The following is a 72,089-nucleotide window of genomic DNA, read 5'->3' as shown; positions in this document are numbered from 1 at the left end:
GATTGAAGGACCAATAGTAGTAGTAGCAGTGATATATAACCCACCACCAAATGAAAGAAGACCCAGGCAAGAGTCTGACAGAAACAACATGGCAGCTAACATTATCATTGAGAGAGTAGCCGCTGCTGCCTGTAGAACACCAGCAAGACTCGACCTAGTATTCACTCTGAACGATTCAGACATAAGGGAAATCGGTCTTGAAGCCCCCGTGGGTATGAGTGATCACAGTGTACTGTTGTTTGAATATTTGGTCGAAGAAGGGTTAAGGAAGGGACCAGAAAACAAGAGGCCGGCATTCCGGAAGGGAAACTATGAGGAGATGAGAAATTCCTAACTGAAATAGCTTGGGAAACAGAGCTCAGAGGAAAGACAGTTCAAGACATGATGGACTACATCACACAGAAGTGTAAGGAGGCAGCAGACAAGTACGTCCCAGTCCAAAATGAAAAAAATGAAATGCAAATGAGAAACCCATGGTTTAATCAGAGTTGCAAGCTAGCAAAGCAGCTGAGTAAAAGGGCATGGAGAAACTATAGAAACAACAGAACACTAGAGAGCAGAGAAAGATACCAGAGCGCCAGGAATGAATACATCAGGGTGAGAAGAGAGGTAGAGAGGCAATATGAAAATGACATAGCGAGCAAGGCAAAGACTCAACCTAAACTGCTGGATAGCCACATCAGGAGGAAAACAATAGTGAAGGAACAGGTAATGAAACTGAGGATAGGGGCAGAAAGATTCACTACAAACGACAAGGAAGTGTGCGAGGAACTCGATAAGAAATTCCAGGAAGTCTTCACCTCAGAGCAAGGAGAAGTCTCAGAGATAAGGAAGGGAACACCAACCCAGACACCACTAGAGGAGTTTGAGATTACCAGTGGGGAGGTGAGGAAGCATCTGCTAGATTTGGACATGACAAAGGCTATAGGCCCGGATGGAATCTCACCATGGATCCTTAAGGAAGGAGCAGAGGCTCTGTGCCTACCACTCTCCATAGTGTACAAGAAGTCACTGGTAACAGGCGAACTGCCAAAAATTTGGAAGACGGTCAATGTAGTCCCAATATACAAGAAAGGTGATAGGCAGGAGGCACTGAACTACAGGCCAGTGTCCCTAACCTGCATTCCATGCAAGATGATGGAAAAGATTGTGCGAAAAACGCTAGTGGAACATCTGGAGCAAAAGAATTTTGTAACACAACATGAGCATGGGTTCAGAGATGGCAAATCATGCCTAACAGGATTAATTGAGTTCAATGACCAGGCAACAAAAATCAGGCAAGAGAGAGAGAGGGCTGGGCAGATTGCATATTTCTGGACTGCCAGAAAGCTTTTGACACAGTACCACATAAGAGACTAGTGCACAAACTGGAGATGCAGGCAGGAGTGAAAGGGAATGTACTCCACTGGATAAGAGAGTACCTAAGCAACAGGACACAGCGAGTCACCGTGAGAGGTGAGGTCTCGGAGTGGCGGGGAATCACCAGTGGAGTCCCACAGGGATCAGTCCTTGGACCTATACTGTTTCTGATATACGTAAATGATCTTCCAGAAGGAATTGACTCATTCCTCTCGATGTTTGCTGATGACGCAAAAATTATGAGGAGGATAGTATGAGGCTACAAGATGACCTAGACAAACTGAAGGAATGGTCCAACAAATGGCTACTAAAGTTCAACCCAAGTAAATGTAAGATAATGAAACTAGAAGGCCAGTCACTGGATACCAAATGGGGTTGAAGTCCTTCACGAAACGGACAGAAAGAAAGATCTGGGAGTTAATATCACGCCAAACCTGTCTCCTGAAGCCCACATCAAAAGAATAACATCAGCGGCCTATGCGAGGCTGGCTAACATCAGAACTGCTTTCAGAAACCTGTGTAAGGAATCCTTCAGAACCTTGTATACCACATATGTAAGGCCAATCCTGGAGTATGCAGCCCCAGCATGGAGTCCGTACCTAGTCAAGCACAAGACGAAGCTGGAAAAAGTTCAAAGGTATGCCACTAGGTTAGTCCCAGAACTAAGAGGCATGAGTTATGAGGACAGACTATGTGAACTGCACCTCACGTCGCTGGAAGACAGAAGAGCTAGGGGAGACATGATCACCACATACAAAATTCTCAGGGAAATTGACAGGGTGGACAAGGATGAATTATTTAACACGGGTGGCACACGCACAAGGGGACGCAGGTGGAAGCTTAGTACCCAAATGAGCCAGAGAGACATTAGAAAGAATTTTTTCAGTGTCAGAGTAGTTAGTAAATGGAATGCACTAGAAAGTGATGTGGTGGAGGCTGAGTCCATACACAGTTTCAAATGTAGATATGACAGAGCCCAGTAGGCTCAGGAATCTGTACATCAGTTGATTGACGGATGAGAGGCGGGACCAAAGAGCCAGAGCTCAACCCCCACAAACACAACTAGGTGAGTACACACACACACACACACATACACACGCGTATCCTTCCTACATACTCATTTTTAACTATATGAACATGTTTTCGTATTTGACACCGACTGTTACAACTTGGCTCACCGGCGCTGCTATTGGCGAGATGCAACGTTTTTGGTAATATACACGCACATTACTCAACAATCCATCTTAACGCTCCTACATATTACAGTTCTTGTGTTTAAACACTCAGTCACGGTGTCGGTCAAAGGCTTTCATGGTTGGTCTCCCTCACCACCTTCCATGCGCCAAACCACCCACTTCACGCCCCATTGCCAAAACCATTCACCTTATCACTCTCCTAGACCTGGGCTTCTAACGTGTGGGGGGGGGGGGACCTCCCCTCACCCAACATAGCCAATCTCCTTCCCTACATGCTATGATATCAATTATTATTCTATATATGTACTTAACTCTACGGTCACATACTTATTCATCTTACACACCTGTTCCTACATAGTCCTTCTACACTTTAACCCCACCTGACGCACAACGTCTCGGTGTTTTGCATCCTGTCCATGCATTTTGGGATTACGTCCGTGCGTTTTGAGATCAAATCCACACATTTTACATCACGGATGCTCACCTGTTCCAATTCATACCCCTCCTCTTCTTACACTTACACACATTTTACCCTACATGACCCACCCGTCCCAACCCCCAACCCTCCCACACACTTTTGACTAGGACAGAGTGCGATCCTTGAGATTCTGCTCGAGGTTTGGGATGGTTCTAGTCATACTTTACACTACTCCCTCTTACAGTCATACATATCCTTGTTGAATGACTTGACTCTCAGGACGAGCGTGTCTTGTTTTCCGACCGTCTCTCACGGTCACTTGTCCCTCGATAGAATTTTTGGTGAATCGGATACTTTTGATATCGTTCTCCTTATGCGTTTTTGTTCTCGTATTGGCATCCTTGGTGATATTTAGCGGCCTCTGATTATTCCACACATTTGATGGTGCTACATAGCCGTCCCGGTTTGGTGCCTTCTTTTGATAATTACTTACTAAGCCCCGCAACTCGCTTTAAAGTTTGTGTAAAGAGCCACTCGCCCTCAGCTTGACGCCTCACTCGATATCGTCCACCCTGATCCTGGACACGATGCTCATGTTTAAGCTTGGGATGTTGAAGCTCTTCTACTATTGCAAAGCGGTGTCGTTGAATGTAATTGCAGCCAGGACGAAGTCAAAATACTATAGTGTATGTAAGGTCCAAGCCTCCCAAAATGTATGCAGTACCTTTTTTTTTACTTCAATACAAAGTTGGTGTAAATAATTATTTTTGTCATTACAGATATCAATGGCTGAAAGTACTGAAAATTCTGGGACCTCTGAAATACGTCTGATTTCAGTTGAACTCCCGTTCAACGCCTTCCGGGACGGCAAACGAAGATTAAATGAAAACGAAAATATGGCGAATGAACCCATTGAAGAGCGGTATTCAGAAAATGATAGATAGTAGGACACTAGTAGGTCTCTCACCCCAATGGAAAAAGAAGAAAGAAGCGGTCTTCAAGCATATGAAGATGCACAATGCAAAACTGATGAAATCTGGTACAAAGAAGAAGAGCGAACCGATGAGATCAAAAAACAATTTTCTGAACATCCTGATCATCCTATATCATCTCAAGAAGATCCTGAAGAGCGTGGAAAAAGAGTGTCAACAGATGAGGAAACGTCCAATATCAGCAATCAAACAAATTTTGAAGATGCACTGCTACAACTTCAACGCAGATTTGTCTCGGGCACAACTTTAGAAAACAATGATTATAATGAAATCATTGTTAAGAAAAAAATAATGAAGTCTAACATTCAATTTTAAAATGACATTTCTTAAATTGTAATAATTGTAATTTTAATAATAAAACTGATGAATTTTAATTAATAAATCATGACTTGAGTTGTAAAGTGATATTGAATAAAAATGCAGAGGTAATCTCTAATTCCTTGTGGCTCATTTTGAGCACTGAAGAATTTTTTTTAATGTTGCAATAATCACACTAGATTATTGTATGATTATTTTTTTAATCGTACTTTTTAGTATGATCATTTAATCATTTATCCAGTATTTTTCTTCTCTCAAAACTATACATATTGCAAATAAAAGCTTTGACAATGAAGGGATTTTTTGTTACCTTTACTATCCTGTGATTGCCCAGTTATAAGTGACATGAGATAAATTATTCGAGGTACTTTGAGCTCTGTAATTATTTCATACACTCAGGAATATTGAAATCACGTCGCGGAAAAAAGGATGATAAACGTCTAAATATTTTTAAATATTTGTAAATGTATTTAAATAAATAATACAAAACAAAATGCAAGAAATCTTGTTTAAAAACGCAATAATATGCGAAATTCTGAGATTTGTAGACAAAATCACATTCCGTGAGAAAATAAAAAGTAGTATCAAGAATTTAGTAAATTCGAATAATTTTACTTAAAAACACGTGTTAAATGTGTAAAAAGTCATTATATTACCAAATTCAAGGATTTATACTTCAAATGAACAAATCTTATTGAAGTATTTATACTTCAAATCATAAACTGAGGTATCGTCTTATTTGGATCATAAAAAGGCACATGAAAATGTTTCCAATACAAACGATAAAAATCAATGTGTTATCATTAGAATTAACTAAAATGTTCCTGATTTCCCTTTATATTACCGGAAGATGATGTACACCAAAAGCCGCTTTTATCTGGCTGACACGTCGAAAAATGCAATAAAAACAGGATTTCTCTCCTAATCAATAACTTATCTCACTATTTTAATGAGGAACAAATAGTTGATTGAAAAAAAAGTATTTAATGTGAATTTGCAATCAATTACATGTTTGCATCATACTTATCGTATATTTAAGGAATTATTAACAATAAACTGAAAATAAATATAAACTTTGAAAAACGGCGAAATATTGCCTAATTCGTTGATGTTTGGTTTAAATCACACAAGGGAAAAGAGGACGAAACACGTCAAAATATTGCTAAATTCGATGATTTTTTAGAACAAAACAAAATGTAAGAAAACTCGCTTAAAAATGCAATATTATGCAAAATTATAAGATTTCTTGGCCAAGTACATAAATTGAATGAATACATAAAGTAGTATGGTAGTATAAGTAGTATATAGTAGTAGTCCTTTATGAATACATAAAGTAGCATGGAAATAATAATAAATTCTAATATTTTCACTTAAAATCACACAACATGGAAAAACGTTAAAAAATTCACTATATTACCAAATTCGAAGATCATAAAGTTCAAATCATAGAGTGAGATTTCGTGTTATTTCGATCATCAAAAAGGCATATGAAAATATTGTTTCCAATATATATATATATATAATACAAACAATTGTGTTTTCAAAAAATTAACTAAAATGTTCCTGATTTTCCATTTATATTACCGAAAAAAGATGTTCACATAAAACCGCTCCAATTCGGCTGAAACGTCGAAATATGCAATAAAAACAGGATTTCTCTCCTAATCAATATCTTACTCACTATTTTTAACCAGGTACAAATGGTTGATTGCAAATGAAGTATTTTAAAGTTATTTTTCAATCAATTACTTGTTTGCATTATATTTATCGTATACTTAATGAATTAATAGCAATAAACTGAAAATTCTTAAAAACGTGGATAAACGGCAAAATATTGCCTAAAGCTGTTTTGTTTAATCACATATAAAAACATGATAAACATCAAACTATTGCTAAATTCGATGAATTTTAGTACAAAACAAAATGCAAGAAAACCTGCTTAAAAACTCAATATTATGCGATATTCTGATATTTGTAAGCCAAATCACATATCGTTAGAAAACATGAAGTAGCATCGAAATATTAATAGATTCGAATATTTTTACTTGAAATCACACACGAAAAACGCGAAAAAGTCACTATCCCAAAATCGAGGATTTTTACTTCAAATCATAAAGCGAAGTTCCGTGTTATTTAGATTATTAAAAAGGCATATGCAAATGTTGTTTCCAATACAAATGATAAAAGCAATGTGTTTTCAATAGAAATAACTAATGTTCCTGATTTTCCGTTTATATTACCGAAAGAAGATGTACACGTAGAACCGCTCTAATCTGGCTGACACATCGAAATATGCAACAAAAACAGGATTTTCCTCCTAATCAATAACTTACCTCACTATTTTAATGAGGAACAAATGGTTGATTGCAATTAAGTATTTAATGTGAATTTGCAGTCAATTACGTGTTTGAATCATATTTATCTTATATATAATGAATTATTAACAATAAACTGAAAATTCTTAAAAACGTGGAAAAACGGCAAAATATTGCCTAAATCGTTGACATTTGCTTTAAATCACATAAAGTAAAAGAGGATGATAAACGTCTAAATATTACTCAATTCACTGTTTTTTAGTACAACACATAATGCAAGAAAACTTGCTTATTATGCAATATTATGCATAATAAGCAATATTAAAACGCAATATTATGCGATATTCTGAGATTTGAACCACATGCAGACACATGGAGTGTCATGAACCACATGCTAACACATACAGTGTCATTAACCACATGCTGACACACATGGAGTGCCATAAACCACATCCTGTTACACATAGCACATGTTGACACATGGAGTGCCGAGAGCCACATGTTGACACATGGAGTGCTATGAACCACATGTTGACACACGGAGTGACATGAGCCACATGGTGACATATGGTGTGCCATGAAATACATACTGACAATTGGAGTGCCATGAACCACATGCTGACACATGAAATTCTATGAATCACGTGCTGACAAATGGAGGGCCGTGAACCACTTGCTGACACATAGTGTGTCTTGAACTACTTGCTGACACTTGGAGTGCCGTGAACCACATGCTGACACGCATGGAGTGTAATGAACCACATGCTAACATATTGAGGGCCATGAACCACATGTTGACACACATGGAGTGACGTGAACCAATTGTGGCACCACATGTGGTTCACATGAACCATGTGGCACTCCCACGTGTAGACACATGGGAGTGCCTTGAACCACATGCTGACACATGGAGTGACATGTACCTCATGCTCACATATAGATTGCACTGAATCACGTCTTGACACATAGACGGCCATGAACCTAATGTTGACACATGGAGTGCCATGACCCACATGCTGACACACAGATTGCCATGAACCACATTCTGACACATGGAGTGTCGTTAACATCATGCTGGCATATGGAATGTAATGAACCACATGCTGACACATGGAGTGTCGTTAACATCATGCTGGCACATGGAATGTAATGAACCACATGCTGACACATATAGTGTCGTTAACATCATGCTGGCACATGGAATGTAATGAACCACATGCTGACACATGGAGTGTCGTTAACATCATGCTGGCACATGGAATGTAATGAACCACATACTGGCATTTGGAGTGCCATGAACCACATGATGACTCATGGATGGCCATGACTCACATGCTGAAAATGGAGTGCCATAAACAATATTCTGACAAATTGAGTGCAGTGTACCACATGCTGACACATGGAGTGCAATTAACCACTTGTTGACACATGGAGGTCCATCAACATCATTCTGACACATGGTGTGCTATGAACCACTTTTTGACACATGAAGGGCAATGTGTCGTGTTGAAACATTGAGTACCATGAACCACGTGTTGACGCAGGGAGTGCATGAACCACGTGCTGACAAATGGAAAACGAAGAACAACATGATGACACATGGAGTGTCATGAACCTCGTGCTATCACATGGAGTGCAATAAACCGCATGAAGAAACATGGAGTGCCTTGACACACATGCTGTCAAATGGAGTGCCATGAACAACATGCTGACACATGGAGTGCAATGAACCACATGTAGGCACATGAAGTGTCATGAAACACCCGATTACACATTGAGAACCATGACCCAACTGCTGACAAATAGAGTAATATGAACAACATGCTGACACATGGGGTGCCATGAACTACATGCTGACACATGGAGTGCTATGATCCACATGCTGATACATGGCGTGCAATGAACCTCATGCTGACACATGGGGTAACATGAATTACATGTTGACACATGAAATGCCATGAACGACCAGTTGACACATGGAGAGCCACGAACTACATGCTGACACATGGAGTGCAATGAACCACATGCTGACACATGGAGTGTTATGAACCACCCGCTGACACATTGAAATCCATGACCCAACTGCTGACACATTGAGTGCAACGAACCACATGATGACACATGGAGTGCCATAAACCTCATGCTGACACATGGAGTAACATGAATTACATGTTGACACATGGAGTGCAATGAGCCACATGATGACACATGGGGTGCCATGAACCACATGCTGATACTTGGAATGCCATGAAGCACATGCTGACAAATGGAGTACCATTAACAACATGCTGACAGTAGGAGTGACATGTGTGGGATATTTGGGTTTGATTCTGATTAATTAATAATTAATGTAATAAATTAAAATTGCGAAGGACCACCCGCTTTTAAAGTAAAGAGGGAAACTGAGAATTTCAGATCATTGGATAATTTCTAGAGGAAACCAGTGACTATGGATATAACTAGAAAGCATGATCATAATAATAATTAATGGGCTGTATTATTAAAGAAACAAACCTCAAACACCTACATTGGGGGGTTATTACTGGAGGTAAGTACGTCCAGGAATTAGTGTGGTTCGTTCACTAATTCAATTAATAATAATCTAATCCTATAAGGTAATGTTGAAACTAATATCATTCACATAAAGAGGAATATAAATATGAGCATAATAATGAGTTACAGTAAATCATACATTAATCTCAAAGCACTCTGCACAAATTAATTGCAAAGGAATGAAAAAAAGGGAAATAAATCTTAGCTTGACGAAGATTCCTTTAGTAAGCCATAGAAGTCCTCTTAATCTCCAGACTCGGTACACTAACGAGTTGAACGGGTTAACATGCATGAAGGCAGTATGAAGAATTCTTCTCTCATGCTGCAAGATAAATAATTTCCAGTAGCAATTGATTTAACTACTCAATTTATATTCAAGAATATTAAGAATCTACAGATGGCCAATTTAATCACCTGTTATTAGGTGTTATCGCGCTGCTTAACGAACAATCACCCTGCTATTAACACACTTCTACCTGATGCATCAAATAAAAGAATACTTAGCTGTGGGCACTGTATAAGTATTAAGATTGCCGTATTTCGCATCCCAGGCTCCGGTGAACCTATCCTGGGTAATTATGCGTTTCAGCTGGCTGATCACGTGTCGTCAGGAACCAAGTCAAAGGGCTCCTTATTTAACACCAGCACTAGTTGAAGATATTATCTGCAAGGTTGTTCACGCCTCACAGTGGCGGCTTTCATCTGTGGATGGATAACACCTGTCCTATTTGCTGGACAATGGCGTATTCTTATGAGTACGGTAAGCGCAGGTTTGCTTCCTTTCGGCTCTGCACGTGTCCGTGTACTGAGGAGGATGGCGTCCCTCCAACCCACGCCGAGTCGACGTTCATTAAACAAATTATTGTCTCGAACATTAATATTTCTCGCATTTGCGTTTGAAACGTTAAAGACTGGACGGGTTTATTATTTAGAGGAACAAATTATTATTATTTACCAATTTAAGAATAGTAAATATATAAGGGAGAGGAATTAATGTCTCCCCATGGCATTCATTGATGACGTTAACTCTATCGCGAGGTAGACGCTATGATTCTAACGCTCTATTCGGCTTTTAGTTAGAGAACAATTCGTCTGCAATCAGTTGTCATACAGAATGCTTTAATTATGGAGAATCGTATTTAATTCTCACACAAATTGGATATAATGTGTTTACTGTAAGGAAATCTGACGCAATACTGGCGTCAGGTGACGTGAGAATTCTAGCTTAATGCACAGATGAATTATTAGTACATGAGAATTCTACGAGTTGTTAATTTTACTTACTACAATATTTAGTATGGTTAGTAATAAGTAATGAGAATACAACAATGCTGTATTCGATGTTGGAAATATCCAACAACATGATACATGTGTTGACACATGGGGTGTCATGAACCACATGCTGACATATGAAGTGCAATGATACATGCTGATACATAGAGTCACATGAACCACATGCAGACACATGGAGTGCAATGAACCTCATGGTGAAACATGGAGTAACATGAAGTACATGTTGGCACATGAAGTGCCATGAACGACCAGTTGACACATGGAGTGCCATGAACCACATGCTGACAAATAGAGTACCATGAACAACATGCTGACACATGGAGTGCTGTGAACCACATGCTGACACATGACGTGCAATGAACCACATGCTGACAAATGGAGTACCATGAACAACATGCTGAGACTTGGAGTGACATGATCCACGCGTTGACACATGGAGTGCCGTTAAAAAATGCTGAGACTTTGAGTGCCGTGAACCCACATGCTGACACACGGACTGTCATGAACCACATTCTGACACATAAAGTGTCGTTACCATCATGCTGGCACATGGAATGTAATGAACCACATGCTGACACATGGAGTGTTGTGAACCACTTGCTGACACATGGAGTGCAATGAGCTACATGTTCACACATGGAGTGCCATAAATCTCATGATGACACATGGAGTAACATGAATTACATGTTGCCACATGAAGTGCCATGAACGACCAGTTGACACATGGAGAGCCACGAACTACATGCTGACACATGGAGTGCAATGACACGAAGTGTCATGAACCACACGCTAACACATTAAGAACCATGACTCAACTGCTGACAAATGGAGTGCCATAAACCACATGATGACACATGGAGTGCCGTGAACCACATGCTGATACTTGGAATGCCATGAAGCACATGCTGACAAATGGAGTGCAATAAGCCACATGCTGACATATGAAGTGCAATGAGCTACATGGTGATACATAGAGTGACATGAACCACATGCAGACACATGGAGTGCTATGAACCTCATGCTGAAATATGTAGTAACATGAATTACATGTTGACACATGAAGTGCCATTTTTCTTAAATCACACTACATGAAAAACGTGAAAAAAGTCACTATATTACCATATATGAGGATTTTTACTTCAAATCATAGTGCGAGGTTTCGTGTTATTTAGATCCTTTAAAACACACATGAAAAAAAAAAATTCCAATACAAATGATATAAATCTATGCGTTTTCATTAGAATTAACTAAAATGTTCCTGATTTTCCGTTTTTATTACCGCAAGAAGATATACACGTAAAATTACTCTAATCCGGCTGAAACGTCGAAATATGCAATAAAAACAGAACTTCTCTTCTAATCAATATCTTACTCACTTTTTGCTTGAATAAAATCATAACAAATTTGTTAAACATGAACGGTCATTTGTAAAACCACGTTGCGAATCATTTGTTAATTTATGTTTTCAAGAAGATGAATTGTATATGCAATTATCGATTAAAGTAACTTTCCCACAATTGACGTTAGGCTAATTAGCCGATTGTTTGATGCAAGTGATCTATCTCCTTTCTTAAAAATTGGTACCACATTAGCAACTTCCATGACTCTGGCACTCTGCCTGACATTATTGATTTATTAAATATGGTAGACAGTTGCTCGCAAAGCACTCCTTTGCATTCTTTAAGCACCCTTGCAATCACTTCATCCGGCCATGGGGATTTGTTTGATTTGAGTCTTGCTATTCGTTTAATAACATCCTCCCCTGGTGTTATGGGGGGCAGTTGGTTTTACTGAGAGGGTCAATAGTTATAAGCAAAAGAATTCCTAAAATAGAGGAGATTAGATAGACTCCGGCCCCCAGGGAAATATATTCCCAGCAATGAATACTTGCTTTAAAATAAGAACTGCTGTCTAGTAGATAATCATCTACTCCACTTCATCTAGGACGAAAATATTCTCCTAGATTTATCCTTATTTATTAAACCCTCTAATAACCCCCATATACAATATGGAGGTTTAATAAATACAATAAATCACTTTACCCCCTCTACCTTACGTTAACTACCTTGGTCCACATAAGCAGGATGCAAGGTTTACAATTGCAAACTAGGGTAAAGATTACTTTCCTGAAGGGCATGTGTAACGGCTTAAGGTAGCCTTGATAAACCTTAGCCCACGTGGTTCCACAGTCACCCTAGAATACACTTAGGGATACCAAAACACTGGTTAAGAATACACAACTCACTAAACATACACCTAGCTAGTAGCATGGTGATATTAAGGTAAGATACTTAACTTGGACAAAGGGTATAGGGAGAGTAACGAGGAGGAGGAGAACAGAGCCCACAGGGAGAGGTGTAGACACCACAGTCGCAGCCACAGAGAAGAGAGAGAACAGCCTACTCTGCTCTCTTAAATATGCTGCTGGAAAGGGTACCTAGCTGATCGTTCGCCACGATCCTTACAGGTCTTCACCGACCTTCATTACTACTTACTTTAACAATTCGAAGAATAGCTGATAGCTAGGTCAATCTTATATATAATAATCAAGAAGCTCATAGTCTGAATGATCTGTGATGATGACACGATTCATCTTACGTCTGGCAAGGAAGACGGAAACAAATACATACCCAGGTTTTAAGGAGCCATGAATGTAAATGTTATTGTTAATTAAATATCCTTCTCACCTGATCCAATCCTATGAATTAATGTATAGTAATTATTTAGAACTCAAAATAGACCTCTGGTTTCCAAATAAGAACTCAGGGTCGTAACACCTAGTAAACTGGTCAACCATGGGGGTAGAAATAGCCTAAGCTACTCTATCCCTTTGAGATATATTTTATTGTTTGTCTCAATAAACATACTTGAACTGGTCAACCTGTCCTCGTCCCCACACACATAGGCTGAAGGCATAGTGTTACGTTCCTCTTTAGTAAATGCAGAGATAAAACTATTTATTAAAAATACTCCTCATCTCTTCATCATTATCCGTTCTGACCTGTCTCTGTTTTCAATAGACCTATCCTTTCCCTAAACTTTGTTCGATATAACTGAAAAAAACCTTAGGGTTTGTCTTTGCTTGCTCTGCTATGCCAACTTCATAGTTTCTTTTTGCCCTTCTTATCTCTTTTTTAACATTTCTGACCAGTTGTACGAATTCCTGTTCTAAACTAACTTCCCTATTCTTAATCCTTTTGTACCAAGCTCTCTTTCTACCTATAAGGTTCATCAGATCATTTGTTATCCATTTTGGGGTCATTAGTATTCGATCTATTCAATTTGTATGATATACTACGTTCCTCTGCTTTGCTTAGACTATTTTTAATTAAGTTACATTTTTAATCCACATCGAAAATTCTTCTTACGTCACCTATCGCTGGGTTCACGTCTCGCTCCAAGTCCGGCCCACTCCCACGCCCAAGACTTTAAAACCTATTTGACCCCCAAAATTTCTTAGGCTATTAAAATAAGTTTTTCGAAAATCTGGCACTTTAACAGACTTTTCTCCTACATATCTCTTCAGTTCTATGCTAAATCTGATATCTTTGTGATCACTGTTCCCTAGCTCACTCCCTATTTCGATGTCATTAATTTGTGTTCCCCTTTTAGTTAACACTAAATCTAAAATATTTTTTTCACGCATTGGTTCCCTAATATGTTGCATAAGAAAGCAATCGTCAATTAATTCTAGACAATCTTCTTCTTCATTATTTCCTGTTCTGTTTAACCAATTTATTCCACTAAGATTAAACTCACCTATGACACAAATACTGTTAGACCTAGATGCTCTGGATATTTCATCCCATAGGTGCTTTGCTTCCATCCTGTCTGAGTTTGGTGGCCTGTATATGAAACCTATTATAAGATATTTGCTTTTTCGTATAATTCTATCCAAAGAGTTTCTGTGTGTGGCTCAGTTTTGAGACTACATTTAAAATTTTCCCTAACATATATGGATAATTCCCCTCCTCGTCTAATATATCTACCTGTGTGAAATAGTTTAAATCCCTTTATTTGATATTCAGCTAATTGTTCTCTATTTTCTACATTTATCCACGTTTCGGTAAGTGCAATAATATCTTTTTTTGTGCAGACAAGAGCATTTTAATCGTTTATGTTGTTTCTTTGACATCTGCTGTTAGTGTAATATACCCTAAGTGTATTGTTATTTTGAGGCCATTCTCTTTCTCTGATCATTTTGCCAATTTGTTTCTTCCACAAATACCTACTTTTATTACCTCCTTTCTCAATATCAATTTCCATACCACTATCTACTAACAGTGTAAACCCAAAACCAAACAAACGCCTCCAACCACTGGTTTCAACGAGTTTGCAACAACACTAACCCCATCCCTCGATAGATGCACCCCATCCGTATACGTATAGTATACATATCATTTCTTCCATAAAATTATTCCCAGTTATTTATGAAAGATTTGCATTTGATTTGCAATATTTTTCCAGCTGGCAATTGACACCAAGTTCCCTCGACAACCATTCATTCCCAACTCCCTTTCTTGGAAGAATACCACATATGATCGAGATTTCTCCCTTGCTCCTAACTAATTCTATGGCGATCTTAAATCTCTGTATCAGTGCCTCACTCCTAACTCATCCAACATTATTTCCATTGGCACTGATACATATAATGGATTTGTTCCCATTTCCAGCCATATATCATTCAAGTTGATAATAATATCACCAATTCCAGCTCCTGGATACCAAACCCTTAACCTGTTCCCCCTATCTCTGGCACAACATTTTTTATCCAAATACTTCATCTAGGAATCTCCCACAACCAAAATTCGCTTAGGTTCTTCCATTACTTTCTGAGCACTTTGAGGGACCTGCGCTTCGTTGCTTTCCCTTTCGAACGAACTGCAGGCTCACCACAGCACTTTTCCTCCTACACAGCAAATGAGTTAGAAGTCCTTAGTACATCTGAAGGCGGCTTTGTAAAAGTCTTCTTAAGACCACTGTCTTCTATGACTTTCCAAGACGATGTCATTTTAATACTGGTCTCCTTTGTCTTTTCCTGATGTTGTTTAAGGTAACTGCAGAAAGCCTATTGCCCCCATACGAGGCAGCTCCTATTGATAACCACCCAATCCCACTCGTATACATGTCCAACCCACGCTTGAAACAATCAAGGGACGCCACCTCCACCACGTTACTCAGTAATTCGTTCCACAAATCAACGACCCCCCCCCCTGATAATGAACTAATATTTACCCAGGTCCTTCATAAAACTAAACTTATCCAATTTGTCCCCATTGTGTCGTGTACTATCTTGTGTTGATAATTTTATTTCCTTTTTAATATCCCCTTTATTATATACATTTATCCACTTGTTCACTTCTATCATGTCGCCCCTAACTCTTCGCCTTTCCAGCGAATGTAATTTAAGCTTTGTCAATATTTCTTCATGACAATTTTCTAATTTATGCAATTAACTTTGTCATTAACATCGAGCATGGGAAAAATCCAGTTCATATGTGGCATTCTTCAAAGAAAGGGAGTTGGAAATGAATCGTTGTCGAGGGCACTTGGTGTCAATTACCGATTTGACAAATATTGTAAATCAAATGCAATATCCTTCATTGATAACTGGGATCACTTTTACGAAAGGAATGACGTGCATGCTCGGGATAGATTGCATTTATCAAGGGCTGAGGTTGTTGTTGTTGCCAACTCATTAGAACCAGTGGTTGGAGGTGTTTGTTTGGGTTTAAACTGGTAATAGATTATGGTATGGGAATTGATATGTAGAAAAGGGGCAATACAAGTATGTGTTGGTGGGGGAAAAATGACAAAATGATCAGGGAAGGAGATGGGCCTCAAAATAACAATACACTTTAAGTATATTACACCAACAGTAGGAGTCGAAGAAACAAAATAAGCTAATTAAATGTCCTTGTTTGGACAGAAACAATAGACATTATTGCACTTACCGAAACATGGTTGAATGTAGAAAACAGAGAACTATTAGCTGAATATCAAATAAACGGGTTTAAACGATTTCACACAGATATATATATGGCTACTCCCCCTCCTCGTCTAATATATATATATGTTAGAGCAATTTTGAAATGTAGTCTCAAAGAGGTAATCAAAACTGAGCCACACATGGAAACTATTTTGCTAGAATTAAACAAACAAGCTACAAATATTATAATAGGAGTTATATACAGGGTCACTAAACTTAGACAGAATGGAGGCAAAGCATCTATCGGATGGAATATCTAGAGCATCTAGGTCAAACAGTATTTATGTCATGGGTGACTTTAATTTTAGTGGCATAAACTGGAATAACAGAGAAGTGAATAATGAGGCAGAATATTTTCTAGAATAAAATGACGATTGCTTTCTTAAGCAGCACATTAAGGAACCAACAAAGGAAAAAATATTTTAGACATAATGTTAACTAGCTAACTAATTACAAAAAAATAATGACATCGAAATAGGGAGTGTGCGAGAGAACAGTGATCACAAAGAATTCAGATTTAGCATAGAATGGAATAGATTTGTAGAAGAAAATTCTGTTAAAAGTGCCAGATTTTCGAAAAACTTATTTTAATAGCTAAGAAATGTTTTGGGTCAAATAGATTGAAAAGTCTTGGGGTATCGAAGGTGGGCCGGTCTTTGAGCGAGACGTGAAACCAGCGATAGGTGACGTAAAAAGGGATTTCGATGTAGATTCAAAATATAACTTATTTAAAAATATTCTAAGCAAATCACAAGAACGTAGTATATCATACAAATTGAATAGATCGAATACTAATGACCCAAAATGGATAACAAAAGATCTGATGAATCTTATAGGTAGAAAGAGAGCTTGGTACAAAAGGATTAATAATAGGGAAGTCAGTTTAGAACAGGAATTTGTACAACTGATTAGAAATGTTCAAAAAAGAGATAAGGAGGGCACAAAGGAATTATGAAGTTCGCAGAGCAGGGCAAGCGAAGACAAATCCTAAAGGTTTTTTACAGTTATATCGAACAAAGATTAGGGAAAGGATAGGTCTGGGGGAAAATTTGACCCAAATATTTTAATTATAATAATAATATTTGCGATAGCTACGAAGGACTTTTTGTGAAAAATTGGAAAACTAAGGACAGCAAGTTTACTGAAATTAAATCCAAGAACTAGTGTCCTATGGAAAGAACTACTGTCCTATGGATGTTCCTAATTAATTATGTATTGAATATTAAAGGGACTGTATATTATGAGTCAAATTCACTCACCCAAAATGGGGGAGTTACATACTAAAAGAGTAATACATCTGTTGCATTATTCTAGCGCTGGTTCTCGCAAGAGTAATTATAATATTAGTTAAGTAAATAGTTGAAAATGTAATGAATGTATAGATATTTTCTAAAAAAAAAATTACACAGTGAAATATTAAATACTTGCATAATAAATGAAAAGTACACGTATAGATAATAACTCATGGAATAAGATAATTAATAATACTCTGAAGGGTTAATACTACAAGAAAACATAATACAGCTTAGCTGTTAAGCAGAGATAGAAGCACACTTCAGCGTAGACACATCATTGGAACTTTTAGCAATATGTGGACGCATTTGACGTGGGGCCAAGGTCCCACACGTCAAATGTGTGACGACGAGCAAATGAACAAGTTTATCATATTGAGATCTTTATTAGAATAAACAGTGTTACTTAGCTAGATGGTGCTCTCCGAACGATTGTCTGATCGTTAATGGAGACACTACGGTACCCAGACAATCGCTGATGCTTGAATGTCCTCTGTATGGTCCGTAAATAACGTGCTCCTTACTATGGTTGGTAAGATGGCAGCCTCTCGATGGAATCTCTTTCCTTTTATGCACGGACATACATGTGCACAACGTTCCAAAGTAACCTCGAGTGTAAAGTATTTTATTTACTTGTAATTAGTTAGGGAAGTAAGGAATCACGACAAGTACTGATGTCAAGAATAAACATATTAGATCATAACACCGCTTCCCGTAAGGCAATTGGTTTAATTAAGACTGCGCTAAATAAACGAGAATTGTCGACGTAAAACTATTTTACGCCGTAGTAATATTTACTGGAATAATTAATTTGATTAAATGATAGAGTTCAGTACGCAATAGGACACGAAATAAGCAAACTCTTTCATAGAAGATTACACTTGGAAAGAAAGAGCAAATAACTGGACTCGGTAAAATTCCAACAAATGTGGATTATTTCATGTTTCAGCTTGTTTCTATCTCACGGTGTCATAGGGCCTAAGAAGGATTTGACAGAATATTGTGTTGCAATAGAAAACATTAATTGTATTAATTCTACGAATTAGTAATATTAGTAATTACTATTGTTAGTAACTAAATGAGGATGAAATGTAGATTATTACCAACAAGGTCCATTAAAAACTGAGACAGATCAGATAACGGATAATGACAAAGAGATAAGCAGTAATTTTATTAAATATTTTATATGCGTTTACTAAAGAGGAACTTAACAATATGCCTGCAGCCGAACAAGTCTAAGTGGGTGGGGCTGAGGACAGGTTGACTAGTTTAGCAGTTACCAGGGAGGATGTTATTAAACAAATAGTAAAACTCAAGCCATTTCCATTCTATGCTAAATAAGATTTATCATAGAATGGAATTGATTTGTAGAAGAAAATTCTGTAAAAGTGTCAGATTTTCGAAAAGCTGATTTTAATTGCCTAAGAAATTTTTTGGGTGAAAAAAATTGGAAAGTCCTGGGCATTGGGGGTGGGCCAGTCGTGGTGCGAGACAAGAACCCAGCCATAGGTGATGTAAAAAGTGGTTTCGATGTGGATTGAAAATATAACTTATTTAAAATAATTCAAAACAAAGCACGCTAATGTAGTTTACCATACAAATTGAATAGATGGAATAATAATGACCCAAAATGGATAACAAATTATCTAAATAACCTTATAGGTAGAAAGAGAGCTTGATACAAAAGGATTATGAATAGGGAAGTCAGTTTAGAACAAGTTTTCGTCCAACTTGTTAGAAATGTCAAAAAATATATAAGGAGAGCAAAAAGAAACTATGAAGTTTGCATAGCAGGGCAAGCAAAGATAAATTATAAACCATTTTTATCAGCTATATTGAACAAAGATTAGGGATAAGATAGGTCAATTAAAAACTGAGACAGGTCAGATAACAGATAAGAACGAAGAGATGAGTAGCATTTTTCATAAATATTTTGGCTCTGTATTTACTAAAAAGGAAGGAAACATTATGCCTTCAGCCGAGCAAGTATATGTGGGTGGATTAAGGAATGGGGAAGTCAGTTTAGAACAGGAATTCATACAACTGGTTAGAAATGTTAAAAAAGAGATTAGGAAAGCAAAAAGAAACTATGAAGTTCGCATAGCAGAGCAAGCAATGTCAAATCCTAAAGGGTTTTTTCAGTTATATCGAGAATCTGTACTTCATACATTTCTTAATAATGTCTCACAAATATTTAAATAATTAAACAAAAATTGTATAATAACTTCATATTATTCTTGCAATTTATTTTTGCATTTTTTTTATACAAAATTTACATTTTAAAAGATTACCTCTATTTTTAGATTGATGACTTGAAGACTACAGTGCCATCCACAGCAAATCATGGTCTTAAAATATCTCCTAGCAATGACGAGACCAATTTTCACAGAGATCAAATTGTTGCTAAGCAGTATTCACAGGTAAATATATATTATATATATAATATTATATATATAAAATTAACTACTTCATTGCTCAAAGCACCTTTTGACATTCTGAGAGTTGTGCTATTTTATTAATTAATTAATTAGGCTATATTTTAATGTTTTGTAATGTTTTCATTACTTTTTTTGTTTTGAAATATAAATTGTTGAGTTTTGAAACATTTTGACATTAACTATACCTGAATATTTATAAACAAAAAAATACCAGAACTATGTCCTTGACAATTGCACTAAGAAGTCTTTGCCAAAATCAGGTGCTCAGTGCAGTAGTTAAAAACTTAAAAGTTGTACCACCTCTGGTGCAAGATTAGGGACCCATAGCCTCAGAGAAGAAAATAAAGAGTACTCAGAGAAGGCCTTGAATAATAGGCAGGCTGTTTGTGTGTGTTTCGACGGTAAGCTTGCTGACACCATATGTAATTACCTAAGTGTAGTTACAGGATTAGAGCTACGCTCGTGGTGTCCCGTCTACCCAGCACTCTTTGTCACATAATGCTTTAAAACTACTGACGGTCTTGGCCGCCACCACCTTCTCACTTAATTTGTTCCAACCGTGTACCACTCTGTATGCGAAAGGAAATTTTTGTGTATTTCTTTGGCATCTTTGTTTAGTTAGTTTAAATCTATGACCTTTTGTTCTTGAAGTTCCAGGTCTCGGGAAATCTTCCCTATCGATTTTATCAATTCCTGTTACTATTTTGTACATAGTGATTTTATCACCTCTTTTTGTTGTCTTCTAGTTTTGGCATATATAATGCCTCTGACCTCTCCACATAGCTCTTGCCCTTTAGTTCTCGGAGCCACTTAGTAGCATGTCTTTGCACCTTTTCCAGTTTGTTGATGTGCTTCTTAAGATATGGGCACCACACAACCGCTGCATATTCTAGCCTTGGCCGAACAAAACTCGTGAACAATTTCTTTAGTATTTCGCCATCCATGTATTTAAACGAAATTCTGAAGTTAGAAAGCGTGGCATAGGCTCCTCACACAACGTTCTTTATGTGAGCCTCAAGTGATAGTTTTCTATCTAGAATCAACCCTAGACCTCTTTCTTTTATCAGAATTATATAAAGATTTCTCACATAATTTGTAGGTTGTGTGGGATCTGTGTTCTATTCCACATTCCATAACATGGCATTTATTCACATTAAATTTCATTTGCCAAGTGGTGCTCCATATACTTATTTTGTCCAGGTCTTCTTGAAGGGCATGACAATCATCTAAATTTCTTATCCATCCCATTATCTTAGCATCATCAGCAAACATGTTTATATAATTCTGTATTCCAACTGGTAGATCATTTATGTAGACAATGAACATTTCTGGTGCATGTACTGTGGTACTCCACTTGTGACACTTCTCCAGTCCGATTGCCTCTGATTACTGCCCTCATTTTTCTATCAGTCAGAAAATTTTTCATCCATGTTAGAAGCTTACCTGTCACCCATCCAAAATTTTCTAGTTTCCAGAACAACCTCTTATGTGGAACTCTGTCGAAAGCCTTTTTTATGTCTAGATAGATGCAGTCAACCCAACTACCTTTTTCCTTTAAAATCTCTGTGGCTCAATCATAGAAACTGAGTAAATTCGATACACAGGATCTTCCAGATCGAAAACAATACTGTCTGTGTGATATTATATAATTTCTCTCCAGGTGTTCTACCCATTTAGTTTTTATTATTTTTTTTCAATCTTTTCACTGTTACACTTGTCAATGATTCAGGTCTATAACTGAGAGAGGTGGGGTCTTCCCTGTTGCCACTTTTGTAGATTGGAACTATGTTAGCCTTTTCCCACATGTTTGCTATGACTCCTGTACACAGGGATGCCTGAAAGATCAGGCGAAGTGGAAGGCTGAGCTCAGATGCACATTCTCTCAGAACCCATGGTGAAACTCCATCTGGACCAACTGCTTTGTTCTTACTTAGCTCCTTTAGCATATTTTCCACTTCATCTCTAGACACCTCTATACGCTCTATGATGTTCTCAGAAATTCTTATTGTGTCTGGTTCTCTTAAGATTTCATTTTGTATAAACACACTTTGGAACTTTTGGTTTAATGTTTCACACATTGCATTATCATTTTCTGAGAATCTGTTTCCTATTTTCAACCTCTGGATATTATCCTTTACCTGCAATTTGTTGTTTATGAATTTGTAGAATAGGCCCAGTTCTGTTTTACATTTATCCATTATCCCTTTTTAAAAATTTCTTTCTGCCTCTTCCCTTACTGCTGTATAGTGTTTCTCGCATCTTTGTATCGCTGGTATGATTGGGGGTTTGGCTTCTTTCTATATTGATACCTGCTTGATGGGGTTCTGCTCTTCTACTCCCCAAGCCCGGCCCGAGGCCAGGCTCGACTTGTGAGAGTTTGGTCCACCAGGCTGTTGCTTGGAGCGGCCCGCAGGGCCACATACCCACCACATCCCGGCTGATCCGGAACTTCTCTTAGAAAACAGTCCAGTTTTCTCCTGAAGATGTCCACGGTTGTTCCGGCAATATTTCTTATAGTCGCTGGGAGGACGTTGAACAACCGCGGACCTCTGATGTTTATACAGTGCTCTCTGATTGTGCCTGTGGCACCTCAGCTCTTCACTGGTTCAATCTTGCATTTTTTTCCATATTGTTCACTCCAGTACGTTGTTATTTTACTGTGTAGATTTGGGACCTGGCCCTCCAGTATCTTCCATGTGTATATTATTTGGTATCTCTCTCGTCTCCTTTCTAGAGAGTACATTTGGAGAGCTTTGAGATGATCTCAATAATTTAGGTGTTTTATCTCGTCTATGCGTGCCGTATATGTTCTCTGTATTCCCTCTATTTCAGCAATCTCTCCTGCTCTGAAGGAGGAAGTGAATACTGAGCAGTACTCGAGACGGGACAACATAAGTGACTTGAAGAGTACAACCATTGTGATGGGATCCCTGGATTTGAAAGTTCTCATAATCCATCCGATCATTTTTCTGGCCGACGCAATATTTGCTTGGTTATGCTCCCTAAACATAAGATCGTCGGACATCATTATTCCCAAATCCTTGACATGCTGTTTTTCTACTACGGGAAGATTCGATTGTGTTTTGTACCCTGTATTATGTTTCAGATCCTCATTTTTGCCATACCTAAAATTTATCACTGTTAAACATCATGTTATTTTCTGCTGCCCAATCGAAAACTTTGTTGACATCTGCTTGTAGTTTTTCAATGTCTTTCATTCCATTTTTGTGTATTTTGGTTTGTGGCCCTCTCTCAATTTCTGTTGAACCAATCCTGTTTTCTGGCCCTGCATCTCTGTTTTGGTATGAATGTTTGTGTGCCTTCATTGTATATTTTGAAAAATTTGGCATACATTTAATTTACTTCCCTGTCTAGCAACAAGTCTGCCTAATTACTTATTAAAAAAATTTTGAAGTTCCCCCATAGTGACCTCTCTCTCTCTTGAAATCAAGTTTATCAACTGTTTCAATGTCCCCATTTTCTGTGTGTGTGTGTGTTTGGAGGCTAAGCTTGCTGATACCATGTGTGTGTGTGTTTGGAGGCTAAGCTTGCTGATACCATGTGTGTGTGTGTGTGTGTTTGGAGGCTAAGCTTGCTGATACCATGTGTGTGTGTGTGTGTGTTTGGAGGCTAAGTTTGCTGACACCATGTGTGTGTGTGTGTGTGTTTGGAGGCTAAGTTTGCTGACACCATGTGTGTGTGTTTGGAGGCTAAGCTTGCTGATACCGTTTGTGTGTGTGTGTGTGTTTGGAGGCTAAGCTTGCTGATACCGTTTGTGTGTGTGTGTGTGTTTGGAGGCTAAGCTTGCTGATACCGTTTGTGTGTGTGTGTGTGTGTTTGGAGGCTAAGCTTGCTGATACCGTTTGTGTGTGTGTGTTTGTTTAGAGGCTAAGCTTCCTGATACCATGTGTGTGTGTATCTGGAGGCTAAGCTTGCTGATACCATGTGTGTGTGTGTGTGTGTTTGGAGGCTAAGCTTGCTGATACCATGTGTGTGTATGTGTGTGTTTGGAGGCTAAGCTTGCTGATACCATGTGTGTGTGTATTTGGAGGCTACGCTTGCTGATACCATGTGTGTGTGTTTGTGTGTGTTTAAAGGCTAAGCTTGCTGATACCATGTGTGTGTGTGTGTGTGTTTGGAGGCTAAGCTTGCTGATACCATGTGTGTGTGTATTTGGAGGCTACGCTTGCTGATACCATGTGTGTGTGTGTGTGTGTGTGTGTGTTTGGAGGCTAAGTTTGCTGACACCATGTGTGTGCGTATTTGGAGGCTACGCTTGCTGATACCATGTGTGTGTGTGTGTGTTTGGAGGCTAAGCTTGCTGATTCCATGTGTGTGTGTGTGTTTGGAGGCTAAGTTTGCTGATACCATGTGTGTGTGTGTGTTTGGAGGCTAAGCTTGCTGATACCATGTGTGTGTGTGTGTTTGGAGGCTAAGCTTGCTGATACCATGTGTGTGTGTGTGTGTTTGGAGGCTAAGCTTGTTGATACCATGTGTGTGTGTGTGTGTGATTGTTTGAAGGCTAAGCTTGCTGATACCATGTGTGTGTGTGTGTGTTTGGAGGCTAAGCTTGCTGATACCGTGTGTGTGTGTGTGTGTTTGGAGGTTAAGCTTGCTGATACCATGTGTGTGTGTGTGTGTGTGTTTGGAGGCTAATCTTGCTGATACCATGTGTGTGTGTGTGTTTGGAGGCTAAGTGACAAAACTTTCTATATTCTGTTTGGCAATAAATCCTCTAATCAAATAAATCTCAAAATAAACAATACCCAAATTTGTAACAAATTAGATGGCAAATTCCTTGGCATTCTCATTGACCACAAGCTGAATTTCCAGGGACACATTCTAAACATATCAAAAAAAGTTTCAAAAACTGTGGGCATTCTTTCTAAGATCAGATATTATGTACCACGCCCTGCCCTGGTGACTCTCTATTACTCCCTTATCTATCCATATCTCAACTATGGTATTTGTGCTTGGGGCTCTACTACCCAAAATCCCTTACGTCCTCTAATTACTCAACACAAAGCTGCTATTAGGACAATATCCAATTCTGGCCCCAGACATCACTCGGTACCCCTACTCAAATCTCTGAATATGTTAGACATTAAGTCACTGCACATTCTCTCATGTGTATTATACATATATAAAAGGCTAAACTATAATGCCAATCCTGATCTCAAAAGCTTCATAGAAGGTTGTAACAGAACCCATGAGCACCACACCAGAAATAAATACAGTTTTGATATTCCTAGAGTACGACTAAATCAAACCAGAAATGCTCTACAAATCAAGGGGCCCAGAATGTGGAATGACCTTCCCAACCATGTTAAAGACTGTACCTCTCTCAACCAGTTTAAGTTAAAAACGAAGCAATACCTAATAATTCCATGTAACCCACCTTACCCCCCTGTTGTCAACCCATGTATATTTTTTGTTTTTTTGTTTTTCAAATCAACGCTGTTTGAATGTAATTTTCTGTAATAATTTGTAATTGTATTTGTGCTGCTTTTTCAACAATGTTCCCCCCTCTTTTACCTCTATTTTTTATATGTACTCATCACATCTTTTCTTTTTACCCATTAGTTTTAAGCTGTAGTCATTAATGTTTTTCCTGCCCGAAACGCTTTGCGTAATAGTGGCTTTAGGCATTGTATGTACTAGCTCTATCTATAAAGCCAACAAACTTTGTAAATCTCTTTATGTATGTACCTTACCTAAATAAAGATTATTATTATTATTATTATTAAGTTTGCTGACACCGTATGTGTACTCACCTATTTTTACTCACCTGTTTAAATAATAATAGGGGTGTGTACCACCTCTGGTGCAATTGTAGGGACCCACAGCCGTGAAGAAAATAAAGAGTATTCAGAGAAGACCTTGTGGATTCTCACTGAACACTAATCTTTTCTTCTCCTACCACCCCTCTTATTTTGTTTTATGCTGTATTCTATTATATATCATATAAATACATAGCCAAATGGCAATATTTATTATGTCTATACAAAAAGAAGACATCCACTTTATTTTTTTTCTCTCCTTTGTTTCTATGTGGATTTTGTTGTGACTAATGATTCTCCTCCTTTCCCATCAACAGGTCTTCCTCACTGGGCTTGCTCGGCTTTTGTGTTACTGTGAGGGTGCCATCATCGTTTACCCTTCAAGACTGACTCATGCTGGCATTGCATTTGTGGACTTCCCTTCACAGTAAACAGTCCTTCTCCATATGGTGATTGTCCAGGGCAAGCAGGGTGTGACTGCCATCTTGGAGAAGCAGGGTCTTTTAATATGAAGAATCTTCCGTCTTCTCTACTTACGCCAGCTTGTGCCAGCCTTGCATTCTTGTTACTTCATGGCCCTTGGGCCATTTTTATTTATTTTACATAATAAATTTTGTTATTAATACCCGTGTTTCACAAGAGATCCTTAACATTTTTAGCACCAATTGTATTGACTAATGTACGTCTTGTAACCTTTAAGACAAAAATAGACAAGACATAGATAAATGAGTGAATAATACTGAGTGACTAGGTTAGGGCGAGGAACATAGTACAGTGTCTGACTTTGGAAGAATGCCTACTGTTTTAGAAACCTTATTGCCATGATCATAATCGTATGGGTTAAAAAGCATTTGTTGTCACTCCTACACTGTGGCTTGTTGAGCTTTAAACCTTTGCTCCTTGTTCGTGTTACATCTGACCTTTTGAAGAAATTGTATGAATCAATATCCTCCAAATTGTTCAGTATTTTAAAGGTTTCGCTCTATTACTCTCTCATTTGCATATATCTAAGCATATAGATTAGATATAGATTTAGATTAGATTTTTTATTCAGGTAAAGGTACATACATTGCAGATGAGTTACAAAGGGAAAGACAATGACTAGAGTTCACTAGCTCTATTGGAAGAGAAACGTCTGCAAGACAAGTGTGGGCAAAAATTCAGGTAGCAGCGGCTCACAACGACCCCCAACGGCTTCATTTTGTATCTTCTCCAACTTGCCCATCCTACCTTTACCAAAACAAGAAATGACAGGTGCAGCATAATCAATAAGAAATCTTACAGTACTCAAGTACATCATTCGTAGCACTTGGACTCCCACTCCTTTCCACAGCATGCCAAGGCCTTCAGAGGTTGTAATCTCTTCCGACATTGACTCAACAGTCTGTTCATCTCAGTTTCCAAACTCTCATGGGTATATCCAACATATATGCCTTAATATTTATATATATTAACTCTCTATATTTTTACCGTTTATTTCCAATATAATGGGCCTCCGACTTCTACATACAAACTTTAGTTTTGTCTTCATTAACCACTAGTGCCATGTGGTGACACTGGTTTCCGAAATTGTCCAACACTGTTTGAACCTTTGAAATATCTTTGCCCTGAAACAAAATATCATCGGCATATATGATTGGAGTTACCCAATTTGAGTATTTCTCAGATGCTATCTTATTCATTAGTACATTAAACAGGGAGAGACTCAACACTCCTCCCTGAGGTGTGCAGAGTTCTTGACCTTGATACCTTGAACCTTGAACCATACAACCTTGATACCACACCTGAGCCTTCCTTTCCTGAAGATAATCCCCTATCCAGCGCAATAATCTCCCTTCAACACCAAGACCAGATAATTCATATAAAATAACCTCTTTGTTGGCTTTATCAAAAGCTCCTTATAAATCAATAAAAATTCTATAATAATCATTACCATAATAATAATAATAATAATAATAATAATAATAATAATTTTTATTTAGGTAAGGTACATACATAAAGAGATTTTACAAAGTTTGTTGGCTTTATAGATAGAGCTAGTACATACAATGCCTAAAGCCACTATTACGCAAAGCGTTTCGGGCAGAAACGCCCGAAACCATTAGCTAGACATTTAATAATACAGTCAGAGGTACTTTTTCCTCTGAGGAACCTGAAAAATTATTAGACAGCTGATCACCTATTATATACAAAAGTTTATTTAACATGATCCTCTCCATCATTTTACAAAAACACGAGGTTAAAGACACAGGTCTGTACTCTCCATTGGTTTTAGGGATAAGGATGATCATAGTTCTTTTTCATTTACTGGGAATTCTGCCCTCTTTATAACTAATATTAAAGAGGTCTAACAGCGGGCTTTTCGTCATAATGGCAAGTTCATTAAGTATTTCATAAGTTACTCCATCCTCCCCAGGTGCGGTAGATTTCCCAACTTTAATCGCCGTTATTAGTTCTTCTCTGGTAATACCTGTGCAAGTGACATCACCACTGTTACCTGCTGTAAGTATAAAATCCTTTCTTAGATCTTTCCAAGAATCAAACGACTCTCTCGTTACAGCGGGTAATTAAATGAACTAAGTTTGGCAGCTTCCGCCCATTTATTTACGGGACCTTTTGCAATTCCTTACGGGTCAGGATGTGCAACAAAATTATGCTTTTTACCCCTTATTTCATTTATGTCTTGCCAGATTTTCTTCAAGATTGTTACTCCTAACTTTCTCTGCAAACTCCTGCCAATACTTGCTCCAAATTTCCTTTCTCTTCTCCGCACACTTTTATGGGGGATGCTTTTCTCTACCAGATGTTTTCCGGTTCAATGTTGCATTAAATACATCTACCTCCTTAATTAAATCTTAATAAAATGCTTCTGCCGAAACTGGCTTATAAGTATCATACCAAGACTTAATATGACCAACAAGGCCCCTTAATTCTCCCTTATTAAACTTTAAGCTTTTCCTCTGAAGGCAGGCATGCTTTTTATCTAGTTTAAGCTGTATTTGTAATGCAAAATTTCTTAGCATTTCATCCACAGTAAGACAATTCTCCTCTATGCCCTCAGCATTTATCAAACAAGCATAATCTAATCTCCCTCCCCTCAGATGAGTAGGAGAGGGTTCGCCCAGCAGTTGAACATCTTCATGTTCAACATGTTCATCTTCATGTTCAGAATGTTACCATCCCTATCCCCAGTTTCCTGGAGTGCTACTATGTTAATATTCTCTAAGAGTATAATAGTGTACATCCACCGCTCTAGTTTTTAATCCATTAACGTTCCAAGATAATATTATCAATCTACTTTCATCCATGATTAATAATAAAACTACCTTTGCCCTGTCCGTCACATTCCATGAGATACGAGAGTACCTTAGAAACTTCCTTCCAACTCCGTAATATTTTTTCTTTCTCCTCACTTGCACAACTACTGCTAACATCGAAGGTAATAGTATTCATATCTATTTTCTTTGTTATTTCTGTATACCTTTTTCCTTTAACGAAGGTACCCCCCAGGTGTAGGGAGGAATGATCTTTTCCAGGTATATTTTGAAAATCAGCATCGTTTTGCCACGTACCGCTTCGGTGGGTAGGCGGTTCCATGAGTTAATAACTCTGTGGGTGAAAAAGTATCTCCTGTAACTGGTAACTGGCTATTCAGACGAAGGACTTCGGGTAGATGTAGTTTACATGGACCTGAACAACGGTCGTAGTCTGCTGTCTGCTCTGTGTCGAGGCTGTAGCGTCTTCGGTCGATTAGAACTGTACACGCCGAGTGCTACATTCTTGACTGGAGATTGTACTGTGTGCTATTCGATTGATTGATGAAGATTAAGCCACCCAAGAGGTGACACGGGCATGAATACCCCGTAAGCGGTGGCCCTTTTGAGCCATTACCAGTTTGAAAAGATGATACTGGAGATGATACTGGAGATTGCCCGAAACGCATTGCGTAATAGTGGCTTTAGGCATTGTATGTACTAGCTCTATCTATATATCAATCCATTAATGTAACATCACTTGTATGTATTTACCTTACCTGAATAAACATCTGAATCTGAATCTGAATCTGAATCTGATCTGTGGAGGTGCGACTGCACCCTGCGTGACGGGAGATGTCTCCCGTGTGGTGTGTGCTATTCTGATTTATTTATAAAGATTAAGCCACCCAAGAGGTGGCACGGGCATGAATAGCCCGTAATGTGCTATTCTCAAGTCGCTTGCTTATGTACGGTGACGACACCTCACAGTAAGATATAGAAGGGTGGAAAACCGTTACCTGTAAATAGGGATAGGATTAATGCTTGTGTAATTAGTTATGCCATTATGATGATGAGATAATGGAGTATAAGGATTACTCGATCACTACATCACCTTCAACTATTACTAGGGGAACTATTCCATGGTCCAGCGATTTTCTGAAAAGGAGTTTCACTGGCAAGCATAGTGAATTAAGAGCATAAGAATAAAGGTAACTGCAGAAGGCCTATTGGCCCATACGAGGCAGCTCCTATCTATAACCACCCAAACCCACTCATATACATGTCCAACCCACGCTTGAAACAATCGAGGGACCCCACCTCCACCACGTTACGCGGTAATTGGTTCCACAAATCAACAACCCTGTTGCCAAACCAGTATTTACCCAAGTCTTTCCTAAATCTAAATTTATCCAATTTATACCCATTGTTTTGTGTTCTGTCATGTGTTGATACTTTTAATACCCTACTAATATCCCCTTTGTTATGTCCATTCATCCACTTGTAAACCTCTATCATATCACCCCTAACTCTTCGCTTTTCCAGTGAATGCAATTTAAGCTTTGTTAATCTTTCTTCATATAAAAGATTTCTATTTTGGGGAATTAACTTAGTCACCCTACTCTAGACACGTTCAAGTGAATTTATATTCATTCTATAATATGGCGACCAAAACTGAACTGCATAATGTAAATGGGGCCTAACCAGAGCAAGATATAGCTGAAGAACCACACCAGGTGTCTTGTTACTAACACTTCGATTAATAAATCCCAGTGTCCTATTTGCCTTATTACGAGCATTCATGCATTGATCCTTTTGTTTTAAATTCTTACTAATCATAACTCCCAGATCCCTTTCACAATCCGACTTCGCAATCTCAACACCATCTAGCTCGTATCTTGTAACTATCATCATTACCTAGTCTCAAAACTTTACATTTATCAGCATTAAACTGCATCTGTCAATCTTTTGACCATTTCAAAACCCTATTTAGATCAACTTGAAGTGATAGTGAGTCTTCTTCCGTGTTAATTTCCCTGCCTATTTTTGTATCATCTGCAAATTTGCAAATGTTGCTACTCAACATAAGAACACAAGAACACAAGAACAAAGGCAACTGCAGAAGGCCCACCGGCCCATACGAGGCAGCTCCTACCTACAACCACCCAATTAATTTGCCAGTTCCTTTACGACTTGGGACTTAAATCCATTTACACTTTGGGCTTCTGAGTCTTTTAGTTTGTCAATGCTCTTCCTGATTGTGTCGCGTGTAATTGGTATTTCTCTTAATTCATTCTCCTTACCTCCGACAAACATTTGTGTTGGTGATGGGATGTCATTCAAGATTTCTAGTGTGAACACTGATGTTAGGTATTCATTGAGAGTGTTTGCCGCCCTTTTATCATACAACTTAAAATTGTTAGTCTCATCTTTTATGGGTCCTACGGAGTCAGTTCTCTGTTTGGGTTTTACTTCGTATATATTTGCCCGAAACGCTATGCGTATTAGTGGCTTTAGGTATTGTATTTTAAATTTTAAAATTTTGCCCCGAGGTGCGAGTTTATTGGGAGTACTTAGCTGTATCATTAGCAAGGTAATTAACTATAGTTTGCTGTCCTCCGTCCTTTAACAAATCCATTGACCCCTCCCCTAACCTGCCTATTTTGTGCAATAGTCGGTTTAGGATGATCCTTTCAAGCATCTTCCAAGTGCATAACATGAGACTGATAGGTCTATAATTGCCAGGGTCATTGGGTTTCGGTATTGGGACCATTATTGCATGTTTCCATTGTGTGGGCAACACTCCACATAGGAATGACTTGTTAAACAGGTGGAGTAGTGGATTGCCAGACACTTCACACAGTGCATTGAGTATGTCGTAGGTGATGCCATCTTCACCAGGTGCTGTACTTTTACCCTTTTCATAGCCCCCTTTACTTCCTTGGCTGTAATTGGTTCCCCATACTCGTCATCACTAGATTGTGCTCTTGTTATCCTAATCCTTCTGTCATTATGTCGGAGGAGCTGTTCCCTGCTTACTTCTGCAGGGAGGGAGGAGGATGATGCTGCATCACTCAACTTGTGTATTAGTTCTTCAGCCTTACCCTGGGGGTCGTTGTGAGCCGCAGGCCGGGCTCTGCTCCCCTTAGCTACCTTAATTTTTGCCCACACTTGTCTTGCATACGTTTCTCTTCCAATAGAGCTAGTGAACTCTAGTCATTGTCTTTCCCTTTGTAACTCATCTGCAATGTATGTACTTTTACCTGAATAAAAAATCTAATCTAAATCTATATCTAATCTATATGCTTAGATATATGCAAATGAGAGAGTAATAGAGCGAAACCTTTAAAATACTGAACAATTTGGAGGATATTGATTCATACAATTTCTTCAAAAGGTCAGATGTAACACGAACAAGGAGCAAAGGTTTAAAGCTCAACAAGCCACAGTGTAGGAGTGACAACAAATGCTTTTTAACCCATACGATTATGATCATGGCAATAAGGTTTCTAAAACAGTAGGCATTCTTCCAAAGTCAGACACTGTACTATGTTCCTCGCCCTAACCTAGTCACTCAGTATTATTCACTCATTTATCTATGTCTTGTCTATTTTTGTCTTAAAGGTTACAAGACGTACATTAGTCAATACAATTGGTGCTAAAAATGTTAAGGATCTCTTGTGAAACACGGGTATTAATAACAAAATTTATTATGTAAAATAAATAAAAATGGCCCAAGGGCCATGAAGTAACAAGAATGCAAGGCTGGCACAAGCTGGCGTAAGTAGAGAAGACGGAAGATTCTTCATATTAAAAGACCCTGCTTCTCCAAGATGGCAGTCACACCCTGCTTGCCCTGGACAATCACCATATGGAGAAGGACTGTTTACTGTGAAGGGAAGTCCACAAATGCAATGCCAGCATGAGTCAGTCTTGAAGGGTAAACGATGATGGCACCCTCACAGTAACACAAAAGCCGAGCAAGCCCAGTGAGGAAGACCTGTTGATGGGAAAGGAGGAGAATCATTAGTCACAACAAAATCCACATAGAAACAAAGGAGAGAAAAAAAATAAAGTGGATGTCTTCTTTTTGTATAGACATAATAAATATTGCCATTTGGCTATGTATTTATATGATATATAATAGAATACAGCATAAAACAAAATAAGAGGGGTGGTAGGAGAAGAAAAGATTAGTGTTCAGTGAGAATCCACAAGGTCTTCTCTGAATACTCTTTATTTTCTTCAAGGCTGTGGGTCCCTACAATTGCACCAGAGGTGGTACACACCCCTATTATTATTTAAACAGGTGAGTAAAAATAGGTGAGTACACATACGGTGTCAGCAAACTTAGCCTCCAAACACACACACACACATGGTATCAGCAAGATTAGCCTCCAAACACACACACACACACATGGTATCAGCAAGCTTAATCTCCAAACACACACACACACATGGTATAAGCACGCTTAGCCTCCAAACACACACACACACACATGGTGTCAGCAAACTTAGCCTCCAAACACACACACACACACACACACGGTATCAGCAAGCTTAGCCTCCAAACACACACACACACACATGGTATCAGCAAGCTTAGACTCCAAACACACACACACACACACACACAGTATCAGCAAGCTTAGCCTCCAAACACACACACACACACACACACACACGGTATCAACAAGCTTAGCCTCCAAACACACACACACACATGGTATCAGCAAGCTTAGCCTCCAAACACACACACACACATGGTATCAGCAAACTTAGCCTCCAAACACACACACACACATGGAATCAGCAAGCTTAGCCTCCAAACACACACACACACATGGTATCAGCAAGCGTAGCCTCCAAATACACACACACACATGGTGTCAGCAAACTTAGCCTCCAAACACACACACACACACACACATGGTATCAGCAAGCGTAGCCTCCAAATACACACACACATGGTATCAGCAAGCTTAGCCTCCAAACACACACACACACACATGGTATCAGCAAGCTTAGCCTCCAAACACACACACACACACACATGGTATCAGCAAGCTTAGCCTCCAAATACACACACACATGGTATCAGCAAGCTTAGCCTCTAAACACACACACACACACAAACGGTATCAGCAAGCTTAGCCTCCAAACACACACACACACACACATGGAATCAGCAAGCTTAGCCTACAAACACACACACACATGGTATCAGCAAGCGTAGCCTCCAAATACACACACACACATGGTGTCAGCAAACTTAGCCTCCAAACACACACACACACACATGGTATCAGCAAGCGTAGCCTCCAAATACACACACACATGGTATCAGCAAGCTTAGCCTCCAAACACACACACACACACACACATATGGTATCAGCAAGCTTAGCCTCCAAACACACACACACACACACACACACACATGGTATCAGCAAGCTTAGCCTCCAAACACACACACACACACACATGGTATCAGCAAGCTTAGCCTCCAAATACACACACACATGGTATCAGCAAGCTTAGCCTCTAAACACACACACACACACAAACGGTATCAGCAAGCTTAGCCTCCAAACACACACACACACACAAACGGTATCAGCAAGCTTAGCCTCCAAACACACACACATAGTGTCAGCAAACTTAGCCTCCAAACACACACACACACACACACATGGTGTCAGCAAACTTAGCCTCCAAACACACACACACACACATGGTATCAGCAAGCTTAGCCTCCAAACACACACACACACACACATGGTATCAGCAAGCTTAGCCTCCAAACACACACACACATGGTTTCAGCAAGCTTAGCCTCCAAACACACACACACACAGAAAATGGGGACATTGAAACAGTTTATAAACTTGATTTCAAGAGAGAGAGACGTCACTATGGGGGAACTTCAAAATTTTTTTAATAAGTAATTAGGCAGACTTGTTGCTAGACAGGGAAGTAAATTAAATGTATGCCAAATTTTTCAAAATATACAATGAAGGCACACAAACATTCATACCAAAACAGAGATGCAGGGCCAGAAAACAGGATTGGTTCAACAGAAATTGAGAGAGGGCCACAGACCAAAAGACACAAAAATGGAATGAAAGACATTGAAAAACTACAAGCAGATGTCAACAAAGTTTTCGATTGGGCAGCAGAAAATAACATGATGTTTAACAGTGATAAATTTTAGGTATGGCAAAAATGAGGATCTGAAACATAATACAGGGTACAAAACACAATCAAATCTTCCCATAGTAGAAAAACAGCATGTCAAGGATTTGGGAATAATGATGTCCGACGATCTTATGTTTAGGGAGCATAACCAAGCAAATATTGCGTCGGCCAGAAAAATGATCGGATGGATTATGAGAACTTTCAAATCCAGGGATCCCATCACAATGGTTGTACTCTTCAAGTCACTTATGTTGTCCCGTCTCGAGTACTGCTCAGTATTCACTTCCTCCTTCAGAGCAGGAGAGATTGCTGAAATAGAGGGAATACAGAGAACATATACGGCACGCATAGACGAGATAAAACACCTAAATTATTGAGATCATCTCAAAGCTCTCCAAATGTACTCTCTAGAAAGGAGACGAGAGAGATACCAAATAATATACACATGGAAGATACTGGAGGGCCAGGTCCCAAATCTACACAGTAAAATAACAACGTACTGGAGTGAACAATATGGAAAAAAATGCAAGATTGAACCAGTGAAGAGCTGAGGTGCCACAGGCACAATCAGAGAGCACTGTATAAACATCAGAGGTCCGCGGTTGTTCAACGTCCTCCCAGCGACTATAAGAAATATTGCCGGAACAACCGTGGACATCTTCAGGAGAAAACTGGACTGTTTTCTAAGAGAAGTTCCGGATCAGCCGGGATGTGGTGGGTATGTGGCCCTGCGGGCCGCTCCAAGCAACAGCCTGGTGGACCAAACTCTCACAAGTCGAGCCTGGCCTCGGGCCGGGCTTGGGGAGTAGAAGAGCAGAACCCCATCAAGCAGGTATCAATATAGAAAGTAGCCAAACCCCCAATCATACCAGCGATACAAAGATGCGAGAAACAACTATACAGCAGTAAGGGAAGAGGCAGAAAGAAATTTTTAAAAAGGGATAATGGATAAATGTAAAACAGAACTGGGCCTATTCTACAAATTCATAAACAACAAATTGCAGGTAAAGGATAATATCCAGAGGTTGAAAATAGGAAACAGATTCACAGAAAATGATAATGCAATGTGTGAAACATTAAACTAAAAGTTCCAAAGTGTGTTTATACAAAATGAAATCTTAAGAGAACCAGACACAATAAGAATTTCTGAGAACATCATAGAGCGTATAGAGGTGTCTAGAGATGAAGTGGAAAATATGCTAAAGGAGCTAAGTAAGAACAAAGCAGTTGGTCCAGATGGAGTTTCACCATGGGTTCTGAGAGAATGTGCATCTGAGCTCAGCCTTCCACTTCGCCTGATCTTTCAGGCATCCCTGTGTACAGGAGTCATAGCAAACATGTGGGAAAAGGCTAACATAGTTCCAATCTACAAAAGTGGCAACAGGGAAGACCCCACCTCTCTCAGTTATAGACCTGAATCATTGACAAGTGTAACAGTGAAAAGATTGAAAAAAAAATAATAAAAACTAAATGGGTAGAACACCTGGAGAGAAATTATATAATATCACACAGACAGTATTGTTTTCGATCTGGAAGATCCTGTGTATCGAATTTACTCAGTTTCTATGATTGAGCCACAGAGATTTTAAAGGAAAAAGGTAGTTGGGTTGACTGCATCTATCTAGACATAAAAAAGGCTTTTGACAGAGTTCCACATAAGAGGTTGTTCTGGAAACTAGAAAATTTTGGATGGGTGACAGGTAAGCTTCTAACATGGATGAAAAATTTTCTGACTGATAGAAAAATGAGGGCAGTAATCAGAGGCAATCGGACTGGAGAAGTGTCACAAGTGGAGTACCACAGTACATGCACCAGAAATGTTCATTGTCTACATAAATGATCTACCAGTTGGAATACAGAATTATATAAACATGTTTGCTGATGATGCTAAGATAATGGGATGGATAAGAAATTTAGATGATTGTCATGCCCTTCAAGAAGACCTGGACAAAATAAGTATATGGAGCACCACTTGGCAAATGAAATTTAATGTGAATAAATGCCATGTTATGGAATGTGGAATAGAACACAGATCCCACACAATCTACAAATTATGTGAGAAATCTTTATATAATGCTTGCAAAATGTTCATTTTTAAAGCAGAAGATTAATTTCCTAGGTCATACAGTTACACCTTGAGGTATTACATTGAATGAATAAAAAATTATTGCTGCCCGTGATTTTCCAACACCTCGTACCGCAGAAGCCGTAAGACAGTTCACAGGTCTTGTAGGATTTTATCGTTCGTTTATTGCTGGATTCTCTATTATAGCCGCTCCGCTTTACAAGTTGCAAAGAAAAGATGAACCCTTTGTTTGGGGAGAGGCCCAGGATCAGTCATTCAAAAAACTCAAAGCAGCCTTGATTTCGTCACCTGTCCTTAGGTACCCAGATTTTTCTAAACCTTTTACGTTGGTTACAGATGCTAGTGACATAGGTCTAGGTGCTGCATTACTTCAAACAGAAGGTCACAGAGATCACGCAATAGCTTATGCTAGCCGTACATTATCTAAAGAAGAGAAAAATTATAGCGCAACAGAACGAGAAGCCTTGGCAGTTGTCTGGGCACTTAAACATTTCAAGGATACAATTTATAATTACCCAGTTCATGTTCTTACAGATCACCAACCATTAATTCCCTTGTTCAAAAATAAGAATCCAGTTGGAAAGTTTGCGAGATATTTGCTCACAATTCAAGAATTCAATCCCACATTTGGATATATTCCAGGGAAGCAAAATGTTGTAGCCGATGCGTTTTCTCGACACGTAGCTGCGATTCAGTTAAATTACCCAGCATTAGATGCTACAGTAGTAGAAACGGAACAAAGACAAGACCCCATATGGGCACCCGTCATTAAATTTTTGACTAAGCAAGACACTCGCTCGATTCATAAACCGCAAGTACCATTGAAAGAACTAGTTATGTTGGACAATTTACTGTGTAGAGTAGTAAAGCTAGGGACAGCCCCGAGGAAATGTTGTCAGTTAGTTGTTCCAGCTGTCTTGGTACCAACTGTGTTAAAAATTATCCATGATGCTCCTGCAAGTGCACATCCAGGAAAGGATCGTACACTCCAACAAGGTCAATTGAAGTATTTTTGGCCAAAAATGGCTAAGGAGATTGCTCATTATGTTGACAGATTTTTAACTTGTTTACAGCACAAAGGACATGTTTCAGGACCTAATCCAATTCAGGTGTACCCAGCAACTAAAGCTCCTTGGGAACGAATATCGATGGATTTATTGACAAATTTTGCGGAAACAGAGAAAGGGAACAAACATTTGCTTGTAATGGTCGATAATTTGTCACGGTTTTGCGAACTAGTTCCTATCCCGAACAAAACAGCAGAAACTATAGCCAGTGCATTCCATGACCAAATAATTTGTAGATATAGTATGCCTAAAGTAATCCTTTCAGATAATGGTCCAGAATTCAGTAATAGTATTTTAACTAGCTTGTGTGATTTATATAACATCAAAAAATGTAGCATCATGCCTTATAATCCAGCAAGTAATGGACTAGCCGAACGTACTAACAGGAAAGTGTTAGATGCCTTGAGAGTCACGTTGAATTTTGATAACAACAATTGGGATGATTTTATACCCTTAATTCAGTGTGCTATAAATTCTTCAATTAATGTTTCTACAGGTGACACACCTCACGCTATTCTTTATGGTACAGATAAGATCCTCCCTAATGAATTGATTAACGTACCTCCTACTCCCTTATATAACGTAGATGATTTTGTTCAGGTGAAGCGTAGACAGATGCAATTAGTATTCAAGAACAACGTGAACAACTGTCCAAAGCTACAGCCGAGTTCACTCTAGCAAGGAATGCACGAACTAAACCCAGTAAAATAACTATTGGATCTGTAGTAATGATACTTAACCAACACAGGTCTGGTCCTATGTATAAGTTAACTAAGAAATTTTTGGGTCCATATAAGGTAATCGAGCTTATTAAAGGTAACAAATACAGACTTAAGAACTTGTTAACAGGAGAGTATATAAATGAACATTTAGACCACATGAAGTTAGCTAAAATGACTGTTGACGAGACTGATGAGGAAGATGACAATGAACTTACCCAGACAGATCCTCCTATTGGGACACCACCTTCTGTGGTTGACAGACCACTTGATGTTCAGCAACCCCATACTAGCACTTATAATCTTAGATCTAGACCTCTCGTTTCAACCGTGCACTCACCACATGTCCATTGGCTAGATGTTAACGAGGATATCTCTCAAGATGATAGTTTGTCACATGAAGTTTCATCTGTTCCGGACCTTCAGTCAGAGCCAGAGTTGTATAGTGCTCTGGATGAGCTAGGTGTAGATATCCGCAGAATTTATAATTGAGTGCACTCTGCAGTTATTCTGTTTGTTTTGAAAAAAAAAAACTCATTTGCAGTATTTCTACCACATGTGTCTTATTATTACCAATGCATATAAATATAGTATGATGTTTCTCAACTTTATTTTGTTATAAATTAGATGCCATTGTTAAGTCTACTACCATTTGTATTTTTACAGTGCTTGTCATAAGAGTTATTATTGTTCTAGCAACCACATTGTGGCCAGTGAATCCTGACTGCTATCACGCAGATGTTAGTCTTCTTGTTCCAGGTCTTGTATATAGTGTTATGATCTCAGCCTACAGGAGAAACGAGTCTCCCTCCTTGAGAGTTATTCGTCAAGCCTGACCTGATTAGAAGGTCTAGCAAAATTTGAGGTGATAACCCATATGAAAAATGGCTGGTTGGATATGTAAAACAATTTGAGATTATGGGCAATGAAGAAGAAAACAGATAAATGACTGGCTAGGAGATGTGGACATTTTGCTGGAGGCGTGAGGCTCGCTTCTGGAGGACCTTGACCTCACTTGAGTGCCAGACATCGCAGGGGGAAGCCGCGCTCCGTTTGAGCTCCCGTCAGAAGGGAACCCCTAGTGATATATCTCGAAGAGAAGAGAAGTGTGCGGACGTACCAGCTGTGGAATCGAGCTGGGAACGTTGTGGTCTCAAGTCCTGGTCGACGAGCAGATATTAAATCGCCCAGAAGCATTATTGTGGGCCGTGTGGAGCGCCCTGACCAGACGCCGTCAGAGGGAAAGCGCCCTCGATCAGTTAATCTGTGGTAAGCACAATATACGCCAGTTCATAGTGATCGCTTGTAGTTGGTCGTGTGCCCAGCGACAGTAGCAATGTTTATTTATAGGTTAGACATGTTTTAATAAGGCAGAAAGCCTGAAATAAGAGAGTGGAGAGGGAGGAACACGGAGCGACGTCCGCCCCCTCTGAGCGCTGGCGGACGACTGAGGGAGCCTGGCTCCGGATGTAGGAAGACCCTCCCAGCGAGTGAGGACCGCCGCCAGGCGAGGTGGAGTATGGACCCGCCCAAAACGGGGGAGTCCACTCTCACTGTATGTAGAGGACAGATAGAGGTTTGAGGCAAGCATATTGTGTGGTTATTTTTGTTTATGTGTTAAAGGGGAACATTTTATTGGAACGTCGATGGGTTGCAGGTTTGTCTTTGGGGAAGAAGTTGCTGAGAACTTCGAAGCCAGCAGATGATGTAGCTGATGAGACTCCAAGGTAGTGGAGCAGAGGACCTCGAGCTGTGAGGAGAAGCAGCAGTGAAGAGGAGTGTCACGTGCTTCTGTAGAGGTGGTGTAGCAGCCAAGAGAGCTGTGGAAGAACCTAACAGAAGGGTGAAGCACCGTAGTTGCACAAGGAAACTTCATGATAGCAGCCGGGAGGAGCTGCAGAGGATCCTGGTAGTGAAGCCCGGAAGAACCTAAGGATATTAGGGTTGTGAACTTCCAGAGGTGGAAGGGGAAGTTCTGGTGGATTACTTATAGGGAGTTGATAGTGTTTGGTTGTCATTAGCGTGCAAGACGCAGTGAGAGGTGAGTGACTGTTCGCATTCTTATGTCAAGGAGTGATTTATTCTGAAGTTTAGAGTTACAGTCGTAGGCTTGATTACCTACAGATGTATGCGTTCTAGGACTGACAGTGATCGATTAATCATTGTTGTGTATCAATGAACATTTATACTGATATATGTTATTGCATTCAAATGCTGATTTTCTATATGTACATTATCTTGCTGATAGTGCAACAGTGTATGTAGGCTTGACCAACTTGAGGAGGTTAATAGTATCAGGTGGTAACCAGGAGATAGGATACCACTTGATAAGCTGATAATAGAGTTCTGATGGTGTTGGAGTGCAACCTGATTGTGATATTATAGAGTATAGGATTCATTATTATTATATGTGTGTATGTATCGTGTATGTGCTTTGTCCAGTAAATGTGTCACAATTTGCTGGTGTTTGCCCTTGTCCTAGTGAGGCTTCCCAGGAGGTAGTAAAGAAGGAGAGAGAAAGAACCAAGAACCACTGCTGTGGACAGGGTAGGAGGTAATACTAGTAAGTCATAGGGGATTGAGGAGATCATATCTCATAAGGAGAGAGTGGGGAGTCACAGCGGCTCGAGTGGGTGTGTGCACGTGACAACGAGGCTAAGTGTTGGAGCCGCATCCCCTAAACGTGTGACGTTGAGCCCCTCTCCAAGAGCCAGAAGCGCCAAGGGTGATCTCCTAGTATAAGCACTCTGCCGAGTTGTGGGTTGGGTTGTCCATAGAGAAGGATCGACGACGACAACACCAACCAACCCACAGTCTGTAATAAATTGGGGGCCTGTGTCCGGGAGAGTGAACTGACACACCCACACCCTGTCCAAGAGTGGATTTGTACACCCTTGCTGAAATAGATAAACTGTGTGACCGCAGGTGTATACTCTCTCTCTTGGGAAGACTCACAGGACAAAGATGGATAAGGTGCAAGCATTTGTGGAGTCAGGCAAGCCTGAGGACTTGGAAGGTTGCACGAGGGATCAATTGAAACAAATAGCAGAAAAATGTGGCATCAGGTTGAAAGCATCTAAAGTAGCTGGGATGAAGGATGAGATCCTGAGGCAGTTAAGAGCCAAAAATGAAGCGGCAGAACAAGGAGCCCAGAAAGGAGCTGAAAGTGGAAAGGAGGATGATGGGCAGGATGAAGTGAGATCCCAGGGATCGAGTAGGAGCAGCAAGAGTAGCCGCAGTAGTAGGAATAGCCGAAATAGGAGCTTGGAGAGATTCCAGTTAGAGCTCCAGATCCAACAACAGCGTGAGGAGAGACAGTTCCAGCTGGAAAAGATGAAATTAGAACTCCAGATGAAAAATGAAGCCGAGAAGGAAAAAGAGAAAACCAGGCTGGAAGTAGAGAGAGCGAGACTAGAGGTGGAGAAAGAAAAAGAGAAAACCAGAGTAAGGGAACTGGAGTTAGAACAGGAGAAAGAAAAAGCCCAAGTCGAAAAAGAAAAAGAGAGAACAAAACAAATGCAGATAGAAGCGAATAGAACCTTGGCTGAGCAAAGGATTGAACATGGGTTGCCAGAGAGCACCACCCAGGTATCACACCCACCAGATGTTAGGGTTAGGGAGAAGGACATTCCCTTGTTTGTTCCCGAAGAGGCAGAGAGCTTCTTCGAGCACTTTGAAAAAGTAGCCAGCATCAAGGAGTGGCCACAGGAGGAATGGGCCCAGCTGGTCCAGTTAAGATTGACCGGTGCAGCCAGGGAGGCATACACCCAATTGTCACTGGAAGAGTGCCAGGATTACGCCACAGTAAAGAGCAGCATATTGCGCTCGTTTCAGTTAACCTCAGAGGCTTATAGGAAGCGCTTCAGAGAAATGATCAAAGTTGGAGCATGTACGTTTGCTGAGACAGCAAGAGATCTGGAAAGACGATTCCAGAAGTGGATTGAGGCTGCTGGAGTTGGATCTTTCGCTGACCTAAAGCAACTGATGGTCATGGAGAAGTTCTTGGAGATGATGCATCCCGAAACAAAGTTCAAGATCCAAGAAGCAGGGATAAAGGAAGTGAAAGATGCCGCAGATAGGGCGGATATGATTACTGAAGCGTACAAGAGCTTAAGGGAGAACAGAGTGAGAAGCGAGGCGAGACGCAGCAATGGCAGACCCAATGGAGTCTGGGGAGGAAGAAATTATGAGAGACCCAGAAGAGTCTGGGGTGAGAAAAATTTTGATAAATGGGCAGATAAAAGTAAGTACCCTAAAACTCAGAAGAGTAGGTCGCGCACTTCGTCTGAAAGTGAAGATGGAGGAGCTAAACGAGAAACTAATCGTTATCCTGGAAATCGAGAGTCCAGTAAAACCCCACAGAGTGCAAGTAGTGTACCTGGCCCGAGGAATTCTCATGCGAGTGGACAGAGTCAGAGCTACTCTGGTACATATAGAAGAGACTTTTCCCAGATGAGATGTTACAATTGTAACGGATTGGGTCACGTGATGCGAGATTGTCGACAGGGCAAGAGAGTTGTGACCCTGGCCATGTGTGACCCCGGAAGTAAATATACTAATGTGTTCCGAGACAAACCACAGAGAGCGAACTTAGTGAACGAGAGGTATAGGCCGTTCATGAGTAAAGGTTGGATCAGTATAGGAGGCCAACCTGAGGTAGAAGTTGGTATCTTAAGAGATACCGGAGCTAATCAGAGCTTGATTACGAGAAGCCTGATTGGGAATGATCGACGGTTAGCTGGCAGGAGTAAGATGAAGGTATATGGGTTGTTGTCTGAAAGTGACATGCCCGTATGTACTGTCCAGCTAAGGTCGGAATATGTGTCGGCAGAGGTGATGTTGGGAGTGTGCCCCGACATACCTGTTCCAGGAGTCCAAGTGATCCTGGGGAATGACTTGTGCGGGACAAAGGTGTTGCCGAGAGTCGTAGCGGAAACTGTGCCAGAGGAGTGCCCAGAAGGCCACGGCACGTGTGGGACACCTGAGAGTGTGAACCTGACTGACATCCGAGGAGATGAGTCAGGAGACCGCCAAGCCATTGAGTACCCTGTCTCGGTAGTGATGAAGGCAGAGGTGGCCGACGAGGGAGACGCTGGAGAAGATGAGACAGTGTCGATTCAACCGGTGGAAGATATCGACGTAGATATAGCGTGGCTGTTTGATGAAGATCCAGCCCAGAAAAATGAAGTCTCGGTGAGGTCGAAAGTGAAGATGGCCCAGCCGAAGAAGAATACTGTGGAGAGAGTTGACCTGAATAAAGCCCAGACTGCTGAAATTAAGAGTCGGAAAGTGAATGCAACTGTGCTGAGTAGGAATGAGGAAGGATGTGGACATACTGAGGACGGGAGTAGAGCGTCACGTTGTCCACGAGCACAGAGGCATATAGATAGTGGAGTTAAGTTGTTTGAGGTGTCAGGAGTTGGCATGTTTCACAGACAACGTGGAGGAGAAATAATGAAGAAGAGTGATAGTCGAGAAAATGAGAGGAGAAGAGACAGTATGTGTGGAGAGATGCTTACGAGCACTCTGGGAGAGGCAAGGCGACGTGTACGGTCGAGTGCTGTTGGATGTAATACAGTTCCCGAAGAAACTTTTAGGGAAAGAAGAAGTGTTGAAGGAGAAGAAATGGAGTTGTATAGAGGTGAAAAGTGTGGGAAGAGGATGATGATACAAGCAGGGATGAATAGAAGAAAGCCGAGGACTCGATGGAAGTCAAACAGGACGATGTCTTGGATAAATGAGGAGACGAAAGGGAGAATCGTCGGTGAAGACGAGGGAGTGAAGTATGATGACAGGAGGCGAAAGTATAATGGCAGTAGATGGAAGAGTGAAGACGACAGAGGAGGTACAGACAGTAGATGTCTGACTCTGGACGTGAAGAGAAGAAGACGAGGAAACGGAGGGTGGAGACAGTAAGTAGAGTGGACCAATGGATTGCAGGCGTCCAAGGAGGACAGCCTAGCCAAGAGGTGCCAGAGAAGTCAAATCGTTTATGAGAAGATCGTGTTTCTGGAGAGTTGTGAGCCAGATGTTGCAAGGTGCAACGAATTAATTGTAGACTCCTAAGAGAGTATATTGGTTGAAGAACGAGACAGTGTGGTGGCGGATGTATTATCCCGAGCTTTGCCACTGGAATAACTCTCAAAAATAAGGGGAGGGGAGTGTTATGATCTCAGCCTACAGGAGAAACGAGTCTCCCTCCTTGAGAGTTATTCGTCAAGCCTGACCTGATTAGAAGGTCTAGCAAAATTTGAGGTGATAACCCATATGAAAAATGGCTGGTTGGATATGTAAAACAATTTGAGATTATGGGCAATGAAGAAGAAAACAGATAAATGACTGGCTAGGAGATGTGGACATTTTGCTGGAGGCGTGAGGCTCGCTTCTGGAGGACCTTGACCTCACTTGAGTGCCAGACATCGCAGGGGGAAGCCGCGCTCCGTTTGAGCTCCCGTCAGAAGGGAACCCCTAGTGATATATCTCGAAGAGAAGAGAAGTGTGCGGACGTACCAGCTGTGGAATCGAGCTGGGAACGTTGTGGTCTCAAGTCCTGGTCGACGAGCAGATATTAAATCGCCCAGAAGCATTATTGTGGGCCGTGTGGAGCGCCCTGACCAGACGCCGTCAGAGGGAAAGCGCCCTCGATCAGTTAATCTGTGGTAAGCACAATATACGCCAGTTCATAGTGATCGCTTGTAGTTGGTCGTGTGCCCAGCGACAGTAGCAATGTTTATTTATAGGTTAGACATGTTTTAATAAGGCAGAAAGCCTGAAATAAGAGAGTGGAGAGGGAGGAACACGGAGCGACGTCCGCCCCCTCTGAGCGCTGGCGGACGACTGAGGGAGCCTGGCTCCGGATGTAGGAAGACCCTCCCAGCGAGTGAGGACCGCCGCCAGGCGAGGTGGAGTATGGACCCGCCCAAAACGGGGGAGTCCACTCTCACTGTATGTAGAGGACAGATAGAGGTTTGAGGCAAGCATATTGTGTGGTTATTTTTGTTTATGTGTTAAAGGGGAACATTTTATTGGAACGTCGATGGGTTGCAGGTTTGTCTTTGGGGAAGAAGTTGCTGAGAACTTCGAAGCCAGCAGATGATGTAGCTGATGAGACTCCAAGGTAGTGGAGCAGAGGACCTCGAGCTGTGAGGAGAAGCAGCAGTGAAGAGGAGTGTCACGTGCTTCTGTAGAGGTGGTGTAGCAGCCAAGAGAGCTGTGGAAGAACCTAACAGAAGGGTGAAGCACCGTAGTTGCACAAGGAAACTTCATGATAGCAGCCGGGAGGAGCTGCAGAGGATCCTGGTAGTGAAGCCCGGAAGAACCTAAGGATATTAGGGTTGTGAACTTCCAGAGGTGGAAGGGGAAGTTCTGGTGGATTACTTATAGGGAGTTGATAGTGTTTGGTTGTCATTAGCGTGCAAGACGCAGTGAGAGGTGAGTGACTGTTCGCATTCTTATGTCAAGGAGTGATTTATTCTGAAGTTTAGAGTTACAGTCGTAGGCTTGATTACCTACAGATGTATGCGTTCTAGGACTGACAGTGATCGATTAATCATTGTTGTGTATCAATGAACATTTATACTGATATATGTTATTGCATTCAAATGCTGATTTTCTATATGTACATTATCTTGCTGATAGTGCAACAGTGTATGTAGGTTTGACCAACTTGAGGAGGTTAATAGTATCAGGTGGTAACCAGGAGATAGGATACCACTTGATAAGCTGATAATAGAGTTCTGATGGTGTTGGAGTGCAACCTGATTGTGATATTATAGAGTATAGGATTCATTATTATTATATGTGTGTATGTATCGTGTATGTGCTTTGTCCAGTAAATGTGTCACAATTTGCTGGTGTTTGCCCTTGTCCTAGTGAGGCTTCCCAGGAGGTAGTAAAGAAGGAGAGAGAAAGAACCAAGAACCACTGCTGTGGACAGGGTAGGAGGTAATACTAGTAAGTCATAGGGGATTGAGGAGATCATATCTCATAAGGAGAGAGTGGGGAGTCACAGCGGCTCGAGTGGGTGTGTGCACGTGACAACGAGGCTAAGTGTTGGAGCCGCATCCCCTAAACGTGTGACGTTGAGCCCCTCTCCAAGAGCCAGAAGCGCCAAGGGTGATCTCCTAGTATAAGCACTCTGCCGAGTTGTGGGTTGGGTTGTCCATAGAGAAGGATCGACGACGACAACACCAACCAACCCACAGTCTGTAATAATAGCTTGTAAATATATGGCACATTAGTCTTGTAAATATATTGTATATTTCAGTGTCAAAGAAAAAAAAGAAAAAAAAATCATTATCTATCTTGAAATTCATTTGTGGTTGTTAGGTCAGAACTTTGTTCCATTAATGTAATAATTGTTTAATTTTGTATGGTTTTCAAGCACATGCCATTGACACATGTTAATAATTTTGTTTAGGCAATACCTTGAGTTGTATTGTTCATATCTGATCAGTAGACATACACATGTTCTTAATACTCTGGTTTAATCAAAGCATTGTTACCATGATTTTCACCTATTATGATGAATTTTTTTTTAGTGCATATATGCCGAGTTGTTAGTATTACGCACACCTGATCTTCTTTCAATGTTTTATTATGCAAAATTCACATGTAAGCCATTATTGAATGCCACCGAGGTCCTTCAGTATCATTGTAACTATATAGCTAGCCAGAGCTTGTCGACAAGGGACGTCGACTTGGTAGCGTGTCCGAGCGGTGTTATACTCAAATTCTATGGCAGTTGAAATGTAACCAATCACAGGCAAGTAGGCCTCTGACGTCATGCCAGACAGAGGAGCATCAGCCATTGCTCCCAGCAGCCTCAGTTCTCCTCACAGACTCAGAGTAGGTGGACCTCGGCTGGCTAGTTATACACCTGTTTGCCTCACTCAATAAATATACAGAAGCGACTACTGTGTCTACCTTCAACCCGAACAAGGCAAATGAATACTAGGTAACAGGGGCATAGGGTGGAAGAAACTCTGCCCATTGTTTCTCGCCGGCGCCCTGGATCGAACCCGGGACCACAGGAACACAAGTCCAGCGTGCTGTCCGTTCGGCCGACCGGCTCCCTCAAACCTGCACACCACCACGGGCTGATGTGCACATCACCACTGGCTGACGTGCACATCACCCCACAACCATCACGGGCTGACGTGCACCCACCCCGCGCCCACAACCACCACGGGCTGACGTGCACACACCCCCCCCCCCCCGCGCCCACAACAACCACGGGCTGACGTGCACACACCCCCCCCCCCCACAACCACGGGCTGATGTGCACACACCCCCCCCGCGCCCACAACAACCACGGGCTGACGTGCACACAACCCCCCCCCCACAACCACGGGCTGATGTGCACCCCCCCCCACCCACAACCACCACGGGCTGACGTGCACACACCCCCCCCCCCCGCGCCCACAACCACCACGGGCTGACGTGCAGACCCCCCCCCCCACCCACAACCACCACGGGCTGACGTGCACACCCCCCCCCACCCACAACCACCACGGTCTGACGTGCAGACCCCCCCCCCACCCACAACCACCACGGGCTGACGTGCACACCCCCCCCCCCCACAACCACCACGGGCTGACGTGCACACAACCCCCCCCCCACCCACAACCACCATGGGCTGACGTGCAGACCCCCCCACCCACAACCACCACGGGCTGACGTGCACACCCCCCCCCCACAACCACCACGGGCTGACGTGCACACCCCCCCCCCCACAACCACCACGGGCTGACGTGCACACCCCCCCCCACCCACAACCACCACGGGCTGACGTGCACACAACCCCCCCCCACCCACAACCACCATGGGCTGACGTGCACACCCCCCCCCCACCCACAACCACCACGGGCTGACGTACACCCCCCCACCCACAACCACCACGGGCTGACGTGCACAACCCCCCCACCCACAACCACCACGGGCTGACGTGCACCCCCCCCCCCCACCCACAACCACCACGGGCTGACGTGCAGACCCCCCCCACCCACAACCACCATGGTCTGACGTGCACACCCCCCCCCACAACCACCACGGGCTGACGTGCACACCCCCCCACCCACAACCACCATGGGCTGACGTGCACACCCCCCCCACCCACAACCACCACGGGCTGACGTGCACACAACCCCCCCCCCACCCACAACCACCATGGGCTGACGTGCACACCCCCCCCCACCCACAACCACCACGGGCTGACGTGCAGACCCCTCCACCCACAACCACCATGGGCTGACGTGCACACCCCCCCCCCCACCCACAACCACCATGGGCTGACGTGCAGACCCCCCCACCCACAACCACCACGGGCTGACGTGCAGACCCCCCCCCCACCCACAACCACCACGGGCTGACGTGCAGACCCCCCCCCCCCCACCCACAACCATCACGGTCTGACGTGCACACCCCCCCCCCCACAACCACCACGGGCTGACGTGCACCCCCCCCACCCACAACCACCACGGGCTGACGTACAGACCCTCAACTGTTGTTCTCTCCCGTTAACAGGACCACAACAACACCACCATGCCAGAGTACAAACTGGTCTACTTCAACACCGCGGGCCGCGCCGAGCTGGTCAGGTGGATCTTCGCCTATGGCGGCATCCCCTTCACTGACGAGCGCATCGAGAAGGAGGACTGGCCGGAGAGGAAGAAAAGTAAGTTTTAATTAGTATTTGTCATTAGTTTAGCAGCATTTAACTGAACTATGACAAACAAAATATATCCTACAAAAAGTTGAATTAAATATCTGAAAAGTTAGATGTTCCAGTACTATAAGACTCATGTTGAGTTCATTATGTTCATTTCAACCCTGTATCACAACCCTTTTATTTACCTTAAAATGATATTGACACTTTCTATATCCTGTGATCTATAACTCTGGATATTGAGCATGATCTAGAGAATTGTCAAACGTTATATCGAGAGCTGAACATGCATTTCCCAAACCTAGAATATCCATGAATTAAGTATACAGTTTAAATTTTTCCCTGTGGGGCGAATTTATTGGGCAGAGGCACTCATCCTGTGAGTGGACATTCAGTCATAGCAGCATGTTCAATACCCCCCAACTGCAAGAAAACTTGTTGGGTTGTCCATCCTGTCACTTGAACCAAGACTGGCACGAGCTTAAATATCTCAAGTGAACAGCTTCTCAAACAAGAAGATTGACATTGTCAACCTTTAAAAATCTTTCGTTATTGTGCTGGTACAAAAGGGGGGGAATCTCTTAGAACAGTAGCTATATTTGACAAATAGTGTTTTTCTAACTCAAACAATGTGGGGTTTATTATTCTACCCATATTTCTGGGGTTTATTATTCTACCCATATTTCTGGGGTTTATTATTCTACCCATATTTCTGGGGTTTATTATTCTACCCATATTTCTGGGGTTTATTATTCTACCCATATTTCAAATGACTCTTAGATGTTCACATTCTCTCAGGTAGTGGTCAATGCGGTGTCCATCACTCTCGCTACAGATTCTGCAACTGCTCTGCTCAACTGTTGTTTCTATTCTGAATCTCCACGGATATTTGTATCCAAGACGAGTTCTTAATATTACTGATTCTCTCCCGTGGCCACCTCTTCTTCGTCCAAATAGATTGGAATTGCCAGCAGCAACCATATTGTTCCAGCGTACAGATTCACTGACTTGTTCTTCTATACTCCTTTCCTCAGTTACCTTGTCACGATGATATTGCCTGATAATACCTCTAATTAGTAGAAGAGTCTTGAATATGTAGTATTCCATATGGTCTCCTTTAGCGCCTACAGCAGCCAGCACATCTGCTCGTTCATTTCCACAGATTCCAACATGGGAGGGGATCCACAGAAATTCTACGCCTTTTCCCTGATTGGTTAGTACTCTCACAACTCTCTTGATTTCAGCGACTATCGCAAAATTTTGTGCCCGTTTTTACTAAGGCTCTGTAGCGCTGCTTGTGTATCAGTGTAGATCACTGCACCATTAGTTCTTCGTTCAAGAAATACGAACGCCATAACAATGGCAGTTAGCTTCGCTTGCATTGAAGAGGCATAGTTCTCAATGCGAGCTTTTTCTTCGTTTTTGCGTTGGAAGACATTATTCCTATTTACATTGTATGCAGCACCAGCCATTCCATTTACAGGATTAGATGACCCATCAGTGTATATTAGATCTAATTCATTTCCGGCTTAATAAATTCTTTATAAATTCCCTTAAGATACCTGTGCCACATTTCCTTTGGTATCATGTTAGACTTTTTCGTTGTCATTTAATTGATGATAATCCTACATGGGTCATCCTCCCAGGGAGGTAATCTCTCTCAAGCATAAGCTCACGGGCTTGCTCAAACAGGTGAAGTTCTTCGAGGCAGCAGACTGATCTGTGATGCCAGTTTTTTTATTTTCCTGTTTCCTTCTAAATAGCAAAGAACTCAGTTTTTTCTTGGCAATATCTTTGTAAGGGGGATCTCTGGCTATCTTAATGGCAAGCTCCGCATTCATTTCCTTAATTGTGCTTTTTAACAGTCGAGAGAGAGAGAACTCCTCCCGTAGATTAGATGTTTTGGCAGTTCTTGGGACTTCAAGAATGAGTGTCATGGCTTCCTTTTGGTTGCTTTCAAATTTGTTCATCACACTTTGGGAACGAGTCCACAAAACTGGTGTGCCATAGTTTACGAAGGAGCACACATTTCGTACATCATTTAAAAAAACGGCAATAGATGCTCCATGGCCATTCCAGGTCACAGCTTTCAGTGCCCTAAGTCGAATTTTACATGTTACTATAAATTGGTTGAGGTGCTCTTTCTTCCCCTTGTTAGAGCCGACAGTGACACTAAGGCACCGATAATAGTCAACCCACTCAAGTTTTACATCATTAACTTGTAGTTCTTCATTATCTCCGCGCTTGTGATGAGACTATGCTTTTGTCTTGTTTATGAAGAGAGAGTGAAACCAAGTTCAACACATTTCCTTACAAGGAGATCAATGGACTGTTTAATTTTTCCCAAGGTTTGGCCTGTATTAGGACATCATCTGCATACCCCACTTGTTGTGTTCCTTCCGGAATTTCAATATTTGCAATGGCGTTCATAAGTATGTCAAATAGTGTGGAGCTTAAGACTCCTTCTTGAGGGGGTCCAGAGTTCCACACTCTCTGTGGCTCATTTGGGTACTCAGCTTCATCCTGTGTCCCCTTGTGCGTGTGCCACCCGTGTTAAATAATCCATCCTTGTCCACCCTGTCAATTCCCCTGAGAATTTTGTATGTGGTGATCATGTCTCCCCTAGCTCTTCTGTCTTCTAGCGACGTGAGGTGCAGTTTACGTAGTCTGTCCTCATATCTCATGCCTCTTAGTTCTGGGACTAGCCTAGTGGCATACCTCTGAACTTTTTCCAGCTTCGTCTTGTGCTTGACTAGATACGGGCTCCATGCTGGGGGACACATACTCCAGGATTGGCCTTACATATGTGGTATACAAGGTTCTGAAGGATTCCTTACACAGGTTTCTGAAAGCAGTTCTGATGTTAGCCAGCCTCGCATAGGCCGCTGATGTTATTCTTTTGATGTGGGCTTCGGGAGACAGGTTTGGTGTGATATCAACTCCAGATCTTCTCTCTGTCCGTTTCGTGAAGGACTTCATCTCCCATTCGGTATCCAGTGACTGGCCTCTTAGTTCCTCCTCCTAGTTTCATTACCTTACATTTACTTGGGTTGAACTTTAGTAGCCATTTGTCGGACCATTCCTTCAGTTCGTCTAGGTCATCTTGTAACCTAATACTATCCTCCTCTGTCCTGATTCTCCTCATAATTTTTGCATCATCAGCAAACATCGAGAGGAAGGAGTCAATTCCTTCTGGGAGATCATTTACATATATCAGAAACAGTATTGGTCCAAGGACTGATCCCTGTGGGACTCCACTGGTGGACTCCCCGCCACTCCGAGACCTCACCCCTCACGGTGACTCGCTGTGTCCTGTTGCTTAGGTACTCTCTTACCCAGTGGAATACCTTCCCTTTCACTCCTGCCTGCATCTCTAGTTTGTGCACTAGTCTCTTATGTGGTACTGTGTCAAAAGCTTTCTGGCAGTCCAGAAATATGCAGTCTGCCCAGCCCTCTCTCTCTTGCCTGATCTTTGTTGACTGGTCATAAAACTCAATTAATCCTGTTAGGCATGATTTGCCATCTCTGAACCCATGCTCATGTTGTGTTACAAAGTTCCTTTGCTCCAGATGTTCCACTAGCTTTTTTCGCACAATCTTTTCCATCATCTTGCATGGAATGCAAGTTAGGGACACTGGCCTGTAGCTCAGTGCCTCCTGCCTATCACCTTTCTTGTATATTGGGACCACATTGGCCGTCTTCCAAATTTTTGGCAGTTCACCTGTTACCAGTGACTTCTTGTACACTATGGAGAGTGTTAGGCACAGAGCTTCTGCTCCTTCCTTTAGAATCCATGGTGAGATTCCATCCGGGCCTATAGCCTTTGTCACGTCCAAATCTAGCAGGTGCTTCCTCACCTCCTCACTGGTAATCACAAACTCCTCTAGTGGTGTCTGGGTTGATGTTCCCTTCCTTATCTCTGAGACTTCTCCTTGCTCAGGTGTGAAGACTTCCTGGAATTTCTTATTGAGTTCCTCACACACTTCCTTGTCATTTGTAGTGAATCTTTCTGCCCCTATCCTCAGTTTCATTACCTGTTCCTTCACTGTTGTTTTCCTCCTGATGTGGGCTATGCAGCAGTTTGGGTTGATTCTTTGCCCTGCTTGCTAAGTCATTTTCATATTGCCTCTCTACCTCTCTTCTCACCCTGATGTATTCATTCCTGGCGCTCTGGTATCTTTCTCTGCTCTCTAGTGTTCTGTTGTTTCTATAGTTTCTCCACGCCCTTTTACTTAGCTGCTTTGCTAGCTTGCAACTCTGATTAAACCATGGGCTTCTCATCTCCATTTCATGTTTTTCCTTTTGGACTGGGACGAACTTGTCTGCTGCCTCCATACACTTCTGTGTGATGTAGTCCATCATGTCTTGAACCGTCTTTCCTCTGAGCTCTGTTTCCCAAGCTATTTCAGTTAGAAATTTTCTCATCTCTTCATAGTTTCCCTTCCGGAATGCCGGCCTCTTGCTTTCTGATCCCTTCCTTGAGTATATTAACCCTTCTTCGACCTGATACTCAGAAAACAGTACACTGTGATCACTCATACCCACGGGGGCTTCACGATCAATTTTCCTTATGTTTGAATCGTTCAGAGTGAATACTAAGTCGAGTCTTGCTGGTTCATCATTGCCTCTCATTCTCGTGAGACCCTTGACATGCTGACTTAAAAAGTTTCTAGTCGTCACCTCCAGCAGTTTCGCTCTCCATGTTTCCTCACCTCCATGTGGTTCTTTGTTTTTTCCCAGTCTATCCTTCCATGATTAAAGTCCCCCATGATGAGCAGATGGGATCGATTTCTACAGGCAGCAGCGGCTACTCTCTCAATGATAATGTTAACTGCTATGTTGTTTCTGTCATACTCTTGCCTGGGTCTTCTTTCATTTGGTGGTGGGTTATATATCACTGCTACTACTACTCTTGGTCCTCCCATCGTCATGGTGCCTGTGATGAAGTCTCTGAACCCTTCGCAGCCTGGAATAATCATCTCCTCGAAACTCCATTCCTTTCTCATCAGTAGAGCCACTCCGCCTCCTCCCCTTCATTCCCTCTCTTTTCTTATTAGTGTAGTCCTGGTGAAACCCCCCCCCCCCCCTTCCTTATGATTTCTGAGAGTTTTGTTTCTGTGAGTCTAATTACATCTGGGTTTACATCTTGTGTTCTTTCCCTAAGTTCACTGGCCTTGTTTGTAATCCCATCTATGTTCGAGTACATGACCTTGAAGCTGACTCTCTTCTGTCCATACTCAGTTTCTGTTGATTCCACTGGAGTTGGGGGGCAAGGGATGTCTGGGATGGGTGAACCTAGGAAGGAGAACCTGGGGGGTCTGGGGTTTGAGGGGGGCTGGGAGGATCTGGAACAGGGGGGAATAGGGGGGTCTGACGTGATGTGGCTAAGGGGATCCAGGGTTGGGGGTTAGTGGGGCATGGGATGGGGGACCTGGAGGGGCATGTGGTGGGTTGTCACGGGTTGGGGTATGCAGAGTAGACTGGGGTGGGTTGACAGGGAGGTTAGGGGTTGGGGAGGGGAGGGAGGGGGTGGGGTAGGGAGGAGAGCTTGTGGTGGGAAACTGGGAAGGGCACAGGTTGGAGAAACAGGGAAGGGCATGAGGTGTAGGAACAGCGAGGGTCTGCGGTAGGGGTTGGAGAAGAAAAGGGGTATGGGGGGGGAACATGGGGGTCTGCTGTCAGGGAACTTGGGGGCATGGTCTGAAGGGGGACTTTACTGTCTGCGGAGGTGCAGGTGGTTGGTGGGGGATGGCTGAGGGGTTTGTTGGTGGGAGGCTTCTGTTACAATCTTCCCTGGGGGTGCTGGCCTGCTGGTGGGGGGATTCCCACTCCCTTCTGAGGTTCCTTGAGACACTGAGCTGAGTCCTGTGGCTCCCATATCCCCACCCCTTCTCTGCATCTCCTTCTTGCTTCTGCAGCTTTCCTTCTCTCCTCCCTTGTCATGTCCATTTGCAGAAAGACGTCCTCGTATCCCCCCCTAGCCTCACAAGTCTGCTCTTCCTGGATAGGATTTTCTCCTTTGTTGCCTCGTTCGTGAGCACTACCTTTATCAATCGTTTCCTTTCCTTCTTGTTGATGCCCAGCCTGAAAACCTTCTCTATGTTGCCATTTGGATCTTCCATATCCAGTCCCTCCAAGATCTCTGTCATAGTTGTTCGGTCCCTCCTTCACCACTCCTCCCGATTGGATCCCTCTGGTTCCTGTACTCCTACAACTATAATTGCTCGTTTCCTTTCCAGCATTTGTTCAGTGCATTTTGCACCTTCCTGTGAGGTAGCTGCTATCATAGCTGCTGCATCTAAAGCGGCCTTGGCACTTGGGCTGTTCTGCAGTATTCTGCAAAAGAGAGTCCCCCCTGGAAGGAGCCTTCCATCAGCTTCGTTCCCTGTTTCCAGGAGGATGCATACCCTATACTGGTTTGAATTCTGATTTTCCCTGAGTCCCTTTATCTTCTCTCTGGCTTCCTCTAACTCACTCCTTTGGATCTGTATTAATAATTGCATTTATGCAGGTCTCTGCCGAATCCCCCTAATGTCTGGTTGAGCCATTTAAAGGTAGTATCCACCATTCTCCCCTGTCCATGTGTGTAGTGATGTCCCTCCATCATTTTCCCTGGCTGAGGAAAAAAAACGTCCTGGTTTTTCTTGTGCTTTTGTTTGTTTATATTAAGTGTGTTTGCTGTATGTGTACTCACCTATTTGTGCTTGCGGGGGTTGAGCTTTGGCTCTTTGGTCCTGCCCCTCAACAGTCAATCAACTGGTGTACAGATTCCTGAGCCTACTGGGCTCTATCATATCTACATTTGAAACTGTGTATAGAGTCAGCCTCCACCACATCACTGCCAAATGCATTCCATGCGTTAACAACTCTGACACTGAAAAAGTTCCTTCTAACGTCCCTGTGGCTCGTGTGGGTACTCAGTTTCCACCTGTGTCCCCTTATTCGCGTACCACGAGTGTTGAATAGTGTATCCTTGTTTACCCGGTCGATTCCCCTGAGGATTTTGTAGGTTGTGATCATGTCTCCCCTTACTCTTCTGTCTTCCAGTGTCGTAAAGTGCATTTTCCGCAGCCTTTCCTCGTAACCCATGCCTCTTAGTTCTGGGACTAGTCTAGTAGCATACCTCTGAACTTTTTACAGCTTTGTCGTGTGCTTGACAAGGTACGGGCTCCATGCTGGGGCCGCATGCTCTAGGATTCGTCTTACATATGTGGGGTACAAGATTCTGAATAATTCCTTACACAGGTTCCTGAACGCTGTTCTGATGTTAGCCAGCCCCGCATATGCCGCAGACGTTATTCTTTTTATGTGGGCTTCAGGAGAGAGGTTTGGTGTAATATCAACTCCTAGATCTTTCTCTCTGTCCGTTTCATTAAGTACTTCATCTCCTATTCTGTATCCTGTGTCTGGCCTCCTGTTTCCACTGCCTAGTTTCATTACTTTGCATTTACTCGGGTTGAACTTCAACAGCCATTTGTTGGACCATTCACTCAGTCTATCTAGGTCATCTTGTAGCCTCCTACTATCATTCTTTGTTTCAATCCTCCTCATAATTTTTGTATCATCAGCAAACATTGAGAGAAACGAGTCTATACCCTCTGGGAGATCATTTACATATATCAGAAACAGTATAGGTCCAAGGACTGACCCCTGCGGGACTCCACTTGTAACGTCTCGCTAATCTGAGACCTCACCCCTCACACTGACTCGTTGTCTCCTGTTGCTTAGGTAGTCCATTATCAAATGGAGTACCTTCCCTTTCACTCCAGCCTGCATCTCCAACTTTTTTACTAGCCTCTTGTGTGGCACTGTATCAAAGGCTTTCTGACAATCCAAAAATATGCAATCTGCCCACCCTTCTATTTCTTGCCTGGTCGTAGAATTCAAGTAACCCTGTGAGGCAGGACCTGCCATTCTTGAACCCATGTTGATGCTGTGTTACAAAGTTCTTTCGCTCCAGATGTTCCACTAGCTTCCTTCGCACAAACTTCTCCATCAGCTTGCATGGTATGCAGGTTAGGAACACTGGCCTGTAGTTCAGTGCCTCCTGTCTATCCCCTTCTTGTCTATCGGGACTACGTTAGCTGCTTTAAAAATTTCTGCCAGTTCCCCTGTTGCTAGTGATTTGTTATACACTATGGAGAGTGGCAGGCACAGTTCTTCTGCTCCTTCCTTTAGTATCCAAGGAGAGATTCCATCTGGACTTATATCCTTTGTCACATCCAACTCTAGTAAACACTTCCGTACTTCCCCGCTGGTAATCTCAAACTCATCCAGTGGTTCCTGGTTAACTATTCCCTCTCTTATCTCTGGAATTTCTCCTTGCTCTAAGGTGAAGACCTGGAAATTCTTATTCAGTTCCTCACACACTTCCTTGTCGTTTGTAGTGAATCCTTCTGCCCCTATCCTTAATTTCATAACCTGTTCCTTTACTGTTGTTTTTCTCCTGATGTGGCTATGCAGCAATTTAGGCTGAGTCTTTGCCTTGCTTGCGATGTCATTTTCGTATTGTCTTTCTGCCTCTCTTCTCATCCTGACATATTCATTCCTTGCACTCTGGTATCTTTCTCTGCTCTCCAGTGTCCTGTTATTCCTATAGTTTCTCCATGCACTTTTACTTTGCTGCTTAGCTAGCCTACATCTCTGATTAAACCATGGGTTTCTCATCTTCATCTCACTGTTTTCCTTTTGGACTGGGACAAACTTGTTTGCTGCTTCCTTGCATTTCTGCGTGATGTAGTCCATCATGCCTTGGGCCATCTTTCCCCTGAGCTCTGTTTCCCATGCTATATCTGTTAGGAATTTTCTTATCCCGTCATAGTTTCCCTTTCGGTATGGCAACCTTTTGTTTTCGGTATCCCTCCTCGAGTTCAATAATCCTTCTTCAATCAGGTACTCAAACACCAGGACACTGTGGTCGCTCATTCCTACTGGGTCCTCAAAACCGATTTCTCTTATAATGGAGTCGTTCAGAGTGAAGACTAGGTCGAGTCTCGCTGGTTCGTCATTTCCTCTCATCCTTGTGGGTTCTCTGATATGCTGGGTTAAAAAGTTTCTAGTCACCACCTCCAATAGTTTGGCTCTCCATGTATCCTTGCCTCCATGCGGTTCCTTGTTCTCCCAGTCAATCCTTCCGTGATTGAAGTCGCCATGATGAGCAGGTGGGATCAATTTCTACATGCAGCAGAGGCTGCCTTCTCAATTATAGTGTTAACTGCCATGTTGTTGTTTTCATACTCTTGACTGGGTCTTCTGTCATTTGGTGGAGGGTTGTATATTACTGCTACTACTATTCTTGGTCCTCCCATTGTTATGGTGCCTGCTATGTAGTCTCTGAAATCCTCACAGCCAAGGATAGCTATCTCCTTAAAACTGCATTCCTGTCTCATGAGTAGGGCCACTCTGCCTCCTCCCCTACCTTCCCTCTCCTTATTACTGTGTACTCCTGGGGAAACACGGCATTCGTTATGATTCCTGCGAGTTTGGTTTCAGCGAGTCCGATTACATCTGGGTTCACTTCCTGTGCTCTTTCTCTTAGTTCACTTGCCTAGCTTGTGATCCCATCTATGTTCGAGTACATTACCTTGAAACTGACTCTCTTCTGTATCTCCTCAGGGGTGGGGGGGATATCTGTGGGATCTGGGGTGAGCGGGAGCTGGGAGGATGTGGTGCAGGGAGACTGGTGGAGGAGGAAGGGCGGGGGGTGGGTAAAAGGGGGAGGGTAGGGGGTGAGAGGGGGAAAGTAGGGGGGGTGAGAGGGGGAGAGTAAGAGGGGGAGAGTTGGGGGGAGAGTGAGAAGGGGAGGGTTTGGGGGGGGGTGAGAGGGGAGGGTTGGGGGAGCATGGGGGAAGGAGAGGCTTGGGGGATCGGGGAGAAAGGGGGGCTTGGGGAGGCAGAAAAAGGGGAAAGGCTTGGGGGGCGTTGGGGGGGGGGAAGGGAAGGCTGAGGTGGGTGAGGAAGAGGGGAGGGTTTAGGGGAGTGGTGGAGAGGGGAAGGCTTAGGTGGGGTAGGGGAAAGTGGGGGGCTTAGGGGGGTGGGGGAGAACGGAGAGCTTGGAGGTGGGAGAGACGGGAGGGCATGTGGGAGAAGGGAGGGCTTGGGTGATGGGGGAGAATTGAGGTCCTGGGGAGAGGGGTGAGTTGGAGGAGGGGGTGATTGGGAGTAGGGGGTTGGTGGGGGGGGGAGGGTGCCCTATGAGGGTACTTAGTGGGGGGCTGACAGGGGATGGGGCAGGTTGGGTGTCTGTTGGGTAGAATGGGGGTGGTGCTCCGGCTGTTGCACTGTTTGAGGAGGGTTCCCCACTCTCCTCTGGGATTGTAGGGTTTGGGGTTGTGGTTCTCTGATCCCTTTCTCTCTCCCTGCGCTCTTTCCTTGTATCTGCTGCCTGCCTTCTCTCTTCCTTTGTCATATCCCTCTGCAGGAATACTTTTTTGAACTTCTGTACATTTACTAGACTGCTCTTCCTTGCTAACAGTTCCTCTTTTGTGATCTCGCTCATGAATACCACCTTTATCATTCGGTCTCTGTCCTTGTTGTACTTTCCAAACCTGGAAACCTTTTCAACATTTTGGTCAGTTCCCTCCATCCTTACCTCTTTAAGGATCTCGGTAACTATGTTTTTGTCCTAGTCTCTCCACTCCTTTGGGCTGGTCACTGTTTGCTCTTTAATGCCTGCTACTACTACTGCTCTTTTTCTCTCTATCAGCCGACTAGTACATCTTGCTGCTTCCTGAGAGGAAGCCACTTCCATGGCAACTTCCCTAACTGCGGACCTAGCTTCAGGGATCTTTTTAAGAGCCCTGAAGCATTTCAGCAAATGAGAGCTGTGTTGTGGAGGTCCCTTCCACAGTAGCATTCCCATCTCCCTGAGATACGGTTTGTGCCTGGTATTGCGGAGGAGTCTCCTTCAGGCATCTTATCTCCTCCTTTGCTGCCCTTAGATCATCTTGCAGGTTGGCTACTGTCTCCCTCATTACCCTCAGTCCTTCACTTAATTCATTCCACATGTGCTGGAATACTCCCTTCATCCAGGCTTCCTGTTCCACTCCATCCTCTGAGTTTGTTCCAGCCGTGATAGTCCTCCTGCGTTTGTCACCCCGAGTTTGTGTCCCTGCCATGTTTTCCCTATGAGAGAGAGAGAGAGAGAGAGAGAGAGAGAGAGAGAGAGAGAGAGAGAGAGAGAGAGAGAGAAGAGAGAGAGAGAGAGAGAGAGAGAGAGAGAGAGAGAGAGAGAGAGAGAGAGAGAGAGAGAGAGAGAGAGAGAGAGAGAGAGAGAAGAGAGAGAGAGAGAGAGAAGGAGGAAAGAGAGAGAGAGAGAGAGAGAGAGAGAGAGAGAGAGAGAGAGAGAGAGAGAGAGAGAGAGAGAGAGAGAGAGAGAGAGAGAGAGAGAGAGAGAAGAGAGAGAGAGAGAGAGAGAGAGAGAGAGAGAGAGAGAGAGAGAGAGAGAGAGAGGCTGTGTGTGTACTGTTGGTGCTATGGTGGGGGGTGGTGGGGGTGAGAGAAGGGGAGGTAGTTCTCCGGTGTAGGGCGTAGTGTTTTTTTCACACTTGGGTGCCAGAAACTAGTTCGCACATGAGCCAAATATTTCCCTTGAGGTTCGTTTCCATTTGTTAACTTATATCCAGAAGTGTGTGGATATATATGTGGTTGTGTGTGTGTGTGGTGTGTGTGTGTGTGTGTGTGTGTGTGTGTGTGTGTGTGTGTGTGTGTACTCACCTAGTTGTGTTTGGAGGGGTTGAGCTCTGGCTCTTTGGTCCCGCCTCTCAACCCGTCAATCAACAGGTGTACAGATTCCTGAGCCTATTGGGCTCTATCATATCTACACTTGAAACTGTGTATGGAGTCAGCCTCCACCACATCACTTTCTAATGCATTCCATTTGTCAACCACTCTGACACTAAAAATGTTCTTTCTAATATCTCTGAGGCTCATTTGGGCACTCAGTTTCCACCACCTGTGTCCCCTTGTGTGTGCCCCTTGTGTTAAATAGCCTGTCTTTATCTACCCTATCAATTCCCTTCAGAATCTTGAATGTGGTGATCATGTCCCCCCCCTAACTCTTCTGTCTTCCAGCGAAGTGAGGTTTAATTTCGCTTGATATGAGCTTCAGGGACAGGTCTGGCGAGATATCAACCCCCAGGTCTTTCTCTCTCTCTGACCTGAAATATTTCATCTCCCAAATGATAACTTGTATCTGGTCTCCTGCTTCCTACCCCTATCTTCATTACATTACATTTGCTTGGATTAAACTCTAACAGCCATTTGTTCGACCATTCCTGCAGCTTGTCCAGGTCTTCTTGAAGCCTCAAGCTGTCCTCTTCTGTCTTAATCCTTCTCATAATTTTGGTGTCGTCAGCAAACATTGAGAGGAATGAGTCTATACCCTCTGGGAGATCATTTACGTATATCAGAAACAGGATAGGTCCAAGTACAGAGCCCTGTGGGACCACTGGTGACTTCACGCCAGTCTGAGGTCTCTCCCTTCACTGTAACTCTCTGCTTCCTATTGTTCAGGTACTCCCTTATCCACTGGAGCGCCCTACCAGTTACTCTTGCCTGTTTCTCCAGCTTATGCATCAACCTTTTATGGGGTACTGTGTCAAAGGCTTCCCAAAAGTCCAAAAAAATGCAGTCCACCCACCCTTTCTTTCTTGTTTAATCTTTGTCACCTGATCGTAGAATTCTATCAAGCCTGTAAGGCAAGATTTACCCTCCCTGAACCCATGTTGACGGTTGTCACGAAGTCTCTTCTCTCCAGATGTGTTACTAGGTCTTTTTCTCACAATCTTCTCCACACCTTGCATGGTATACAAGTTAAGGACACTGGCCTGTAGTTCAGTGCCTCTTGTCTGTCACCCTTTTTGTATATTGGTACTACATTAGCAGTCTTCCATATTTCTGGTAGGTCCCCCGTTTCCAGTGACCTACTATACACTATGGAGAGTGGTAGGCAAAGTGCTCCTGCACACTCTTTCAATACCCATGGCGAGATTCCATCTGGCCCAACAGCGTTTCTCACATCCAGCTCCAATAGGTGCTTCTTGACCTCATCTCTTGTAATTTCGAACCTATCCAAGGTCACCTGGTTTGCTGCCACCTCTTCTAGCGCCGCGACATCTCCCTGTTCTATTGTAAAGACCTCCTGGAACCTTTTGTTGAGTTCTTTACACACCTCTTTGTCATTCTCTGTGTACCTGTCCTCGCCCACCCTAAGTTTCATCACCTGTTCCTTCACTGTTGTCTTCCTCCTGATGTGACTGTGTAGTAACTTTGGTTCGGTCTTGGCTTTATTAGCTATATCATTTTCATACCTTTTCTCAGCTGCTCTTCTCACACTGACATACTCGTTCCTGGTTCTCTGGTATCTCTCTCTACTTTCTGGTGTTCTGTTATTACGGAAGTTCCTCCATGCCCTTTGTTCAGCTCCTTTGCTTTCATACATTCCTTATTAACCACTGCACTGCGCAAAGCGCCTTTAGGCGCTCAGAGAGTTGTGCTTTTTGTTTTTTAATTTGGCTATATTTAATGTTTTTTTAATGTTTTCATTACTATTTGTGTTTTGAAATGGAAATAGTTGACTTGGAAACATTTTGACATTAAATTTACCTGAACATTTGTAAAAATAACAAAAATATGTCCTTGACAATTGCACCAAGACGTTTTGCCGAAAATAGGTGAGCAGTGCAAGGGTTAAACCACGGATTCTTCCTTTGCTTCTCTGTTTTTTCCTGTTGGGATGGGACAAACCTGCTTACAGCCTCCTGACATTTTTGGGGACATAGTCCATCATTCTTGTACGGACTTGGTTCCGAGTTTCTGTGTCCCAGTGTATATCCCATAGGAATTTATTAATTTCCTCATAGTTTCCCTTTCGGTACGCCAGCCCATTGGTTCCCAGTTCTTTTTTTGGGGGTGATAATTCCCAGCTCACCAGGTACTCAAAGCTCAATACACTATGATCACTCATTCCCAAGGGGGCTTCCAACTTAACTTCCCTTATATCCGACTCATTTAGGGTAAATATCAGATCAAGCAAGGCTGGTTCATCCCTCCTCTCATTCTTGTCGGTCCCTTGACGTGTTGACTTAGAAAGTTTCTTGTTGCCACATCCAGCAGCTTAGCTCTCCTGTGTCTGGCCTCCATGTGGGTCTCTGTTCCCCTATCTATCTTCCATGGTTGAAGTCTCCATGATTAGAAGTCTGGATCCGTTCCTGCTAGCCACAGAAGCTGCTCTCTCTATTATATTGATGGTGGTCAGTTGTTTCTATCATATTCCTGTCTGGGTCTTCTGACATTCGTTGGGGGGTTATATATCACTACTACTATAATTTTCTGTCCTCCAGTTGCTATGGTGCCTGATATGTAGTCACTGAAACCTTCACAGTTCTGAATTACCATCTCTTCGAAACTCCAACCTTCCCTTAGTAGCAAAGCTACACCACCTCCTCCTCTCCCTTCTCTCTCTTTCCTCACTACATAGTAGCCCTGTGGAAACACTGCGTTTGTTATGATTTTCGTTAACTTAGTTTCTGTGAGTGCTATTATATCTGGGTTTTCTTCTAGTGCCCATTCTCCAAGTTCACTTGTTTTATTTGAAATCCCATCTATGTTAGTGTACATCGCCTTGAAGCTCACTTTCTTCTGTTCATTTTCATGTCCCTTTCTTGGCGAGCATTCTGCTAATGTGGGAAGCTGTTCCGTGGGTGAGAGGATCTGTGAGGTGGTTTGCAGGGTCTCAGAGGATTTTGGGATGCGGGGGGGTTTAAGGGAAGGGGGGACAGGTAGGGTGGGGGTTAAGGAGATAGGGGGGACATGGAGGATACGGGGTGAGGGGGGGAGGGATAGGGAGGGTATGGGATGAAGGGGGAGGGGGGAAAGGTGGGAGGGGGGACATGATGGGAATGGGGAAGGGGTGTCAGGGTCAGAATGGGGTGGGGGAGGAGGGAGGGTTGGGTGGGGGCAGGTGTGTGTGTGTGTGTGTGTGTGTGTGTGTGGTGTGTGTGTGTGTGTGTGTGTGGTGTGTTTTGCATGTGCATGCGTGTGTGCATGCATACGTACGTGCGTGTGCGTGCATGTGTCACGAGGGTCCTGTAAGTGTCAACTTCTACCCGGAATGAGCCACTTTGAATTTTTAACTATATATGATATACTGAACAAGAATTTGATCATATTTTACCTCACTCTGTACACCAGAATAATTGACCAGAGAGGGTACCTACCAGTCAGCCTCCGGCTCACACAACCAGGTGAATAAGGACAATGTATGGATGACGGGGTGCCGTCGTCGCCTCCCACGTGGTGATTCACTAAGTTCCAGTAGATTGATGATGGCGGTTCTTCTCTATCTAACACAAAGCTCTGGAGTCAGGAGATGTGTTGCATCATCTTGCAACAGGATTTGGATTTTTAGGATTTGGTCCTGAGTCGTCTTAATCTGGCAGAGGGCTTTCTCAAGTTCCGTTTGTTTTTTGCAATATTTGGTGGACGACTGAGTGAGCTTGTATCATATGTCTAATATGCGTTGACACAAGCCAGAGTGACGGTCTCCTGGGGGTCAGGATGGTGGCCGGCTCTTTGGTAAGTGGTGTTGGCTGGAGTGCTTGGAAGGGAAGGGGAGGTAGATGGAGACGGTGGAGAGGTCTTGTTCATTGGTACGGGGGAGGGGGAGGGTGGCACCATGGGTAGGGTTTGAAGTGTGGGTGGGTGGGTTCCTGGCAAGGGAAAGAGGTGGGTAGACCTCAGGGATAGGGAAGTGGTGGTGGTGATCTACACTGCTCATGCCAATGCCCCAGGCCTGATTGCCCTCCTAACCCTGGGTTACTCTATTTACTGATTCACCTGGAAACCTGAATCGGTTAATGTGTTGGGCAATGCCAAATAGGTCCCATTCTGCAATATCGATTCCAGGCATAGTGGGATTGCTTGAAGTTGACACATTTGGGTGTTTCAGGGACACCATCATTAGTCTTTTCCAGACATAGTTTAGTGTCGTGAAAGCTGTGCAACACCCTCACCTAATTTGGCTATCACATTGCCAGGTTCTGTGGATCTTCCGTTGGCATTTGCTGCATAAGAACGAGCTGCCAGATATATAGTTCCACTCTGCATGGCCCTATGCCCGGTACTGTAATCACGGAGCAATTGCTTGATTTTTTTGGCACTCTCCCAGGTCCCATGTTGCTCTTGGCCCAGATGGTCTGGGGAAGCTCTTGAATATACCTAACATCAGCATGAATACTGTAGTTCTTAATAATTTTGGTCCGTCTAATCTATTTTTTTTTTTTTTTTTTTTGAGATATATACAAGAGTTGTTACATTCTTGTACAGCCACTATTACGCGTAGCGTTTCGGGCAAGTCCTTAATCCTATGGTCCCTGAATACGATCCCCTGCCGCGAAGAATCGTTTTTTCATCCAAGTACACATTTTACTGTTGCGTTAAACAGAGGCTACAGTTAAGGAATTGCGCCCAGTAAATCCTCCCCGGCCAGGATACGAACCCATGACATAGCGCTCGCGGAACGCCAGGCGAGTGTCTTACCACTACACCACGGAGACTTGCTTTCAACAGCTTTAAACTCTTACCTTCATACGCCTGCTCATTCTCTGTGATGAACTTCATGGCTCTGTCTCCACCCACCCGTACAATGACGCTGCTACCTGCAAATTTGCTCTTATGCGGTGTTCTTTGTGGGTGCGGGCAGCCTAGATGATCCATTTAAACTTATCTGCTGATCTTATGTTTGTTTCAGAGAAGATTATGGTGTGTCATTCACTACCATCGGCTTGTTGTAGCTGTCATCGTTGTTGTTGTTGAATATTTGAATAAAATATCTCCAAAGTTAGATGATCCAGTACTGTAATCCTCATGCTGAGTTCATTACTTTCAATTCAACACGGAATCACAACTCTTCTATTTACCTTAATATGTTATTGACACTTTCATTATCCTGTGATCTAAGACTCTGAACAATGAACATGATCTTGAAATGTGTCAAACATTTTTTTTTTTTTTTTGCAGGGATATTCCTGCACGTGCCCTAAGCCTCTGGCTGGCCCCACTAAGTGTTGCTTGTTTCTGTTTTACTTGGGCGGAGTATGAGTATTTAAGACTCGTATGGTCGCTTCAGAAAGATTTTGCCATATGTTTAACAACTTCTTCTGATCTGTGGAATCTAAGTTGAAATCTTAATGGGTTTGTAACTGTGCACTGTGTTAAATAATGTTCCAGTGGTCTGTCAGGCATTTCTCCACAGTGTTGACATTTCCACTCATCTTCGGAGCCTGTAAGCCTATTTCCCATACACATGGGTATCCAAGCCTGATGCGATGTAAGTGTACTTCTGTTGCTCTACTGCTCCCTTTCATCAAACTAAGGGGTTCGTAGTTGGTTGAATTTTTGTACCAACCCGCAGATCCTGATGTTACAACTGCTGTGTTGTGGTCACTGTACATCTTTTGCTTTGCTTTGTTTCTAATTACTTTCTTAATCTGTGATAGAGTCTGTGGTATATAAATGTCTACATTTCTTCTCTTAGTTGCAAGTTTTGCAGCTTCGTCTGCAATGTCATTTCCTATTATTCCCACATGACTTGGCACCCAGTTGATAAGTACCCTTCGGCCTTGTCGTTTGAGTGTTTGCATTAATGATATGACATTTGTGATCAGATGTATGTTATCACATATGTGTTCTTGTTGCAAGGTTTCAATGGCGGTTCTCGAATCTGTATGTATGATAACATGTTGTCGGTGATGTGTCAAACGTTCTCTCAAGGGCTGAACATCTGCACTCCCCAAACATAAATACCCACGAAGTTATTTGTACTTTTATCTTAACTTAAGCTATTTATTTAACGTTATACATTATATTTTACTGTTCACAATGATCTCCATAATGACCTTATCTTGCGTGTGTTTGTCCAGCTACGGAAGGAGGCAAATTGCCGGTACTGATTGTTGACGGTAAGACGCTGCCCCAGTCACTGGCCATCGCTCGCTTCGCTGCCAAGAAAGCCGGACTCGTGCCGGAAGATGACCTGGAAGCTGCTTTTTGTGACGCTCTTGCCGACACTGCTTCGAACTGTTAATGGAGGCACACAGCATTTGGCACGGAGGGTATATTGCCTTTTATTGACTTTAAAAATGTCAAGAGTTGTGAAGTTAGGCTGGCTGAGGTTCACAAACTGTTGAGCCGAACTGTGCAGAGCTGGTAGTTGTACTCAATGTTTGTGGTGGGGTAGGTAGCAGCAGAGAGTGGGTGGGAGTAGGGAATAAGAGGAAGTGGGTGGGGTAGAGAGAGTGGGTTGCGGTAGGGAGTGAGCGGGAGTGGGTAGAGATAGGAAGTGGGTGAAGGTAAGGAGTGAGGGATAGATGGGGGTAGGAAGTGATGCAGATTTGGTGGGAGTAGGGAGTGAGGGGGGGAGTGGGTGGGGTAGAGAGTGAGGGGGAGTGGGTGGTGGTAAGGAGTGAGTGAGATTGTATGGGAGTAGGAAGTGAGGGGAAGCGGGTGAGGAGAGGGAGTGAGAGTGAATAGGTGGAGGTTGGCAGAGGGTTGGGGTTAGGAGTTAAAGGGAGAGGTCGGGGGTAGGGAGGGAGGGGGAGTGGGTGGGGTAGGTAGTGAGGTGGAGTGGGTTGGGGTAGGTGGTGAGGGGGGTAGAGAGTGAAGGGGGTAGTGGGTGGGGATAGAGAGCGAGGGGGGGTAGTGGGTAGGGGTAGAGAGTGGGAAGAGTAGGTGGGGGATAGGTAGTGGGTGGGGGTAGAGAGTGAGTAAGAGTTGGTGGGAATAGGAAGGGAGGGGGTTGGTGAGAGTAGGGAGTGAGGGAGAGTAGGGAGTTGATGGGTGTAGGAATGAGGGGATGGGCGGGGGTTTGGAATGAGGGAGAAGTAGGAGGGAGGAGGGAGTGGGAGGGGTTAGGGAGATCATTTGTTGGGGCCATGTTAGCAACACAAATGCAAACAAGCTTGAATGATTCCCAAGCATATATGCAACCGAAAAGTCTGGGTTCGAATCCTTCTGGGGTGTGGAGTTTTCGGTTGTATATTTGGCTTGTGAACCATTCAGGCTGGTTTACATTTGTGTTGCTCACGTGGCCCCAACAAATGAGGTGATTTAATGAAATATCTGTGACCAAGTTGACCACCAAACACTGTCGGGTGTTGGAGAAATCGTCCACGACTACCAACACTTTTGAACAGTCAGTTGTGGTCTAGCGGCTAAAGTACTTGATATGCCACAGTGCATGTGATCCTCTCTGTCTGGGTTTAAATCCCTCTAAGGTGTGCATATTGGCTTGGGAACCATTCAAGTTTGTTCGCATATATAAATAAATGGTCAACTATGCAAGGTCCGATTTGTCTAATAGACCACGTTTCCTGAATTTTATTTATTTTTCTAATTTTTTTCTTATGAAATGATAAAGCTATCCATTTTATTTCATATGAGTTCATTTTGTTTAATTTAAGTTTAAACTAACGTAGATATATAACCTAAACTAACCTAACTTATCTTACCCAAACCTAAACTAACATAACTAAGGCAATAATTTATGTTCCTAGTATAATATAATAATAATAATTCAAATACACCAATTGTATTTTTGGGGGGAATAAAGAAAATCACTTGGCCTAATAGGCAAATCGAGCCTTGCATAATAGGCCGAGAAGTGCGTTCTGGCTACTAGGTACGACACACAACACACACACACATAGGGGGCCTTGTAGCCTGGTGGATAGCGCGCAGGACTCGTAATTCTGTGGCGCGGGTTCGATTCCGCACAGGAAACAGAAAACAAATGGTCAAAGTTTCTTTCACCCTAAGTGCCCCTGTTACCTAGCAGTAAATAGGTACCTGGGAGTTAGTCAGCTGTCACGGGCTGCTTCCTGGGGTGTGTGTGTGTGGTGTGGGAAAAAAAAAAAAAAAAGTAGTTAGTAAACAGTTGATTGACAGTTGAGAGGCGGGCCGAAAGAGCAAAGCTCAACCCCCGTAAAAACACAACTAGTAAACACACACACACACACACACATATATATATATATATATATATATATATATATATATATATATATATATATATATATATATATATATATATATATATATATGTCGTACCTAGTAGCCAGAACGCACTTCTCAGCCACTATGCAAGGCCCGATTTGCCTAATAAGCCAAGTTTTCATGAATTAAATATTTCTCGACTACCTAACCTAACCTAACCTAACTTTTTCGGCTACCTAACCTATAAAGATAGGTTAGGTTAGATTAGGTAGGGTTGGTTAGGTTCGGTCATATATCTACGCTAATTTTAACTCAAATAAAAAAAAATTGACCTCATACATAATGAAATGGGTAGGTTTATCATTTCATAAGAAAAAAAATTGAGAAAATATATTAATTCAGGAAAACTTGGCTTATTAGGCAAATCGGGCCTTGCATAGTAGGCTGAGAAGTGCGTTCTGGCTACTAGGTACGACATATATATATATATATATATATATATATATATATATATATATATATATATATATATATATATATATATATATATAAACTTTAGACACACAACACCCACCAGGGGACTTGAACCCTGGCCACCAAGATGGCAGGTACGCACTTACCCACTGCACCACACTCAGAGCCCTAAAGAGATGGGAATTCTAGGGTATTTAACTCCCAAACAAAGGTGTTCTCCCATATAACAGGGCTTAATGGAAAACGTCAATGGCCCCTCACTATACCATTGCCTGGAGAGGATGGGTTGTTTGGGAGTTAAATACCCCAGAATTCCCACCTCTTTAGGGCTCTGAGTATGGTGCAGTGGGTATAATTGCGTACCTGCCATCTTGGTGGCCAGGGTTCAAGTCCCCTGGTGGGTGTTGTGTGTCTAAAGTTTATATATATATATATATATATATATATATATATATATATATATATATATATATATATATATATATATATATATATATATATATATATATATATATATATATATATAAGTAAAACAAATTATGGTTGGTGTGGCAGCTCCCCAGACAAGAGTGACGAGCAGAAGCAGCTGAAGGATGATTACTTCACTAACAACATTGATCCCTTCATGACGCGCCTTGAAAAGCGGCTGAGCGAGAAACAATGGTTTGTCTCTGATAAGGCGAGTACCCACCACACGTATACTCTCTTTCTTATTTTAGGTAAAGTACCTGGGGTTTACCGCCCACAGGTATACGCTCTACCTTAGTTTGGGTAAGGTCAGTACCTACCACAAGTTACTTTACCTTAGTTTAGGTAAAGTACCTGTGGTTTACCTACCACAGGTATACTCTCTACCTTAGTTTAAGTAAGGTCCGTACCCACTACAGGTATACTCTGTGCCTTAATTTAGGTAAGGTTCGTAACCACTACAGTATACTCTGTGCCTTAGTTTAGGAAAGGTTCGTACCCACTACAGGTATACTCTGTGCCTTAGTTTAGGTAAGGTTCGTAACCACTACAGGTATACTCTGTGCCTTAGTTTAGGAAAGGTCCGTACCCACTACAGGTATACTCTGTGCCTTAGTTTAGGTAAGGTTCGTACCCACTACAGGTATACTCTGTGCCTTAGTTTAGGTAAGGTTCGTAACCACTACAGGTATACTCTGTGCCTTAGTTTAGGTAAGGTCAGGACCCACTACAGGTATACTCTGTGGCTTAGTTTAGGTAAGGTCCGTACCCACTACAGGTATACTCTGTGCCTTAGTTTATAGGTAAGGTCAGGACCCACTACAGGTATACTCTGTACCTTAGATTAGGGATGTTAGTTACATTTTCTACCATAGTTTTCCTGCGTTATGGAAAACAGGAAAATGTTAACACTGAAACCATATATAAAAACGGAATTAAATCACTCTATTGAAAGAAAAATCAATATATAGGATCAAGGAGTAATCATGTCAAAAACCTTACCTCTAAAGAGCACAATAAAGTAATTGTCACGACTGCAAGAAAAATGACAGGTTGGATTAAAAGGACCGTTCAAACAGGGCATGCCATACCAATGATACTTTTCAAGACACGATCGCGTGCTCTCTAGGGTGGAATATTGTTGCACATCGACATCCTCATTCAGAGGCAGAGAAATGGCTGACCTGGAAAGCGTACAGAAATCATTTACTGTTGGATCCACTCT

At 42.3% G+C, this 72,089-nt stretch overlaps 1 protein-coding gene and 1 long non-coding RNA gene across 2 annotated transcripts; both read left to right on the top strand.

Annotated features, from left to right (window-relative positions):
• Positions 1-19,918: 19,918 nt before the first annotated feature.
• Positions 19,919-26,568, top strand: LOC138360280 (uncharacterized). The gene is made up of 2 exons (XR_011226263.1): positions 19,919-20,145; positions 26,261-26,568. It is a non-coding gene; the product is annotated as an uncharacterized lncRNA (long non-coding RNA).
• A 23,197-nt stretch (positions 26,569-49,765) lies between these two features.
• LOC138360287 (hematopoietic prostaglandin D synthase-like) lies at positions 49,766-68,030 on the top strand. Its single transcript, XM_069320203.1, has 2 exons — positions 49,766-49,939; positions 67,852-68,030. The coding sequence occupies exons 1-2, from the start codon at positions 49,807-49,809 to the stop codon at positions 68,013-68,015; spliced, it is 297 nt and encodes a 98-aa protein (XP_069176304.1). The 5' UTR covers positions 49,766-49,806; the 3' UTR covers positions 68,016-68,030.
• Positions 68,031-72,089: the final 4,059 nt, after the last annotated feature.

This window comes from Procambarus clarkii, unplaced genomic scaffold (assembly GCF_040958095.1).
Source record: "Procambarus clarkii isolate CNS0578487 unplaced genomic scaffold, FALCON_Pclarkii_2.0 HiC_scaffold_105, whole genome shotgun sequence".
NCBI lineage: Eukaryota > Metazoa > Arthropoda > Malacostraca > Decapoda > Cambaridae > Procambarus > Procambarus clarkii.
The sequence above is the reverse complement of the archived record's forward strand: the minus strand, read 5'-3'. Positions and strand labels throughout refer to the sequence as shown.

Excerpts from the sequence above, each read along its gene's own strand:
- LOC138360287 (XM_069320203.1), top strand. The coding sequence starts at position 49,807 with ATGCCAGAGTACAAACTGGTCTACTTCAACACCGCGGGCCGCGCCGAG. Across the intron at positions 49,940-67,851 it reads CTGGCCGGAGAGGAAGAAAA|CTACGGAAGGAGGCAAATTG; the intron begins GTAAGTTTTAAT and ends GTGTTTGTCCAG.